The sequence below is a fragment of the Vanellus vanellus genome, assembly GCF_965231255.1.
Source record: "Vanellus vanellus genome assembly, chromosome: 6".
In the NCBI taxonomy this organism is placed as follows: Eukaryota; Metazoa; Chordata; class Aves; order Charadriiformes; family Charadriidae; genus Vanellus; species Vanellus vanellus.
The window spans coordinates 63,862,069-63,934,157 of record NC_138911.1 but is presented as its reverse complement, the minus strand read 5'-3'; the positions used below and the strand labels follow the sequence as shown (position 1 = coordinate 63,934,157).

Below are 72,089 nucleotides of genomic sequence, written 5' to 3'. Positions count from 1 at the left end.
AGTGTTTCATGGAACCATAGAATGGTTTAGGTTGGAAGGGACCTTGAAGATCATCGAGTTCCAACCTCCCTGACAGGGATACCTCCCACTAGACCAGGTTGCCCCATCCAGCCTGGCCTTGGACACCTCCAAGGATGGGGCATCCACATCTTCTCTGGACAACTCGTCCCAGTGCCTCACCACTTTAGATTGGCAGAGCCCACAGCTAACGTTACCCCAGCACACTGCGTGCTATTTCAGTGTAGTTCACTGCAATGCTATGGGTAATGGTTGGATTACACTAAAACATGAAGCGCAGCTACAAAACGCGGTGACTGGATCCATCTGTTTACATGAAGGTATTTCTGAATAAGATAAATGCTGAACGGCCTGAATAAGTGGAACTAACACGAAGAGAGCAAACCACACCTCTGTCTTTGTAAACCATCTCACTTTGTGTACCCCCCTACCCAGAGGGGTAGGTAGGGAGCCTCAGGTAGGGAGAGATGCTGTAGAGGATGAAGGAAAATTGTCCAGTGAGTGGGGCTCTATCACAAAAGGAACGGACACTACAGGCGTCAGCCCCAACCTGACGGAGGAGCCCCGGCCCCGTTTCATTTCCCATCGATAAAAAGGCGATGATTTTATCAGTCGTCTAACGATATGATTTCTGAGTATTATCGAAATAGGGGGATATGTGTCTAAGATAGATGAATGGACAGATGGTTTTACAGTGTCATCGTGCCCACCTGCTGCAGAACGCAGCTAAGCCTACTACAACTGCGTCAAATTATTTGCGAAGTGTAGGAACTGCCGGTCCAATAAAGCTCCGGTGGAAGGTGCGCTGATGCCAGTAATGAAGGTAGCTCACACGTTCGCACAACAGTTCATAGTTCTGAGTAGCTGTCAATTACTTCAGAAAGCTGTAGTTATGTTTAGTTTTCGGCGGATGAAAACTCATCTGTAATGGCTCTTGAAACCCTGACATGCCCTATGCCGCTGGTCTCCTCCAAACACTGGTTGCCTTGGTAAGAAAAAACAGACATCGGGACTATATATTGTGACACGGAGTACACCTGCTCCATCATCTGGACATTAAATTGACTTGCTGCAGTTACTTTAGAAAGGGGAACACTGATTAGAGCTTAGTTTGTCCCCAAAGCAGAACTATCGGCTTTTCTTTTGCACTTTTCATTCTTTATGACAGCCTAAATTCGCTATTTATACCTGGATTCTGCAATGATCTGTCTGACAATACCGCAGCAGCAGGGAGTCCCATGAAGTCTACAGTGTTTCTTACTGGCTTATGTGTTCAGGGTTTATACAGTGTTGTATACAGTCCTTATAGCGGTTTCCTAGATAACCTACAAATTTTGGTCAGATGAAGTAGTAGACTCTAATGTTACTCAAAATTATATATTATAAGGTAAAAGTTTTCCCTAAAATTACTCATCACTGTGTTTTACCAGAGAATGTCTCCTTTTCATTAGTCTAAAATTAAGTTGTTTATCTTTCATTTTTTGGAAAAAAAAAAAAAAAAGCAGCCTTGGGAAGACCTGAATAATGTCTCCTCAGAACAAATAAGCTGAGGTGTGTTTTGGGTAAAGCCAGTTGTGCTTCAATATTCCTTTATACCAATGGGTAGGCGAGCAACACTTGTGCAGGGTGGACACGCTATTCTATCACCACAGCTTTATCTTCTTTCAGAGAAATTTTACTAGAATGATAGAAGTCTGTCATTGCTTTTGTGATCAGGGAAGCATTTCCTTATTAACCGGGGACACCAGAGACTTTCAGCCCTGCCCTCTGCCAGGTTAGTGCAAAATATTGCTGCTTCACGGATGCTTTTTATAAAGCCTCGCTATTGCATCAGTGAGGAGTTAAATATTGGTATTAACATTGTTTACTTTTCTTAGGTGGTTTGTTGGGTTGCTGGAACCAGGAATGCCATTTCTGGCTATGCTTTTGTTGTTATTCTGTCCCTTCAAAATTTAGGAAGAGGAATGCTGTTACAGCCTCAGATTTATCAGTGAAAGCTGATGCATGTTGATGCTATGCAAAGGGGCTGATTTTATTTAGGCATTCAGAAATTGATATCTAATTAAATTTTGAAATGAAATGTTAAAACCAGTGGGTGACAGACTGTCTGTAGGCGTGTCCCCTGAGGTGCTCCCTATTTTATTTTTTAATGATCTTTCTTCTTTGCCCGTGCTAAACCAAGCTCTACCCGCTACTGCTATAGCACCATTATTCAGCATTTAATTTGCTCGCAATCTTTTAAAACAAAAAAAAAAACCCTACTCACACTATACCTAATTTTTGGCTCATTTAAGCCCTCAATGGTTGGATCTCTGCTTCTGTGTGTAGATACTTATCTCTTCCTGTTTCAAATATGAAAGTATTGTTTTGCAGTCACAAGACTTCAGTGTTCACAGAAGTGAGGTGACCTGGGATAAATTAAACTATTACGACAAGAATTTACAGGGCGTCAAAGACTGAGATCTGATGTTAACCACTGCAGGCAGAAAAGCATGTTTGTGCAAAGAAGTGAGTTAAGGGCAGATGCACAGCCGAAACACTGAATTTGAAACTGACTTTTTGGAATTTTGCATTCTTTTCTTTCTTTTTTTCCCCACCCCTCTTCTCTATTAAATCAATGTTGAGAGACCACTTCTGTATGACCTTAAATGATTAGAAATGTTCATCACCTTCAGTTCTATTTGCAATAATCACTAGATGTTTTATTGTTGGGTTGTTTTGTTTTGTTTTGTTTTTGTAGTCAGTAATACACATCTCATATAAGGAAAGGGACTGGAAATGTATTAACAAGTACATGTAGCAGTTTGTTTCAGCTTGTGCCACTGGATGGCTCAATGTGTCACAAAAGAAATCTCTGTTAGCAGTATAAGTTAAATTCAGTTTGTGAGGAAACTGTTCTTCAAGGAAGATCTAAACATATTCTCCTATAGGTATGTGGATCAGAGCGGCCACGATGGCCACATTATTGAGAACCATGAATTCTTCTCTGGCTACAATCCTGTAACACCAATTCCAAAGCCTCCTATAAAAGATGGAAATCTTCTCTGTGGAAAGCAGAAATGGCTTTGGGCAGCTGAGTTTGCTTCTTAATACTACAGAATCAAGAACAGTAGGGAAAGACTAACTTGGTCATTGCCATCTCAAAATTTGCCTGCTTGTGGATTTGTTAAGAAACAGTTAAATGTTGTTGTGGCTACTCCTTACCACTGGCTTAAACAGACCAGGACCAAGGCAGGTGTGTGCTGGAGCATGTGTCTCTGGGTGAAATTAAACCAGAAAGTAGGTCGATGCTTCAGAATAGTTCCCTGCTTAGGTAAGATCTAACCCTCTGCTGCCACTCAGTCTGCAATGATGATGCCAAAACTGGAAGGGCTGTTGTCTGTATACCCTGTTTGCCTGTAGGAACTGTACTGCGACAACAAAACTATGCACAGTCACTTACCTAAGTTGGAAACTATCGGTTTCTCACCAGTCTTGATATATGGCAATAGTTCAAATTCAACCTATGATTACAAAGGAAAACTATCCATGCTTCTGGTCCCTGAGCTGTCCAGTCCTATGGGTTTTGGATAGTAATGATGACAGGAAAAAGAAACTAAGCTTCACCCTCTCCCGTCCTCCCCATGGACCTTGAAAAACATGATGCAGCCTGTTAATAATGCGACCCTTTCTTTACAATGTAGTTATATGTACCAGCCTGAACTTCTACCTGCTCATTGAATGCTGATATATCAAATCATCTGCATTATAAATATGCTTTTGGAGTTGCCCTGTGTTGTGTTGATTACTGTGTTGGGTTCTGAGTCACAAAGGTTATAAACCATACACAATAGCCTGTATTCTGCCACAGAGGTGGCATAGTTCAGCATGACTGAGTCACTGCTCTGAAGGGAGGCGGCACTGAAATTTTATACAGGGTACTGCAAGTCAAGCCTGAAGTGCGTTGACAGAGCTGCACGGCAGCAGCCAAAAAGCTGCTCTTCAGTACAGCCCTAATTTTACTTGTACAATTCACTTTTTTCCAGTTACACATTTTCACCATATAACCTTCTAAACCACATACTGGGTCCAAGCGTCCCAGGATCATTTCATGCGGCGAAAAGGGAAGAAATAAAATTCTGAACCATTGCAAATGGTCAACTCGGCAGGTGCCAAGTGTAGCATGTGTGGCCATGCTGAACAAACTTGGCTGGGAACTTGAAGTTGGCAAGGATCTTCTACCTGCTGCCTTGTCTGCTTCAGTTTCCCTCCTTCCTCAGCTGGAAAACGCTTACTTACGAGAGCAGTGGAAGACCTTTGGGTCTTCCTTTCCTCCTCCTCCTCCCCGTGCTTGCCCTTTTCTTTTCTAACCAGTGCTGACTTGCAAAGGCTTTCCAGTTGGCCAGGTCTTCTCTCTGGTAACTCCAGCTCGGTTCTCCTTGCCCTGTTCTGTCTGGACTCTGCCCTCTGTCTGCTTTATCTCCTTCCCAACAACTTTTGTGCCCAGAAACACCAGGTGCAATTCTTTTCTCCCTGCCACCAGACCAAACCCCTCAGCTGCCCACTCCTACCTGCTGTCGTCTCTGTCACTCATCTGTTAAATCCCCAGGCTTCCTTTATTCCTAGGCAAATGTCCCTTCTGGTTCTTTCTTGGAACACCTTCTATGGGCTTTGTGAGTGCTTCTGTCCGTATATTTTTCATGATGGTTATGATTTTTTTGGGGTGTTATTTCTTCTTTAGTATGCAGTAGGCAGCAGGACTATTTTAATGTTCTGACTATTGTGTTTATTAGTATCGTGAAGGTTTTTGCAGCTTATTATTGATGTGAGCTAGAAATTCACAATGAATCAAAGCTGAATAAAACACCATTAGATCACACCTTTAATGATTCATATTCACTCCAAGCTCACACTGCCTTGGTAAAAATGACCATGTTAAGGCAGACAAGTTGATTTTTATGACACTATGTTGTTAATTTGGAAGAAAATTCATCTAAAAATGGTGTTTTGTGAGGAACTTTTCAGATGCTTTATAATAACCTGCATCCCTTATCTTATGCTTGGCTTTCCAGTGGGGGAAAAATAAACCAACAACCTTGAGGCTGTGAGTTAAATATTGCACTTTACTAAGACAATTCTCCATATGTCCTTGTGCCTTTTATGGTTTCCATCTCTTGAGACATTGGTAACTAAAGATTATTACACCTAATACATTAGAATCTTGATAACCAGTAAAAATTCAAATATTTCTACCCAAGTGCAGCCTACCTGTTAGGTGAATTAATTGTTCCCAACTTCTGGCTTGTTTGAAAGACCAGGTACAAATGTTTCTTAGGATATCCCTGGGAAGGTACACACCTATACGTGCATTCTGCTTCCCTCCATGCACTTTTATCATTCTAGGATGATATAATGGATTCAATATTTCCAAAAGAAGCTCTGGCAATCTACAGTTGTGACAAACAACATTTGCAGGAAAAGGTTATGTGTCTTATTTGACCAACTGCATACAGAAATTACACACTTCCATACAGCTGAATTCCTCTTTTGATTCTTCTTTGAAGAGAAAATTTTCTTGCACCTTGTTCTGAGCATTCCCAAACGTTGCCTTTCCCTCTTTCATACGACACATAAAGTGATCATCAAAAAATTGCATCTTGAGCTTAATCCATACTACAGCACAAAGATGTCAGTACTGAAGCGGAGGAAACTGTGTCTTTAGCTGGTTATATAGGATGTATCTTGATATTAGGTGCGTTTGCTTTTTTTTCTTTCTGGAACATGTGTGTTTGTTTTGGGGAGGTCTGGGGTGTGTGCGCTGATCCTCTGTGCCCAGTGGTGCCTTGGTTAAGAATTAGAGGCAATGTAGCATCTATGTTGGACAGGCAAGCAGCGACCGCTGACTATAGGAAAGGAGCTTTGCAACCCAGAACGAATGCTTGAATAACAGTCTATATGAGCAGGAGAGAGAGAGACGGCGTGTGCACTTCGAGCCAGTTGAGCCCTCTCTGCACGCAGGGTCGAGCAAACGGGACCCAGGATTTCATGCCTGAGCCAGGCAGAACCACCCTTCTGCTCCGAAGGCCGTCTCATGCACAAACAATGTAAATCCAAGTGATCAGCAAACACTTAGGAAATATTTTCTACTTTAAAGAAATAACTTAGTAGAAAGTGTAAAACACCTGATCAGGCAATCTAATCCTTTTTAAAGTAGTTGTACCCTCCCGAGTTTTTTGAACTAGAAACGCAGGCATAGCCGGCTCTATTTTGGGACTCTGCAGATAAATTATGTATTAAAAATATGCTATTACTTTAATGATCATTCTCAAAAGACTCTTTGGATATGAAGGAAAAGCGAAGTTTGCATTGGTCAAGGAGACGGGACACAATTCTAAGAAATATTCGAGAATAAGTTATGCAAAATTCATGAAATTGGAAGATTTACTCTTTTACCCACCACTTTTGGCCCAGTTCAGTTACTTTCATCAGGAGACATGGAATGCTTTGTACTTACAGCCTTTCGAGCAGTCGATATAGTATCGACTGTATTGCAGCCAATGTAGCCAGTGCAGTGCTGAGATATCGTAGTTTTCCCAAGCTTTCATTAGGTTTGCTGTGAAATGCCATATTCTCATATTAGTCATCCTCCCTTCTTTATATCTTAGAAGATGCATCTCAAACTGTTTTTAAAGCACATTATTATTCAGCTGTTCACCAAAATAGACCAACAGACATTATAATATGTTTACGAGGTGGCGGTCTTATAATTCAACAATTTAAAACTTACATTCCATCTGAGATAGCTACAAAATTGTTTCAAATGGCTGTGCTTACTTTTTTGGAGCACGTACTTCTAAATGAAAAGGTTGATGGCTGCAATTTGATTATTAACAAGTAAAAGAACGCAGATAGAAATATTGCAGTCAGTATGTTGGTATTCCATGGAGAATGAAAAATGTTTAGTGGACAGTTTAGAATATTGTCAGTATATGGTGTCATAAAAACTGCTGAACTTGCTTCTTTATTTATATCATTGAGGTAGGCTTAATACCATTTAAATATCTTCAAAGCCATGTCTTTACTGAGAAAATTAGCTGTTTCAACAATAGATGGTAAACACCTTCCTCCTAGCATGTTTCCATTGAATATGAGCTAGAGGCAACCGGGGAGGCACAAAGTTTGGCATCTCCTGTCACAAAGCAGCCCGTCTGCAAGGAATGCAGAACTCATCGCCTCCACCATGAGATACTCAAGGTCGTCTTTTGCATGTGCAGATGGAGCCGGGTTCAAGTCTGTGAAGGGAAAGTAGGATGTGGTGGCATGAAAGGAAAAGGGAGAAATTTAACCTATTCCCAAGAACAAACCATAAAACAGAGAGCCCATCAGATTCTATACATCTTCTCTCAGTGCCCTGGGAAGTTCACTGTGGCAGAGGACAAAGCTGATTAATCACGTTTTCCTAGTTGCTACTACTACATTAATTAATTCAATGCTTTCAACAGATGTCTGCATGAAAATACAGCAACTCAACTAGAAAAAAAAGCCAGATCTTATAAACAGAGGTCTTGGGAGCTGAGATAATACTCAAGTAAAACAGTAGTTCTCTGAATAACAGGGCCAGTAGCAGCTATATGGAAAATAAGCAAATGAGACCCCGAGGACAGAATGAAGATGGAGAGAAGGAGCACAGTTATAGTGCGTCTCCTCAGGTCGAGGGTGGAAAAGTGCTGGGATTGTGTGTGAAGCTACATGTGTGTTTCTGTAACTTCTTAAAAGCCTTGCATATCTCTCCAGTGAAAAATATGTTTGCAGTTTTCCTCACCCGTCATTGGAAAGGAGGAAATTAATTATTAATTTGCTATCAGACATGAGATTGTCTTCAGTTATCCAAATCCAATTAGATCAAGTTGTTCTAGTGGAATACCTGTCTAGATATATCCAAACAAGTGGCTTTTAAAGCAAAGAGCACTGGTCACATAATAGATGCCTGAATTAACGATAACGCACACTGAAAATGCAGCACCGCCAGTGGTTCTGCAAATGTCTCCCGTCTTCACCTGCCTCCTTGTAGCCAGGAGGACACTCTCCTGCCTCCAGTCCATTCATCCTGAGCCGGTGCTGCTGCCAGCATGTGCGACAACTATTGCCAATTGTGGCAGTCGGTTTTGTCTAAATAAAATCAGGCTGGGGGCTGCAAACTCATTCAGAGAGGCCATGAAATAGTCATCAGATGGTAAAAATTACCTTCTTGTTTAAAAGACAAACTAGGGTCCCAAAGATGAGAGAGACCATATCTGACGAACAGTCACCTGAGCCAGGCTGAAGTTTGGATTATACGTGTTCTGTAATTGCTGACAGATGGGTCTCCATCTAAAGAGCCTTCCACCTCTACATGCATCTCAAATGTTTTGACATGTTAACACAAAAAATACGCTCCCCATCATACACCAAAAAGCAGAAACATGAAATTTGTGAAAAAGATACCCATATGTACTAGGCATGTCTCATCATCGGCTGTTTGCAAACGCGAATCAAGTGAGCCACTAGTTTTGTGCCTTTCCATAGGTGGGATTGTCTCAGAGGAGTTTCACCATGAGCCCAGCTCTCTCCTTGGCATCCCTTTTCTCTGCTGATTGTTTCTCTAAATCTTTTCCTGTAAGCCTAAAAGCAAAAAAGTCCTCCATACAGTTGGTTCCGATTAAGCAAATGAAAGCTATAGATTTTTAAACAAAAATAAAAATGACATGGACAACATTTAAGCATTTAAAGCATGACAAGAATGAGTACATTATTCAGTGAATGGGCAGACAGTTATATTAACTCTTGACATTCTACCTGATGCAACATATTTGCAGGGTAAATGCATTAGCAGTTCAGTGTTTCTTTAATTTTTGCACAGAAGCACCAATTTTTTTTTGTCAGATCACATTTTGTAACACAATATCAATCTTGCCATATCCATGTTCTAGACGGGCTGTAGGGATTCTGCTGTAATTATGTCAAAAAATGAAATATTTCAAAATCTGATTGACAGCTTGATTACAATAATGCATGTGATTAAATTCAGGGTGTGCTGGTGTAACGAAGGAGGGAATGTCAGTGGTAATTAACTGTATTTTTGTTAAATTTTGTTGAGCATTTCTTGCTCTTAGGTTGGAGTATATTGAAACCAATGAGACACCTAGTGGTAGCTTTTTTTTTTAGAGTTTCTTAGTGCCATTTGGGACTTGGAGAAAACCAGTTCTTATGCAAATCATACATTTTGTTATATGTCATGTAAATTTTATGTAGATTAGCATGGTCATGAACACCAAAACTATGCAATACAGCAGCATGACGGGAAGGATTCCATGCTATGCTCGAGTACAGAAGAGCAGCAGTAAGTATTTTTTCTTTTCCAGATAGCTAGTTCTGGATAATAAAGCTTGCCAGAAGACAGAAAAGCGTGAATTATAATGAAATGCAATGGTTTATTTCTAATTTTCATTGTATGATATCTTCTCCCGAGGAAACAGTGAATGACTTCTGCCCCTTCTACTTCCTCAAAGAAAGTTTGTATGAAACAATCTACCAAATACCTATTTATAATATGAACACGGATTAACTTTTGGTATGAAAAAGGATGAAATGTGTGCTGCTTTTCATTAGTTGTTTGTTGGTTGTTTTTTTTTTTTTCTGAACGATAAGCTCCTTGGATAGAAACTGCTGTGTCCAATCTTATAAAAGATCTTAGGTATTTTAGGGTGTTGCTTGGAAATAAAAGAAAAATGTGACCTATATGATAAATTTTTAGTGCTCTCTCTCTGTAGTTCTGCTCTTCCTCCGAGTGTTAGTCAAACTGCTGGATAAAAGCAGAGATGGGAATCTTTAACTTCCTAGATTCAAATAATTCAAGGTTCTTTGCCACACAATATAACAAACTCAAAACTGTGTACCTCCACTGGTCTGCCCAGATCGGCTAACCTTGATATTCTGCCTGCCCATCTCTTCTACAAGCTTTATTGTCCTCTCAACTGTCTCCTTTACAACTGGAACATCCATTCCCAGCCAATACTCTTCCCTGACACAGATTTTATTCCCTTTTAAAAGCCTTTAAATGCTGAATTGTCTGAAACCAGGTTACCTATATTCGTTCTATTTTTGGGAGAGAGGGGACAGGGTAGAACAACTAACAGAAAGCTTTGGAATTTATTTGCTATTTACTGACTGTAATCTCTTTCAGCAAATGTTACATTTTCCCCTTTATCTGGGTAACGCTCAGTAAACTTTCCTTGCTAGGAAGATATAGATGGTAAAAATACATAAATAAAATGCAACATAATATAATAAAGTGAAATATAAATATATAAAGCTGACATCCTCATTTATTTTCTGTGAAAGGAAAACTCAAAGAGATTGCTAGAGAAAGTAACAAATACATGGTGATTCTTTATTTTTCCCACCACATAAATACAGTTTCAAAAAGTGGAAGGAAAGATGCTTTTTTTTCTTCTTTTTACTATTTACAAGCAAGAGTTAATGCTGCATTGTTTAAAAATCCACTGTGGAAAACCTACAACAGCCTGGTGACTTTGGAAGCGATGGTGATATGTTTTAGCAGTGGGAAATATGGAAGCATAGATATGGAGTAACTATCCAAGGTCTTGCAAAGCATAGCGCTCTGCCTGTTTGTATCAAAAGGGGGGTTGAAAATATATAACCTCCTTCTTCCTTGCATTTTGATAGAGCCTAATCATCTTAAGAAATCACTATTTGTTCAGTAAGTCTATTGCTAAGGGTAAGGTCACCTCATTCAAGAGATCTGTATCCTCTGAGCTACAAAGGATAGTAAATAAGTTTATAGATTCCTGGTTTCTTATTTGAATAGCGTGTAGTGAGAACACCGCTCCTATTCAGCACAGAAGTGTTTGGAGGTATGCTAATGACCACAAGAAAATTTCAAACCTCCATAATGTGCTTTAATCACCAGCTGGAGATCAAAAGCCACCATGTGATTTTATACAGCATGGGCAGCTTCCAGAACTGCCTTACATGGAAAGAGATCAATGGTAAAATTGGTAGATACAGCAAAGCTTTTGCAATAAAAGCGTTTTATGTATCTTGTTCAAAGCATTTAAGTGCCTTTTAGATCACTGATTGAACCATAGACGTTATAAAGTGGAACCTTTTAATACCGAAATAAATTTGCAGAGTAAAATTCCATTATAGGAAAAAGCACTGCACTGCAACAGGACAGATAATAATTCTTTCACATGTAACGGGATATATGAAATGTTTGATGATAAACAGAAGTTGTTTGTATGGTTATAGTTAGACTCCATGTACTGTTGTTTATGTGCATGTGAATGTATCTACAGTGTAGGATATACAGTGCTCCCCAGATAAAATATACGCATACCTATAAATATAGCTTCTAACTAAGATGGGTGAAGACACTTCACATCCAAGAAAATCTAGTCATTTTAAGTAGAAAAAACTGCCCATGCATGAGTTTGGACCTTGACCAAAGAAAACATACAAAGTTTCTAAAGAAACTCATGAAAGCCCTTTAATTCGGGTTAATTTAATGCACTTCAAAGTCTAGTCTTAGAAGCTTCAAGTTATTTAAAACAATTCCCTTTAACAGCTTCAAATCACATGTCTGTTACCATCACAAAACTTCCAGAAAAAGGGAAACTTCCAATGGATCTCTAGCTCTCTGTAGCTTTTCTTCGACACCATTTTCATTAATTCTTCTAATACTCCATCCCCTTTCCATTGAATTATTGGGTACTCTGTAGAGTTTGGACCTGTATTCTTCCTCATATTCCATTCCTCCATCTATTTAACTGCTTAACTTGGGGAATGAATACAGAGGATATTTCAAAGAGCTCCAAGATTTAGAAAGACCTTTCCTGCCTCAGCATCTTAATTTTGAATTTAATGTTTTGAATAGTACAATTAATAATGGGTTTGTAATTCATAATATAGAAAAAGGAATCAAGAAATCCAGATCCTACTGACATTTATTACAAATTTCCTTCAGCACGTCAAGCTAAGCGAACTTCACTCAGCATCTCTGTGCCTGATTCTTCATTTGTAAAAAGGGGTAAAATATTTATTTGCTGAAGTGATTTTTATTAAGTTCTTTAAGAACTTGATCCTCTTATGAGTCAATATTGCACCTTCCTTTGGTGAGCCTTATTCATGTGTAATTTTCTAGAGAGACACATAAGAACTTTATTGAGCAAAAAAGTTGTCCCATCAAATGGATTGACCATTCAAAATAATAGTTGATACTCTCTGGATTCTTATTCACTGCATTCTGAAGGAACCAATAAACAAAAATTCAAATTCCTATCTAATTAAATACAAAAATTAGTCCAAGTTATAAAGATACCTGGAAAGACCTTAAACATGTGGCAAAACCAATTTTGTTCCTAGGTACCTTTGAACAGCACTCAGACACAATGGGATGTTGTACTGGTCTCCTAAAATACACACAAACTCTGAGGTTACCAGGCAGATCACCTTAAATACACTTAGAATGTATATTAATAGATGAACAAAGACAACTCCGGAGTGCCATACTGATATTCTTAGAGAATAGTGATTAACCTTTTAAAGTTTAATAAAAGTAAATTAGAGGAAAAAACCCACACCCTTCATTTAATTCATACACACCTTTCCACTGAGGGAAATATTGTGAAATATGAATGAGAGGGAAAAAAAGAAGGAAAGTTTGCAGTAACCACATTTTTTTCCTGGTGTCAGTGTACTCACATTGCAGGATAACACATAGTTACGATGGGAAGCATAATTCTTTGTACACCACAGTAGGTACACTGTAGGCGGATGGTAGCACAGGGCTACTGAGTCAAGAACTGCTTCTTGGAACATGACCATACCACTGTTCCTTCTCAAAGTGTTTATGGCCTCTGACCGCCAGGACTTTAGCAAAAATTTTTTGGTCTAGAACTTTCAGAGGACTGTAATTTAAAGCAAATAGCATGGTGATTTTTAGGAACAGTAATCTCTAATCTCTACTCCCATCTGCGGTCCTCAGACCCCAGTTAGGAGATCCGAGTGCAGTGCATATGGACTGTTTTACAAGCAGTTGTGGCACAGTCTCAACATTCATTTTGGAAATGTCTGCTGATTTTTTTTTTAAACTTCTTTTTTTTGGTAATTTTTACTTTTTTAAAGCTTTGTGTGTAGTGTGGCAAGGTGTTTGTGAAACGTGTAAGGACTTCTCTAATGTTGGAAAGTAGAAAAATAAAAAAGATTGCTGGAAGGAAATACATGCTGGACTTCTAAGCCATTTAATTCCACAATTTTTAGAAGAGTGGAAGTGTGAAGAACGTCACGTGATCATACCACTGTGTCATTTAAATCCAAACTTTTAAAATCCAAAGTTCTTTAATCTTTTTATAAAGAAATAAACAACAATCTTATGAGGTTTTATGGCTATAATTTTCAAGAACAAAACTTGAAATGTATTACTTTTACATTTCTAGATTGTTGCTTGCTTCCTTGCATCTCTATGTGGAAAAGCATGTGTGTATCTTTTGCTCCAATATCATAGAAGCATAGAATGGTTAAAGTTGGAAGGGATCGTAAAGATCACCTAGTTCCAACCCCCCCTGCCATGGGCAGGGACACCTCCCACTCACCAGGTTGCTCAAAGCCCCATCCAGCCTGGCCTTGAACATCTCCAGGGATGGGGCATCCACAGCTTCTCTGAGCAACCTGTGCCAGTGTCTCACCACCCTCATAATGAAAAATTTCTTCCTGATATCTAATCTACATCTACCCTCTTTCAGTTTAAAACAGTTATCCTTTGTCCTATCACTATAATCCCTGATAAAGAGCCCCTCCCCAACTTTCCTGTAGGCCCCCTTTAGGTACTGGAAGGCTGCTATAAGGTGTCCCCAGAGCCTTCTCTTCTCCAGGCTGAACAACCGCAACTCTCTCAGCCTCTCCTCACAAGACAGGTGCTCCATCCCTCTGATCACTTTTGTGGCCTTCCTCTGGACCCAGTCCAACAGGTCCATGTTTTCCTGTGCCGAGGGCTCCACAGCTGGATGCAGTATTCCAGGTGGGGTCTCACCAGAGCGGAGTAGAGGGGCAGAATCCCCTCCTGCTGGGCATACTTCTTTTGATGCAGCCCAGGATGCAGTTGGTTCCCTTCTAATATCTTGCAGGCCTTTAATGCGTGAATCACAGCCAGAAAAACACTATGCTAAAGGAGAAATGTGCCTCACTGAAGTATAACACACTCTCTCACTACCTGCAGACATGTGGTATTCTTTTGTTTGGCATTTTTACTGGAAACCTCACATTCATGCATTCTGGTGTTGCATTCTACCCAGCCTTGTGATTAAGCACTGAAACTGCTTAAGGGATTTGGGCTACATTTCTGACCTTGCCTAATAATCCCTGAAGACCTCAAGCAAATATTTTAATCAATCTATGCCTCAGTTTTCTTACTGTAGAATGAAACTGTGAGGCTAAATCATTTGTAACACTTCACTTTTTTTTCCCTTTTTTTTTTTTTCTTTTGTGAGGTAGGAGGATTCAAATGTTCTTTGTGCTATTTTGAGTCTGTTAAGGAACATTCTTAATATTCTCCTAGTAATGAGGATGTAACTTGCATGTCTTCTGGAATTGATGAGTACACGTAGCTCTCCTGAAAGAATAGCCGTTTGTGAAATGGCTATTCTTCATTTACTCTGGAGATTCACCAGTCTTCTGAAAACTTTCAAGGTTAATCTAGGTTATTTTATGAGATGCTGGTTTAGAAGAATTCATACTGTAGTTTGATCACTATCTCTTCAGGTGTTCCTGTCAAGCCACATTCAAAATGTCATACTTCTTATCCCCATTGCTAAATTGTAAGTATGTAACTGCTTATATACTACAGCATAGTATATATTGCATATTTACCACTATTTAAAAGTAGCATTTGAACTCTTCTTAACAGCTATTTGAACTCTTCTTAACAGCTGTATCTGTAGCACGCACACAGATTGGATTGCCCATTTCATTTAAGATTAGAGAACTTTTAAGAAAAAGATATAAAGTCCTTTATCTGGAGACAACTCAAACACAATTATCAAATCCAAAATAATTCTTCAAGCATATTTGAAAGTTTTAGTCAGCACATTCCAGGAATGCTCTTATAGTGAAGGATGGTAATGGGAAACCCATCCTGTGCTTTTGATTGTTTGGTCAGTACTTGCTTTTCTGAGATCTAGTCAAACAACTGACAGTATAGAGGGAACATCTGAGAAAAGTTGTTGCCAGTTTGGATTTGGTTAATACTTGGAAGAATCTCCCACTGTAGCAGTATTAAAGCAAATGCATCCAGACAAGCTAAACAAAAACCCAGCTCTTCAGTGTATGGAAACAATACATGAAAGTCTCTGCTCTGATACGTAATAGGCAGAACCTTATGTTTTTGTTAATAAGTAGGATGGGTATACTGAAACTGTACCTTTTCCTTAAAACATAACTGATTATTCTGGCTTAACAGAGAAAAATCAGACACAGAATGAGGTGTGGTTTTCCTTCTTCATGCAAGAAAGATAATATTTTTTGGCTGAACTTTTAGATGGGGTAGCAGAATTTACTTTAGATCTCTATGGCCTCAGTGTTAAGACTGTTTTCAGACTGACAGTCTGAAGATCAGCTTTTCACCAAAGGAATGAATGGAATACCTATTATTTTTTTTCATTTTATTTTCTATATCAGCATCTTAAAATGTTTTCACAATCCCAGTAATCCAATATTGAAGATGATGGCACTTCAGGTGAAATGTTCCATGTGTGGTAGTGTGCTCCACTTCTTTCAAACAATCTTTTGGTCTTTCCTATGAGAAGCAATACCCTAGAACATTTAGAATAGATCAGATTCTTGAACATCTGTATGAGTACCAAGGATTTCTACTATACATATCTATTATTCCTGGTCTAGCCCAAGTTTTCAAGGAAATCTTCTATACAAGCAACGTCATGATAAACATACTATGGAATGATAGGTCTTTGTTTTAAGCTATTTAGTACCTCTATAACTGCAGCATGTAACGTAATGCTTTTTTTTAAAGGTTTAAAACCCCCAGCAAAGTAACAACACAAAAACATTGTCCTTTTATTTTCCTGCCTCACCTAAATCCCCTGTTTTGGCATGTCTTTAATCTTCCATGCCTGTCTCCTACTCAACAGCTTGGCAGAAGCAATTGTGGGTGTGCACGCATTTGTACCTGATGACAAAAGGAGTTGTAAGTGATGCTGAATGACAAATGCATCAGACCCGCTGGGTGAAACAACGCTGTATGATTTGACTCGTACCTTAAGAAAAGAAGACGGGGATGGGGAAGAAAGAGAATCAGAAGAGGAAAGAGTCAGAATCCATGCTGTCTCTTCGAAGACATGGGTTCACTTTCATAAAACTTTGCAATTATTATTAATTTTGCAAAATGTTCTTGTGCACTCAAAACAGTTTAAGTATCACAGAACTTATTAAAAAAAGAATCATTCAGGACTAAATAAACTCAGGCTTTTTCAAAGCCTAGGCAAGAAGCTTTTTCAGAGTAGGGATTTCACCAGGCTCTTAGTTCCTCGTTGTAACAAGTAGAAGTTCCATCACACACCTGTGTGAGACCGCAGTAGGTAAAATCAGAAAGTAGGTAAAATAATGAGGCATGTAATGAGGGTACACGCAAGTGCAGCCTCCAGTGCTGGGGAGGCCGGAGGGGTCGGTTTTGGCCTGGGCATGTCATACAAGATGGAGAACCCTGTCCCCTGAACACCCGGTGGCCTGTGTCTTGCCCTGTTTCCCGGACAGTGGTTACCACCACACGGTATCAGCCTCACAAAGGCTTTTCCAAACTTATTTTGGCTTAAACCGCCGAGATACTGGTACAGTTGCCCCCGAAACACCTCAGCTCTTGGCCCATGGCGGGCGCGGTGCCTGCTGGGAAGTGTAGTCCGTGACCTCCGCGGGCGGTCGCCCGCGGAGGTCACGGACTACACTTCCCAGCAGGCACCGCGCCCGAGGCGGGGCGAGGGTGGGCGGCCCTGGGACAGCGGCCCAATAGGAGCGGGCGATGGTGGGAGGTGAGCTCCGGGGCGGGCGGGGCCGCCTCAGGGCCCCTCGCAGTGCGGGAATTTCGGACGGAGCGGAAGGAGCGGCGGCCGGGCCTGGGCGCGGAGGAGGTATTTGAAGCCGGCGGCTGCTGTTGGGGTGTAGTTGTTTTTTTTTTTTTTTTTTTATTTTAGGAGGCGAGTTTTGGGGCGCTGTTTTGCCCTCCCTATTCGGCCTGCCGTGCGTCCCCGGCCGGTTTTTCCCGCTTCCCTCGCTGAGGAGGCTGGCGGTACCGCCGGGGCCCTCTTCCTCCCTTTCGTCTGCTGCCGGGGGTAGGGAAGGCCAAAGGCATCTCCCTGGGCCGGCAGGGAGAGAGAGAAGAGGGGCAGGTGGGTAAGAGCACTGTTTCACCCTTGAGGTCCGCTGCACATCTCTTCCCCCCCCCCCCCCCCCCCCGCCCGTTCCCCACTTCCTCTAAAGCTGCCTTTAGTGGCAGCGGCCTATGTTGCTTTTCTTCGTGGCTTTTTTTTTTGTTTGTTTGTTTGGGTTTTTTTTAGTGGTAAGGCGAGGTGGAGGAGGTGGAGTAACAGCTACACTCAGTGCCACTTAGAGGTTTGTCACCTTCGGGAGCATCCCAGTGTGGCTAACAAACAAAATATCACATTGGTTGGGAAGCATTCCTGAGTTTTGCTTTAAAGAAAACGTAGGTTGTGGTTTTTTTTTTTTGTTTTTTTTTTTTTTTTAAAATCCAAACCTACAAGTCACAAATAAAAGTCTCCAATTTTAGGATCGGGACAGGCCTGTTGTGACAGAACAGGACTAAGCTTGTTTCTGTCTTGTCAGTGGTTGTGTTTTTTTCTTCACTTCCTGTTTCTATCCATTTACCTTCCTTGTTTAAGACTTATGTGATTGCAGGCAGGGCAAACCCTGTTGTTTTCTTAGGTTTTCAATTTGTACTTAAGGCTTTTATAAATTAATGGGGAATCCATAGGCCCTTTTTATTGTTAGCGAAACTATAAAAGCCATTATGAAGCTTCCTGTAGCTATTACTGTGTCAAAAGACATGTGCTTTCCTCTGTAGGAATAAGTTGCCTACTTAATTCTTGGGGATAATCCTCAAATGAGGTAGGACTCCTAATGAATTTCAGAGCTGTTGATTTTTGTACAGTATGCCAAACTATCAAAAAGCTGCTAAGTGTCGTATTTGCATGCATAGGTACTTGCTGTTGGTTTGGTGGTGAGGTGATGTGGAGTGACAGGTAATTTGGTACCTTATAAAGCTCACTGTGTTCTTCATTGCAACAACCAAGTGATGCTCAGGATTTCCAGGAGAACCTTAAATACTGTTCAAAGCAAGAAAATGCATTCTTGAGAAGGCAGTTTAAAATTAGTTAGCAACACAGTAATTCTTCTTGTAAATGACCGTTTCCTATTTCTGAACAAGCTGCGTTCTGAAATTTTAAAAAGTCTGTCACACAGCAGTTTGTTTATAAAAAAAAAAAAAAAAAAAAAAAAAAAAAAAAAAAGAAAGAGTTCAGTTTGCCCAGTATGGCGCTATTGTGATGAAATGCTTCTCAGTAATTGTGGTCCACCTATGTACATTTACTCATCTTGTCTAAAAAGACTTTTTCTTATTTCTTGGGGAAAGAACCCTAGCGCTTCTTCTTCCATAAGTACCATTATTTGTCAGACATCTTAATCGCCAGAAAATGAGATTATAGCGGTACTCAAAAGTGTAACACAATGATGGGCCAGTCACAGAATGTCTAATTTATGCAAGAAAGCCCTTATTCACCATTTACCTCACTTGGTATTACAAGTCACTGATACTTCAGGTACTTGTTTGTTTGTTTTGGTGGTCTGTCCTATGAAACAGTTCTACAGTATTCAGTGTCATATTCTTTCCCTCCCACTCCTTGAGTAAAAACGTGGTTTTGTTTTTTCGCTCGTCTTTGTTTCCTTCTTTGCAGGCAAACTTAGATGTCTTGCTATGACTAATGAACAGTATTAATGACGTGTAGATTTCAGGTCTTGCTGGGACTACCTGCTCTTGAAGAGGAGCACAGGTCACCAGCATGCCTTCTATGTATTGAGAATGAAAATAGGTCCTACTGAGATAAACAACCATAAAAATGACAATTTCCAGAAAATAAAAGAGGAAGATCAGGAAGAAACCAGTCTGACTTGCCACACAGCAGAAATACTTCCTTCAAAATAAATTTGATTTGTATTAATTTTGGAGTTTTATTGAGAGTGGATGCCAACACAAGTTGAGAAGTGGCTATTCATATTTATTCTAAGAGTTCAAGTATCGCTAGAGTAGCAACCATTGCAGACAACATTTGTAAAGATAACACCACTAATAGCACTATTGATACAAAATTGTCTACATATCTCAAGTACAGTGTATTCAGGTTCTTCCAAGATGTTTTATTTGGGAGAAGCAGGAGAAATAGCCTTTGTAGTACTAAGAGGCTTTTGGAGAGAGTTTAGACAAATAGACTTCTGTTATTCATGCTTGTTAGTAGCAAAATCTTTGTTTTGAGCATATTGTGGCCGCATAAAATGCTGCTGTTTACAGTCATGCACCTTGAAAATTGTTCTTGTCAGATACCTTAGCTAAGTAGGGTCAGGTCTGTTTGATACTTGAATGATAGTATAGTACTTGACATCTATGATACTCTGTTTCCAAGGACTTCAGTGTGGTTGCAGGCACTAATGAATTAAGCTTCACAATACCTGTGGGATAGAAAATATTTCCATTTACTGATGGGGAGAGGTAATTGAAATGCAGGAAAGTTAAAGGTGATCTTTTTTTTTTTTTTTGTTGTGTATGTGTATTTTAAAAGATGATTTTAGGGAGAACTGTATGGCTTTATTCCAGTTGTGCAATGTACAGTATGCAGCTCTACACTGTGTTTGCTGGTTCATAAGTTTCCTGACAAACCCCTCGTTTGCTGTATAGTGAGTTGAAAAGCACATAGAATGATAGAATTTGTCATTATCTTTATTCATTTTTTTTGTCTTTTTTTTTCCACAGTTCTATATTTTCATGTAGAAGATTTTTGCGTTTTCCAGGTGTTTTTTGTTTCAATCAATAGAAGATCTATGAATGGAGTTATACAAATAAATGTGAAAGCATGTGCAGCCATTGCTTAAATATTTCAGGGGATAACAGCTTTTTTGTAAAAGAGTGAGTGCTTAGTATTGTGCATGCTGCCCATTGAAAGCGATCAGTGTTTGGCACCTATGGCCTACTGATAGTTTGACCAACTTGTAAGTAGGCAGAGTGCCATTTTAACAGATGGATATGAATATAGACAGCCAAGAAACCATGTATGTGTATCTAGTGTATTTGTTAAGGGCAGGGTTCCCAGCTGGGGATGTTCAAACTTATGTCCATTTTGAATTTTTGCTTTTATGGATAAAGGGAAGTTGTCATTAATTTTTTTTTTTTTTTTTTTTTTAAACTAAATACCTTCAGGCATACAATTATTGACCATGTTAAACAAAGAAAGGGGAAAAAAAGAAGAGGGAAACATCGGCTCCTCCTTTAATACTCTTGAGGAGATATTTTAAGGAAATTTAATTCCCTTTTAAGCAAGGTTACTATCGAGACACTCAGTGTGAATGTCAAAGATGTAAAGCATATCAATAGTTTTATTTCACTAGCTTCCTAGCTTTATTGAAAAGAAGCTACAAATTTTTCTTTTACTGAACAGTAGTCTGTCCAGCATTCACCACCTAAGTGTGTCTGTCCAAGTCTCGCTGGAATTGTTTGTAGTAACTCAGAGGTCAAGGGATGCAGTCCTTCTAGCCCTCTTCATGTGTCTCATATTGTTCTTAGCTTGAGGACAGTATGCTCATTTTGTATGCATTTTTGTACCCTTTAGATGACAGTGAGTGTGATCCTGTCCTGCATCTGAGTCATTAGGCAACACTGCAGATTTTTGCACTTTCTTTTTCTCCTTATCTGAGTCAGTCTTGGGGCTCCAGACTTTAATCCTGTTCCTGATCTGAGTGTCCTGAGAAGCTGCTTAAAGGTCTGCTCTGATCTTTTTGGCCTGTTCTTTTAAGTGATATCAACACGTAGCCGTTCCTACCACTCTCTGTTCCTCTGGTGCTTTGACACCATTGCGTTCTCATTGGTGTGGTCTTAGCTGAGGTAGCTGGAATTGGATTTGGTCCTTGAAAGTTCCACTTTTCTCCTGTAGGAAATCCAGAGGAAAAACCTTCCTCTAAGACAATAGAGTATGTATCACCTTGAAGATAAAAAAAAATAAAAATAAAAATGAAGAGGTGTAAAGAGAGGAGTTTCTTGAAGGTAGTTTGTGGAAAAAGCTGTGAGTAAAATTAGTCTTAAAATTTAAGTGTAAAATGTCAAAATTATATCTTGATTGTAGGGAAGAACGTTACTGTATAGAAGTAAGTGGAAATGTGAAGGTAATGCAGAATTAAAACATACTGTTTTGTGATAATGAGGAAGCTTGTGCAATGTACGTATTGATAAATACCAGTCTCTTCCTGTGATGTGGTTATTTCATAATACTGTGTTGTTGTAGTTATTCATTTAATCACAGTAGATATTCAGACATGGTTCTATGGCACAGAAATAGTTCTCAGATTATTAGGGACCCTGAAAAAGCAGAACTTTTTATGATGTGGAATCATACACCTTCTGTGTTTATTCCTATAGTGAATGACTCTGGTATCTGCAGACTGCTTGCTGACAGTCCAATACTCTCTGACCAGGTTCTTGTAGCTCTTCCACGCATGGAGGGCATAATATGTAGTATCAAATTTACATGTTTGAAGATAGTTGACATAATACGGGATTTCTGATTTAGGAGTGATACAAAATATACAGAAAACAATACAAATGTATGTGACACTTAGCAACATACAGCAATTGCAATACGCAGTTCAGTCACAGTACCGACGTGATTCCAATTACTGGTCCCTAGAATATGCTTACTGTCATGATGCTAGTGTCCCCAGTCACCAGGAAGGAATACCTGTGTTGAAACCAGTTCAAGCCTATTGCTCACTTCAAAATTCTTTTCCTAGTTGTTTAGTTTTTATACTCTATGTTGGTCTGAGCCTTGTATTCACTCCCCCCATGCTGGCCTGGCTAACTCAAGGAGACATTTACAGCACTGTTTGATCCACTCAATAATTTTGAGCTCTACTCAACTGTTGTTCAGCTGTTTACCTAAAACAAAGGCCGCCAATTGGTCGTGTTGAGTGAGCTCCTTGGCCACATCCCATCTCCATGGAGTGTTTTATCATTGTCGCATTCCACCTGTAGGAATTTGGTCAATCACAGCTGCAGACTTGAGTATTAGTGGACAGAATAACACTTTCAGGAAACTTGACAGTTATTCTTGCATTTAGTAATAGGAGGAATGTAGAGAAATGGGTATGCGCTGTTGTCTTCAGCTCTCTTCTCTTGGGTAATGGACATTATTTGAAAAGAAAATTTCCTGAAGATAATACCCAGTCAGAAAAGAGGCTTGTAGAGGGGGGAGCGCTTTTGGAACAATTGTCATTGTTACGTAGTTTTCTATTTGGGAAATTAAGAAAAGTCCTAGAGGAGCATTATAACTAAAAGAGGAAAACTGATGGTAAGTAACTGCATTTGGCTTAGGGGTATTATATTGAGTATCAAGACTAATAGGAGAAAAGATACTTTGCTATCCAGAAACTTCCTGAATTGTGTATTAGTATTCCTTCTGTTTCCCCACGCAAAATAAAATAATAATAATAAAATCCCACCAGTCAGAATGGTATCTTTTGGAAAAAAAACTGTTTTGTATGCTTTGTATCTTCATGGGGTACAGGGAAAGATCAGGTCTTTGTAAAACATACCATGACAGCCTTTCATGTAAAGAGATCTGGTGCATGCTTTGCCATATCATAGCTGCATATTCACTCAGTTCTTTTGCTGAATCAAAATCTGGCTCTGCTAAAAACTCAAAACATTTATTTACTCAAAATGAGGCACTGCAGAAAGATGCACTTGTTTGGTTTCAGTGGGCCATTATGTTGTTTCTGAAAATATTGCTTGTCTACCACCTGAGGTTGGGAGAAGGCAATGGTAGTACTTTTACATTTATGATCTCAAAATAGGTCGTTAGGTACTAGTTTGTTGATGATCTATGAAATGCTGCCCTGTGAACAATTTGTTGCTTGAAGTTATATAGGAGGAAAAAATAATTAACTTTTTGAATGGCTTTTTTTTTTTTTTTTGGTATTTTCATCGGGAAAACCAATGAGCTTTACTTCATTAGTTTACTTTTTTCTAAGTTTAGACCTGTGATTGGTTGCGATTGATTGTGATAGATTCTGAGATTTTTCTAGCATGTATTAGACAAGGTCTTCTAATATATTTCTTTTGTGAAGATTTTTGCTGTCAAAATTTTTTGATGCCAGGAAAGATTAGTTGTTTCTCCCTTAGAATTCATGCAATGAAACTACTTACTGTATTTCTTTTAGAGTATCTCTGTAGTAACAAATTAAAACTTAAAAGAAATTAAAAGAATCCATACTTTTTCATGTTTCTAACAGATTTCTACATAAAATAAGTCTGGGCAGCAAGTAACCTATGCTTTTTTTATTATTATTTTTCCTTCCCTTCCTCCCCCTCCCTCCAGGGAAAATGCCATATAATAAGAAGACTACTGGAAAAAGAGCCCCTGCAAAAAGGAAACTTGCTGAAGTGTTTGCTCTGGGGGAGGTTCTAGCGGATACATCAAGAAAAGAATGGAAATTAGGTGTCCCTATAGGGCAAGGGGGCTTTGGACGCCTATACCTTGGTAAGTATAATTATCTTTGATAATTCTTCAAAATGAAGAGCAAGATGTTTATCCTTACTCAAAGCAATGAGAATTGACCCAAAGTTAGAAACTTGGAGTATCTTCAAGTGATCTTTTTTAATAGAACCTGGGCTTGGTTCATGGTGTTGGAAAAAAACAAGAGTGGGCAAATGATCATTGTAAGAGCTGTGGTTGTTTGAGATTCTGGTGGTAGTTTGTTCATTTTTAAAACCAAAAATCATAGAATCATAGAATGGTTTATGTTGGAAAGGACCTAGGATCATTGAGTTCCAACCCCCCTGCCATAGGCAGGGACACCTCCCACTAGACCAGGTTGCCCAAGGCCACGTCTAATCTTTATTACTTTTAACAGTGAAAGGATAGTTCAGTATTTATTTAAATTTTATTTTTGGTCTGGCCTAAAGAAAGGACTTTTTGCATGAGTGTCCTAATATCACAAATTTTGAACTGAAGCTGTCTAAGCATATTCTATGGAGGCTACTGATCAGCAGTACTTTGGCTGGTTTTCACTTTGGTGCTGTTTTTGACTTTTTCATTGCCTTGTGAACTTCTGACATAACTCAGGTACTTTTTTTTTTTATGTAACCAATGCTCAAAACAAATTGAAATCTCGGACTTCAGTTTAAAGCATCAGCACAGATCTTGTTTTGCAATGCTGTTTGTTGAATTCAAAGAAAAACGTTAATGGATAGCATTCCATACTTAGTTATTTGAACAGATGAATGGATAAGAGAGATCTTGAGGATACCTCAGGGAACTAAAAACCTTGATTGCCCCTACTCATTTTCCAAACAATTTTGAAGGTATGAAAGTTAACGTGATCATGATGATAAGGTTTTCTTTTGCTATGCATTTGTGGTCTTCCTCCTGTTAGTGAAAAAGTTGCACTGAATTCATACCGAGTTGAAAAAAAAAAAAAGAATAATCTATCCCGCTTTTAAAATGAACAGACTTGCAGTATAAGTGGATTAAGAAGAAAAACAAGACCAGTGGGTGGCTTTGTGCCAAAGAAGCTCTCTAGTACTTACTCAGCCTTGCTCAATGAGCTACTAAATTTACTGAGACTGGAGTTCTAGCTCACTTAAATTGTGTAGTCCTTCGTGTTAAGAATTCTTGCTTTGTTCAAGCCAAAGCTGGCTCTCTGTTTCCCCATCATTTGCACAAAGCTGTGCTCCTGACTGTTCCTGTACTTTGTGCTTGCCTAACTTGATGCCCTTTATACCTGTATGTCCTTTTGTCACAAATATCAACAGCTTAGTAGCGACAAAAAGTCACTTTTGGATATGTGGCATGGCAAAATAGTAGAGAGAATGTGTTTTTCATCTTCATGTCCACAACATTTTCATCAGTCCTAGAAAATGAAAGAAAAGCTATTGACTAGGAAAAAGTTATTGAATAAGAAGGAACAACTCCTTTATTTAGTAAACTGCCTGTATTCCTCAAGCAGATGGGAGAATGCAAGACCGTATCCATGTAGACTAGTCTTGCCATATAGAGTAGTTCTCTTACCAAAGTCTAAGGTACTGATATATATTCATGTCAGTACTTAATTGCTTTGTTGTTTGTTTGTCCATGCTGCATAGTAAATAAGTGTATGTTTTGTGACAGTTCCCTCTCATACTACTAATAAATGCTTCCCTTTTAACAGCTGATGTTAATTCCTCAAAGTCAGTTGGCAGCGATGCACCTTATGTTGCAAAAGTGGTAAGAGACAATTTGAATCTTTACTTCACAATTTGAAAATGTTTGTTCTAGAATAGCATGTGTAATTTAAAACATCTTCTGACTGAAAATAACACAATTCCATAGTGCTGTTTAAAATAAAAGTAATTGTGGTGATACAGAGGAACACTGCTTAGAATTGAGACTTCTAATGTATGAGGGTGGAACATCAGGGAAGCTGATAAAGGTTCATGAAATAGATCAGATTCTGTGTCATTTGCTGCTTCCTGTAAACAGCCCAAATATCACAAAATGAATGAAATCTGGCTAGCTTTTGGAGAATTTCTGTGATTCAACAGTGAGTCTATGTGAACTGTTGCTCACCACTGGATGTTGTTAAGCTGACAGATGGCTTGGGAGTAGAAACAGCAAAACTTTGATTCCTGACATCCCCACAGATATAAAGGCCTTTAAATGTTCTATCATAAAATACATACATATCCTAATTCCCACTGAATTAAAACGGCACTGGCACATAATTTTTTTAACCTAATAATTAGGGAGAAGAAAAAGCATTGTTGATAGCTCATTGTAGCAAATCAGCAAATTCTTTTTATTTGTTGAATTTTTCTTATGTTTTTAATCTTAAAATAAAAAAAGATTTATTTAACTTGGTATGGCTGTAATATCCTCTTCTTTAAGAAAAAATAAATTACACCTTAATTTTGTTAGATTACCCTGTATAGATCCTACTATTACACATGATTCCCTGGTAAAGTCTTAGTAAAAAACCTGGGAATATAGGAATATCCATAGGAGATTCAGACTGTTCATTATCATGGTGGTACTTCTGGTCCTGTGGCAAATAACAGAAAACTGTACAAGAACTTCAAGTTGTAAAATAATAGTTCTTCAGCACAGTTCCGAACTGCAATGTTTTAGTCTTTTATTTTATTAAACTATATGGCAGTACTGAAATGCTTTACCGCAATAGCTGGCCGCTTATGTAAATATGTTAATACTTTTAACATTTGTTAAAAATGTTAAATAATAATAAAAGTATGGTCAGGCTAATTTAGAATAAAATACACTTTAATTAGTGTGTGCCTTTAATCTTGATATTTATATCTGTGATTAAATTTCTAGGGAAATTCTAGAGTACTGATTTTGATACTGTTCAGACACCCCAAGATACTGTTTGTGATGATCCTCTTTCTGAAACATTGCCACTTGCTGAAAAAAGCATCATTCACGGGAGAAGTGCCAAATGACCACACTTTCAAGATCAGCGTACTGCTGCTGCCTTAGGTGTTTACGGGCAGGAATTCCATATAGATCAAGAGTCCCAGCCTGCAGCTCTTGCATGGTGGCAACCTGCTTTTGTACGTCCAACCTGTGCCATCGAGTGTGGGGCAGTTCATTATGCTGTGGCCTGTTAGAAGTAGATAACAGACACTCGGGTTATCAGCAGTGGCTTGCCTAGAAGAGGCATTGGCTCCTAATTGCTGGCTCCTGATGAGTTTGGACTGATCAGGAACCAGAGTGCCCTTTAATTTTCATAGAAGAATCCAGTTTGACTTGCTTGGAAAATTGTCAGCTATGCATTATATTATGCTGTGTGTAATTGGTATCCTCCTCTTTCCTTGAGTTTGAGGCCTGTCCATCTGCTTCTCTCCTCTGCCACTTTAGGCTCTGAATAGAAGAGCTGCTGTAAGTTCTGGGTTGCTTTTATGCTAGATTCACTTTGTTGCAGCAATTTGTAAATACCTCCATAACTAATCTCCCAGATGACTGCTCACTTTTAATTTGTCTTTTATAAGTTTGTCTTTATGGCAATAAAGAGTAGCCCCAGTCCTTGTGCTGCCCTCACAAATGACCCGTAACGTATCATGGCTCTACAGTCTAGTATTACAGAACCACAGATAAGGGCCTATTTTGTGATGCCTGGGTGAATTCTAGTTGGTCCATCAGCTGAAGCAAAGTGGTTAACAGCTTTGAACAATTATTAGTGTTTAACAAAATATGTGCTTCTGCAGTAATGTTCTTCAAATTAAGCTATTAAAGCGGGATGGAAATTGGCTTAGTCTTTGACATATCCTCATAGTATTGATGTCTGAGCAGTATGAAATGAATCACAGTTTTTAGTAAAAAAGGAAATGCTTTTTAACATGTGGACCTTTCAGATGTCATTGTTCAGGAGTAGATGCAGACTTTAATAACACTTCATTAAATTGCTGACTGAAAAAGATCAGAATTCTTAAAATACTACTTAAAGAAATTTATTGGCTTTCGACACGTACTCCTCCATAATCTCTTTCATTATGATATCTTTTCTAATTAGACTTTAATTTCAGTTTTCCAAATCATGTGTTTAGAATGACTCTGGGCATAAAGTTGTAGAAATTTATGTTTGAAGTCTTTCTGGGTTTAGCATACAAGATGACTAGTATGGCAAATATTGGACATCCTTACATGAGCCTTTTTAACATAGCGTATGCGTTTATTTATCTGTATGTAGAATTAATGGTATTATGGGGAAACAGCTTCATAGTCAACATGAAGATGTTTAGTGGCTAAATCATTTATCCATCCCCTCAAGTATGAAAAGATACCAGATTTTCAGCATTTGCTCTGACTCAAGAAATATATATCTTTTTTTCAGCACTGAGACATAATTTTTTGCGGAATAATTTATTCAAAGATAAATATTTTAAGAATTTTTAACACCTACAGTTTTTTGCTGTGTTTCAGTAAGACAATAACATTCTTCAAACCTATGTAAATTGAATCAAAATAATATTTATTATTTATATTCTAATTAAGTTAGAGTATTAATGGATTATGCTATACAGAAACAAGTGAATAGCTTAAGTAATGTTTATTTGAGATAACTGCAGTATAAGAATTCAGCTACTTAACCCTTCTCTGTATATATAGTCTAATTTGTTGTCCATAGTGGATAAATGAACTAAATGAAAGTAAATATGCATGTACCAAAGTTTATGTGTGTTTATCAGTTGGTCTAGTTGACTCCTTTTTTCTGGTTCATGGCTTAAGTCTGACTGTTGGTCTCCCGAGGAGGGGCCAGAAAACTGTTGTCTCGGCTCTGTTGTTTATCAGGTCAATGCTGCTGGAGAAAGTGAGGCAGAGATAGGCAGTACCTTTGTAATCGAGCGCCCAGGCCCAGGAATGGTGCCTAAGCTGGTATCTGCCCTCATTCTCACCAGCCCTCCTACTTTGCCTCTGAGCCAATACATCGGACACACGCTAGAGCCCACGTTCATCAGTGTGTTTGATCTCTTTACATTTGTTAATGTCGGGCAGCAGTAAACCTCTGTTAGCTGAGTGGTACAGTCTGGCCTTTAGCAGTTTTCTGCGTCTACATTTAAAAGTTACAATGAAAACCATTTAAGATTAACATTATGTATCTTGGATCTTTTGCTAATATCATGTGATTGTATTCTTTCTGGGTTTCTTTGCTAGTAATAATTTTTTTTTGTTAGTTTTTTTTAAAGCATAGGATATTCCAAAACGGCTATTTTTACTGATATAGAATGAATGTGGACATATATGAGTAACTAGACTAAAACAAATTACTTAAGCTTATCTCAAAATCAATCACTTAAAAATTGCAAGAGTTGAAATCAGTTTGGTTTTTTTTCTGCTCTACATTCTGGAAATGTAGAGTCAAGGTACTTGCCCATTTGCAATTCTTGCAGTACTGCAAAGCTTTGGTGTTTTCGAACCAGTTTCTTTCTTGCACTTTACTTGCAATATGTGGTTGCTGTAGATTTGTCCCTATAAAATGGAACTGAAATACCTTATGTTTGTGTTTATCAGCACTGGGTAGAGTATTTCAGGGAGAATATGTTTTTATAGGGTGAATGTTACGTTTTGTGAGCTTTTGATAATTATTAGGCATTAACACAGCAGTTTTTAACTAATTTTAAATTGTCTTAAAGGAACCCAGCCAGAATGGACCTCTTTTTACTGAGTTAAAGTTCTACATGCGAGCTGCTAAGCCAGATGAAAGTAAGCAGTCTATTAAAATGTTTTTAATGACCTACAAGCATTTAGGAAAATAGAGCCTACAGGAGTAAGGTCAAACTTTAAGGGAATCTTTTTAGGTAATTTTCAAAATTATTTCTGAATTATTGAAATCTGATTCAGACATATAGTAAAATTACGCATTTTTGGTAAGATGTTCTTTATAGTTGTGTTGATGGTATTGTCTAAATTGAAACTTTAGTTGCATCTCTGTCCCTATGACGGATGCATCATTAACTTTCCAGTATACTTTGCATACTTTGCATACAAGTTTCCATGAAATATGCAGCTCACATGTGTGCAAATACTTTAAGCAATGTGAGTACTCCCTTTTTTTGTAAGTCTTTGCTGATGCAAATTCATTAATTTGTCTTTATTTATATTTTCAGTTCAGAAGTGGACTAAGTCTCATAAACTGAAATATTTAGGTGTACCAAGGTATTGGGGTTCTGGCTTGCATGAAAAAAATGGAAACAGGTGAATATATCTTTTGTTGGCATATACTGGGATTTATTTCATCCACAGCCACTATCCCTTTTAACCTAATTTACTTCATAAGATGTATTTTCCACCTATCTTCATGTTCATTTCTGCTACAAAGTTTCATGTTCATAACAGGGTATATTTAAGGAATAGATGAATAGGTACATTTATCTGTACTCTGTTTGTTACTCGTATTTGTGTCTATTACGTTCTTTGTGATTTAGTTTTCATTTGTCTTGAATGTTGCTGCAATACTGTGATGCTATACATACGTAGTTTAGAAGCTTGTCCTATTTGAATTAAAATAAAGTTGACTTCTAATGTATGTCCTTGACTAATATGACTACTTTTTAAGTTTTTCTTTTGGTGTGGTGTGCACTTAGAGTATTTTCACTTCACTCATACATATGAAGGTCTTCGTGTTCTCTCTAAATCTATTTTATTTTCCCTGGGGATATATGTTTGTTTTTTGGTTGGTTGTTTTTGTTTTTTTTTTTTTTCTTAATCTGGGAGCTAGAATAATCGCTAGTCTCATTTTAGATTTGTCTTCAGTCTGGGGATAGTTTTTAGTATTGTTCCTTGTCATGAAACGTTTTTGTCAGTTGGTCTTGAATGTTATGTCTGTTTATGTAACAATCCTTGTTTCCCATTGGGCTTTCTCTAAACAGCTATGCTGCAAAGGAGTTTTAGTAGCTCTCTGGTCAGGGTACTTGTTATACTTGCATAACTAGTCAGGAATAAAGAACAGTTCTTTTGATGGACAAACTTTTGACTAGCTGATGTAAAAAAGTTAAGAATTGAGGTACAACGTTAAAAAAAAAAGTCAACTATTTCCCACATATTTGTTTTCTATGTACCGGCAGTTTATCTTTTGAGAGATGTTTTCAATCAGTGATTTGTACAATTAACACATAGGTAAAGCACTTTGCTAAGTACAGTTCAGTAAGTTTGCTGTTTTGTTGTTTGTTTTTTTTTTTTTTTTTTTCCCTTGAATTAGTTATCGATTTATGATAATGGACCGATTTGGCAGAGATCTTCAGAAAATGTATGAAGAGAATGCAAAGCGATTTCCCCATAAAACTGTACTACAATTAGGCCTGAGAATAGTAAGTTTAAAAGATATATTTTTACAATCTGCTTTCCCGTGTATGTCTTTCGGGTAAATCACACTTTTGTGCTGAGTACAGGTCCTCTGCTGGGTGGACCTGGGTACTGCATTTATATGACTATTTTGTTTTGTTAGCTTGATATTCTGGAATACATCCATGAGCATGAATATGTGCATGGAGATATCAAGGCGTCAAACCTTCTTACGAGTTACAAGAACCCTAATCAGGTATTTCTGATGCATTTTATTCCTCGTGTTTTAAACCTTCTATTTGACAACACAAGTGCTTTGAAACTGTGAAATCTAGCAGAAGTTCATTTTTAAGAATGTATATGGTAACATTATTTCTGCTTGACATTTGTATCTAGTTAATATTCTACTATTTTTTTATGCATTTTGCTGGACAGTTATCAAATTGACTATTTGGCCTAAATAATATTCCAGAGAAATTCTTAAGATTGAAAAAAAAAAAAAAAAAAAGACTCACAAATAGGTATTTGCAGGTGGAAGCTTAAAATTATATAGCACACTGGTAAATTATGTTTGCCTGTCTGCATTGTTATCTTATTCCTTTGTTTGAGAAATTCATCAGATAAGTGTTCTGCTACTTGGAAAAATTGGTCTTTAAAGTGTTGATTGTTCCACTTGATTTACAGAAGTCTTTCATTTTTCAGCATTTTTAACTCTCTTTACTATTCAAACAATGCATATTAGAATTTCAGAATTATGCATGTCTTCTTGCCCCAATGTTTTGGATCACAAAATAAGGAAAATAATCTTAGTTCTCTTAAAGTAACTGTAGTGTTAGTGAGAAGTCATACTATGTAGTAATGTTCAAATGGGACAGCTGACTTTAAAGAGGATAGGACAGTAAGTGTATTTATACCCCTATGAACATTACGTCTCTCTTCTATTTTTTTTTTTCGCTTAACCTTACTGGTAATAACTGACTATTTTACTGTATGTGTCCTCTGCATCAGCAAGAAATTACTTCCAGATCAGACTGCTGTATGGAAAACAACAAAACCGGTCTGACACATTTTTTTCAAATCATATGTAGTAATCTCAATAAAGCACTGAAGAAAGGATCATTTAGAGTCAAAAACCTCACTGTTTATAATACCTTTTAAGAAGTTACAAGAATGGTTGGAAGTTACATTTATTATTTGTGTATTTTTTGTATTTATAGTTCTTTAATCTTTAATTCTTTGTGGAAATTACTAGGTGTACTTGGTGGATTATGGACTTTCCTTCCGATACTGTCCTGAAGGAGTTCACAAAGTATATAAAGAAGATCCTAAAAGGTGTCATGACGGAACTATTGAATATACCAGTATCGATGCACACAAGGGCGTGGGTAAGTATGTAAAACTGTTCTCAGCAATAGGCATTTGTGCATCCTTTTTATAAACACAGAAGACTTTATTTGCTGCATTGAGTTTTGTAAACAACTAGGTTTCCAAATGTATAAAAATGTTTTTTCTTCTCTATGGACTATGCTGGCATTTTTCTTTTTTTCTTTCTATTTACTAACTTTTACTTTGATATTAATTTACTGTGTTTTTAATGTAACTTTCTTAAATAGTGTTCCTTAATTTATAAAGACTATTAAGATGTTGAGTGTATTGGTTTTTATTAACTGAGTAGAAATGGAATAGTGCTTATGAGATCTTGATAGGAAAACAGGCCCTGTTTTCAGGAGATAAATAGTTTCTGCTATCAGTGTGAACGTTGTTCCTTAATATTTGGCAAAGATGTACAATATTCTTTATCTTGTAGACTGCTTGATATGTAGAAGATTTTTAAACAAAACTTCATTTAATAATGAAATTTTATTCGTGATTATGCCTATAGTCACTGAACACCAAAAGGCAAGAAGTGAGAAAAGGTTGAACACGAAAAGGACAGGTCTATGTCTGATTAAACTCTGAGCATTTGTAGTGAACACCAATTTTATTTTGTTCGTTCTTAAATTTGGTTTTATTAATCATGTCTTGCAAAAATATCCGTTGTTGAAAATTATTATTTACTTCAGGATGAACTGTTGCACCTGTGCTTAAAACTGAACATGAACAAAGATGACTTGATTTGCCTGTTTATAATGTAGTCTGTGGCCAATGTGCATGTGGGTGGTTGGCTTTTTTTGGGGTGGGGATTTTTTTTTTTTGGTAGGGCATAGAGATCTGATCTGTTATTGTCCTCTGTTCAGTTTTCAGGCCACATAAAATATTTTAGCATCGTGGAATACTTTTGTTTCAGGAGGTGGGGTTTCAGCACTATTACCTTTTTATAGCAGAAGGAAAGTAAAAACTGTTTTGAACAGAAAGTCAATCACCTCACTAACTTGCTCTATTTTTTCCACAATCTGAGTACTTAAAAAGCTTCCCAAATTGGGATAACTGCAGCGTGTCATGTCCTTGAGTAAAAGAAAGGGATTAAAAAAGGACTTAAAAATGAAGTTATCCTTCCAGATGTAGGAACAATATATTTTTCTTCCTTGCTTTCACACTAAAATAAATAAGTATTAGATACAGTAGTGTTACATTTTTAGCATTGGCTTTCTATTTTCTTAACATATTTACAAATTTTAACTGTTGTTATACTGTGTGTGCTTTATTAGCTGCTCTCATGGTTCTTTTTTTATGTGTGCATATGTATTTAGCACCATCGAGACGCGGTGATCTGGAGATCTTGGGTTACTGTATGATTCATTGGCTTAGTGGCCATCTACCGTGGGAGGATAATTTGAAAGATCCAAATTTTGTCAGAGACTCAAAAATCAGGTGAGAAACTACTTGTTTTCTTTCTTTTTTGAAATTGAAAATAGGCATGAAAATTTCATAATGTAGAAATGCTTTGTACTTTCAGTATGTTCTCTTTTGGCGAGTAGGCTATTGTATTGTATACCCTCCAGTTTCTCTTCATAGTGTCTCACGTATCCTTCGCTTGTAACTAAACTTTACTTGTACTGTCCTACTGTTGTCTTCTGCATATGTGAGATGCTTATTTATCCACCAAAGTATTGTCACTTTAGAGTACTGTGGTTAAGACAAAAACCACTCTTATCAGTATGCAGGTAACCATTAGTCCTGCTTTACAGAAAGAGAAGCATGGAGTATAAGTAGCCTTTATAACACCGTGCTCTGAAGTCAGTGGCAGAGGTGAGAGCTAAAGGTGGATCTTAAATGTCTTTGAGCATTATTGCAGCTGGAGGACTACTAATGTAGGATTTCGTTAATTATTTTTTTGTCCTTCTCCCTCACTGCTACATTCCTTTGTCTTCCCCACACCCCCACTCAACCCTCTCTTGTCAGATATTTATTATGAAGAAAGCTGTAAAGACACAGCAGTTTCTGTCTCATTAGCAAGTATTTGTTATCTAGCTTCCTTATCTCTACTTTTAACACTTTGGCCTCCATCAATGTTAGTGAAGACCTCCTCCTGTCCCCCACTTATTATTTTGGTAGGGGATCTGCTCTGAATAATACCAGCTAGAGAGAGTCTTCTAAGAGGAAGAGGTGAGAGCATTGGTATGTGAGGCATTAAAATGGACCAGTTCTTTTCCTTCAGTCTTATACTTGCTTGCTTTTGTAAGAACCAAAAACTGTTGAACAAAAACTTGCCATATTTCAGATAGCCTCTCTGGCATATATCAGGTTCTCAAATGTACTACACTCCTAACAAATGGCTGTACTAAGCCATTTGAAAGATTTATCTTGTAGTGTTTCCTGTCGGTGATGGTGGCCCGAGCTAGGTACTTCAGAAGTTTATCAGAACAGGGCAGGATTCAAAGTTTGAAAGAAACAATGGTTTTGAATAATTTTGTTTTTCAGATGTAGAGATAATATTTCAGTTCTGATGGACAAATGCTTTCCTGGGAAAAATAAACCAGGTAAGAGGAGCTGTTTTAACTTAAAATACTTTGTTTTGTACCATGTGGTAAGCATTCTCTAATAATTTGTTTGAATGTCCTTTTTCTTTAAAATAATAAAATCTATCAGTCTGTTTGGGTGCCATCACCAAATTGTAGACGACTTTAGACAATGGCGAGGAGCTCTGAAATTTGTACTTACGTGGGGCATACCAGTGTATACAAGGGAAGGCTGTGCTACTCTGTATTCAAATAAAAACAGATCAATTAAGTTGCTGCAAAAGGTGAGGAGTTACCAGACTGTCTGCAGCTTTTTTCTTGAGAGGTGTCTCTCGGGCATTGTACTCTAATCTGTTGCTTCTTTAAGTCCTCCTTGTTTACTTAAATTTGTACCTATTTTTCTTCTTACTTTTATCAGCAACAAATTGACATGAATTATATTGTTGATTAAGAGAAGTTTAGATTCTTTATTTTTTGGCTGCAGTTATATGAACTGCAGACACTGTGTTGCTTCTAGCTAAAGACAGTATTAAGTATTTGCAAACACGAGATGTGTAAGTTGTTTTTCACAAGTGAATTTTAGACATTCAAAATACAAAGTAATGGAAACTTGAAGTATAGATTATTTCTATTTGTCATTGGTGATTTGCTGAGTGGTTTTTTTTTAATTTGTTAAAACTGACTATTAGAAATGCACTTTCTTGGGATCTTAAACTTAATATTTAGTTATTTCCAGCTACTCCTGGTGATCAGAAGAGAGTTTTCTTTGTCAAGTGTGACTTGTCTGTTTTTATAGTGGTCAAATATTTCATGTATTTTTTTAATGTATGTTTCAGTCTTGAACTGATGGAAGTTCTGCGGTAACACCAAGTTTCCTTTTCAACATTTTTAAATATAGACATAAGAAATGTAAACAAGCATTCATTGGTGAAGATTGGCCTATTAAATTTTTTACGACTGACTGTTTTCTTGCAATGAATGTAAAAAAAAAAAAAAAAAAACAAAAAAAAAAAAACCAAAAAAAACCCACACACCCAAAAAACAAAGAGTGATGCTGCATCACTGGGTAATGAACTTTGGTATAACTTTTTTATAAAATGTGTTGTAGTAAAGTCATAATTATGAGTTTATAAATAACCATTTCAAAAAATAGCGTAAGTGGTGCATGCATAATTTCTGACTTTTGTGGTAGAAGTGAATGATTAAAATGTTTTCAAATAAAAAATAATTGGAGGTACCATTTCTTTAGATGAAATAGCCAAATATATGGAAAAGGTGAAGCTACTGAGCTATGAAGAGAAACCTGTTTATCAGCATTTCCGAGAAATACTTCTGCAAGGTCTTAAGGCCATTGGGCAGAAAGATGATGGAGTACTTGACTTTGGCTTGTCAGAGAATGGAGACTTGCAAACACATCCCACGCAAAAGGTTTTTACTCTAATAATTTATGTCAGTTTTTAATGCATTTTTTTTTAGCTAAATAAGAGTTAAAGTGGTATTGGAAGTAGGTGTCATAACTGCATCCAGTAGGAAATAAGCAAATAGTGAAATGTTTGTTTAAGTCCTACTCTTATGCGTTGTTTCTCTAATTTAACTTCACTAATTGTTATTAAAACTTAATATAGAATGATGCATTTTTCATAATGGATAATACCTTGGATAACAGACTGTGTGTATGTAGTTGTAATGACATTTGAACAGATGAACATTCAGTTAACTTACTTATTTTCCTTAAATTGGTAAAACTCCAGGTGGATCGAAATATATGTAAGGTAAAATAAGTCTAGTTTTTGTTTCATATGTTTCCTTTCCGTGACTAGTTCAAAGCTTAGTTTAAAGTATACCTCTTTATGCCAAGTATTTGATTCTGGAATTCACATATTGAATTCACTGTGATCTAATATGTTATTTATGAGCCTTAACTATAGTGGTTGGCTAGGGGTATTTTATTCCTTGTATTTAAGGTGCCTTAAACTCAAGGTTTGGACTCGCATTTGAGTACAGCATAAGAACTTTCTAAGCCTTAGGGAAAGTGTATGTTAAAATGGTTTATAATAACGATAAAAAATAGTCAAATAATGGAACAATAAATATTATCCTGTACTTCAAACTGCATTTATTACCTGTTTACTTGCATTTGTTAATAACAGGTGGGTAGTTTATTGGTTCCTTTAATATGAACCAGGGAACTGAGAATTATAATACAGGATAATAATACAAGAATTCTGCCTTCTTACTGACGTGATCAGCAGTGTGTTAAAGATGGGCAAAAAGCAGAAGAGAAAAAAAGCTGTAGGATTTTAAAGTCTTCTGAGGATATATGTCCACCTTTTCTTACTTCATTTTGTCCAGTAAATACTACTTCGGCTAAAATTGTACAGCCATGGTCTCTATATTAATATTTTCTGCCGAACTGAGTGTAAAGATCTGTCCAAAAGGCGAATTCTTTAGCATAAATTCTTCTGTTCCCCCTGTGGATCGACATGGTTTGAGACCTGTGTTTTGGGGAAAAAAAAATAAATCTGTTTTTAATGGTTGGCTGGTTTCTTTGCTGAATACGTTGGCCTGCTGCAGAGCCAACATCTGTGACCTTTAATGTCCTTGTCCAGCAGAGAAGGCTGGTGCACATTTCCAATGGAATGAAACTTCAAAAATCTTATTCCTTTAGCCAATATCAGTCAAGACCATTTCTGAAGGGTGGGATAATACTTTTCCATAGGTTCATACCTACTAGCATCAATTAGGAGTTAGTTTTTACATTGTTTCTTTTTTTTTTTTTTTTTTTTTTTTTTTTTTTACTTTGAGGAACCACGTGCATGGTCAGCTTGCTCAGTTTTCACAAGTATGTTCAAGTACTTGTAAAACAGTGAGTGTTACTGGTCTGTTTGAATAAGTGCTTTCAGCTGTCCGCTTCACGTTGCAGTGGACTTCACGTAGCTACTTCATGCCAGCTACTGCTAGAGTGTCCAGACAGGATAAGACTGTTTGCTTGAAATCAGGTTGACATAACCTGCTTGCTTTTGACCAAGTACCAGGACAGATGATTCTTCCTTCCATGTTGGATTTTCTAGGCCTTGTAACAGCTGTGGTGTAGGCTAGAGTAGAAGAATAGATTGTGTCAGTCTTTCTTCCAAGGGCATATTTTGCCGTTTTCTTCAAGAACGAATGGAAGGAGGGTCTTCAGCAGGATGTCTCCCTTCCCAGAACATACGTTTGGGAATTCAGGCTATGAGGTTTTTCTTCCAGAGGGTGTCAGACACTAATGAGAGGCTAGGAAAGCAGGAATAGGAGTTGTGTAGTTGAGAATAGCTGGACACTTGGATACATAGAGGAAGAAAGGAAGAACATAGAATGGTAATTAAAATTACTTGTACTTTCAGCTGTGACAGGAAGCTTAACTTGATGACTGAGGGTTTTAAAGATAAGCTCCAAATTCCAAACTCTGTTAGAAACTGCTTTCCATAAAGATAATTTAAAATTGATCAATAGCATCTTGCCTCTGAAAGCCAGTATCTTCTAGCACATGCTGAATTTCTTTTGGCATGCTTAATATCTAATTTGGAGAAGAAAAATGCAGTCTGGCATCTACCCTTGAGAAGATGGTGACCTCTAATGTAGAGTATTTATGGCATTTTGGCTCTACTGTTCTTCTAATCACAACAGGTCTCAAGACACCTACTCTTCAATTCCTCTGGGGCAGTCTACCATAATACTTTTACGAAAGTGTTATTTGGTGTTCTGAAGTTATGCAGTTTCAGAGCTAGGAGACTATTTTTAGCTTCTGTGTAAATAAATTCTTAGAATGTAGGATTCTTCTGTGCTTTCAGCTCGTATAGCTAATTGAGCCATGATGTGCATTATATGTTGCATATAAGCATGGTTGTTCTGGAATCTCTGTCACTTTTCAGTATTGGTATCTAGCTGAAACTCACAGATGTCTGCTATATTAAAAGTTAACATTTTATTTTCTACATCATGACTCAAGTTTCCCCAGATGTATGAGTAAACGAAACACAATCCACAGTTCTGCTGGAGGTTTTGTTTTGTTTTGTTTTTTTCTGTATAGTAAATGCATGTTGGTTTGTGTGTGGTATTTTGTAATAGTTCTAGCAAAACAAGAAACTAACAGTACCATGTGTTGAACAAAGTATCTGGAGCTCTTGACTAAATTATTTAGGGTAAGGACCACATGTTACTTTTGTTTAGTGCTGAGGAGTTGCTGGGAAATATTGGGAGTAAGCTAAACTGGAAAAATATGGATCTTAGTGATTTGTGGTTCCTTCTAATGTTCAGCTTCAGATGTGCAGGTGTTGCTTTTGTCAGATGAATGCTGCCTGATTTCTACTGCTATGTAATTCACCTGCATCAAGATTAAGAAACCACTTTTTATTAAATAAGCTTGGAAACAGGATAAATCTATTTTGCTTTTGTGTAGTATGTATTGGATATCTGTTTTTCTGATGAGCGTTTAAAATGTTTTCTAGTACAATTGGGAGGAATGCATTATCTCTTGTATAAAAGCAGTACAGCGCTGAAATAGTCCTCCTTAATTTTGGTCAGAATGAACAAAAGTGTCTGTGTTTATTCCTGCCTAATGCATCACAAATCTGCTGACATGCTAACCTTGGAGTCTTGGCTGGCGGTAATCAGGCCTGTGCACCGGCAGGAAAGATGTACCTAATGCACTCCATCAGTGCAGTTTGCATATGGAAGTTCTCACAGGGGAGCTGCCCTGTGCCAGCTGAGGGTTACCTGCCCACTGCAGTTATTGTATGTAATTATCGAACCAATCTGTTCAGCCCAGCAGGGTTTAGATGGTAATCATGAAGCAACACTTTGGAAAGGAAAGATGTAATGCACTCTCCCCTTCTCTCATGAGCTATGTGAAGTTGTAGCCACTTTTAAAGCTGTATTAGTAAAGCTCTAGTCTCACATAATTTTTAAAAAAAAAAAAAAAAGGAAAAGGTAAACTCTTCCAGTGTTCATCAAAGTTATCTTCTGTGTCTGATACAGATACAGGTCAACTCATCCTTTGCAAAAATCATGTGGCTTTAAAGAAATAATCTTTCCATAACCACCATAAGAATACTTTGCAATAGTGAGATTAATTGTAACACACAGATAATAACATTTCTATCCATTTAGAGGTTTTAAGATAATGTACCTTGAATAGAGTTCAGATTTCCCAAGTACCTCTCCTTGGAACAGAACCCATAGTTGCTGTTAGAAAAAAGTAATAATGTACTGTCAGTGGGTGTTAGCTACTTTAAAGCTGTGCAAAGAAAGCCTTAAGAAGCAAGGATCCAGATAAACTTGAATTTTTTTGAGCTGTAATTGCTTTTAAAAAGACAATTAACATCAACTTTGAATAAAATGTTTTTCTGTGTTCTTTAAGATTTTTCAGATTGCTCCTTTGTTAACAGTTATTCAATGTAACTAAACAGGTTTTGATCATAAAATCTTGTGTTTTCATACATTAAAATTTCAACTCCTAATGTGATCTGCAGATAGGGGAACTGAACTTTAAGATTGTCTATTGCCTAATGTTCTTGCATTAATATATGAATAAATTTTCTCTACAACTGGAGACATTTTATAATATATGAGGAAATAATGCTTAAAATTGGGGAATATCTTGTGAAGATAAGATGTTTTCTACTTTCTGTGGTCTTTTCTGCTCTTGACTTTAGTTGTCCCTTTTTCCTTCCCCCCCACCCCCACCCCCACAGAAAAGAAGAAAGGCAGCAGCTGCAATCAGTGAGAGCACTGAAGCAGAAATGGAAGATACAGGAAGTCCAGAAAAAAAGAAACCAACTTCTTCTAGTAAGTCAAGGATTGTTCTCTCAAAGTCACATGTGCTGGTGTAGTAGGTTAATCCTGGCTAAGAGCCAAACTTCCACTCAGCTACTCGCTCCCCTTCTCAGTCTCCTTCTCATGGTCCTCCATGAGCTATGGGGAACATTTGCTCAACTGCCGTGGAGCACTACCTCCACCTCTAACCTTGGTGTTCCCTCTGCTGTTTTTCACTTTCCTTCCCAGCTTGTCCAGAGGTGCCACAGACAAATTGGGCTCAACTTTGGCCTATGGTGGGTTTGTTTTGGATCCAGCTGGAATGGGCTGTTGGGCACAGAACATCACTCTTCCCAAAGAGGCCACCCCTGTAGCTGACTCCAGCTTACCAAAACCTTGCCACATGGCCACATATACCCAATACAATCATTTACCTTTAGCAGTTGAAGTGCTTTTTATCTTTCATAATTTCTTTTTAGATTAATAAAATTGAAATATTTAAACTTGCTGTGTAAGAAAGTTATGCTCTCCAATTATTTGCTGCCTAAAGCTAGTAGAAATGCTAGGGGATAAAAATTCGTGGTTGCACCCTGTTCTTTTGCCATTATTCATTCTCTCCTCCATTCTCATTTTTGTCCTCTCGTCTTGTCCAATTCACTGTCAGAATATGCTGACTCCTCAGGACTTCATCACAGTGTGTTAAAGCCAGGGGCTAGCAGCAGCAGCAGCAGCTTCCAAAAGCCAAGTGTATTTAAAGTCAAGGAAAGGATCAGCTATAAGGATAGAAAATGCTGAAGCTACATTTTGGATAATTTGGCATAGTTTCAGTGTTTTCTGGAAAAAGTCATGGACAGATAAATAAAGTATGATTATTTTAAGTCCAAGATCAGAAATCTTCAGTACACCTGTATAGGGTAAGCTTACTGTGAGTGTCCAGTCAAACTGTTTTCTGGATCTAACCTTCTAATTCCTTCATGTAGATGTGAACTGAATTCAAGTAATTACAAAGATATTTTTCCTAAAGAATTTTTGATTCAGACTTTTAAGTAAAAGACTAGATGTTGTCCATGGTCACGTAGTCTAAAAATAATAAAACAGTAGCACTGCAGTCTACTCCAAAACAAATCTGCGTGTTTAAAAAAAAAAAAAGGTTTGATGAAGGAGGATGGTAGGATGGGAAAATAGAACATTTCAAACACAGTTATATTATGAGTAAGTTATGGATTTACCCTAGTATATTTACTCAAAGAGAATGGTGCAAAGTACAAGTAGTTAAGCTGATGTTATTCTGGAAGGTGACACTGCCCTGTTCATTTTCAGCTGTTCACATTATAGAATTCTGATCATTAAAATTGGTGATTATTTCTCTTACTTGAATGCCTTTTGAATTGTTGACTTCAATTTATTATGAATTTTCTAGTCTGTCAGTGGCTGAAAAAGTGTCAATTAGGTTATACTTTCTTTCAAGGAAATACAATTATTTGATATGATACTGATGTTTATTCATAGTTTTAGCATTTTCGATTTTATTTAAGACTTTAACAAAATATTTAACACAGCTGACTTTTTTCTGGTTTTGATTTGATACACATAAGCAGAATATACTTTCATTTTATATTATAATTATAATACTTTTTAACTGGAAATTCTCATAGACAGAGTTCTAAAAGAACTTGGGGAATTGCAATCCAAGTGGTAGCATCAGTTAAGTAAAGGTATTTGGGAGGCTTATATATATTTTCAGCATCCAGTGGTTAAATAAGTGATGGACATAAGCTTAAATTTAGACCTCCTCTTGCCAAGTCAATAGAGTTACGGGTGAAATGGTTCTAATTTCACTTCTTTATACTACCCAATGTAATGAATACCAAGTGGGGGGAGCATATCAAATGATTTCAGGTGAAAAGTGATACATGTACTTACTCATTTTGTTCTCTCCAAATTTGGAATTAAAAACTTTACCACTTATTACATGATTCATAAATCTGTGTTGAAGGAAAGGGCAAATGTTTCATAATAAGATTTTGATGCTTTTGATAAATTGAAAATAGCTGATTATTATAGAAATACTTCAGACTGTTTCCAAATCAGACTAGTTTTATGTTACCACGGGTGTGTTGCTCCATTATGTGATTAGTCCTGTGACTAAAAAAAAAATCCTTAAGTTTACTGTCCAGTAAAGTGGCTAATTTCTTGATAACTCTTAATTGTAGAAATTGAAATTTGATCATTCAGGAAAATTTTAAAAGTTCTTGAAATGCTATGTTATTGGTTTCCAAAATAGGATAAATATGGCCAGAGAGGGGTTACTCTTCAGGTGTTCAAACAGCATCTCATGAGTATTTGGATGTAAAACAGTGGCAAGAAGATTCATGCAGTGTCTTATTGTTCAGCTAATCAGCATTAACTGCACCTGACTATGCAGTTTGTCTAATCCAGTCCAAAAGAATAGTTATCCCCAAAAGATGCTGAAAAAGTGTATCAGTTTGAGTACACAGAGGTGCTCAGTGGCTACAGGGACTCTGCCAGTACTGAAATCTGCTGCTGCTGGGGCTGGGGAGCCCCCAGGCTTGGCGGAGGAGGAAGAATGAATGGCAGTGAGAAAGGACGGGTATCTTGAAGTTCTTGCTTCTTTGGTCTTCTCCCCCTGGTTGCTCTCAGTGTAAGAGTGGCCACTTCAGACGAGTTCAGTAAAGGCCATCTCTTTCAGTCATGTTAGCCATTGGTGTTTCTGGAGCTGTCAAGCAAGAGTGTTAAGACTCTTCCTTTTAGAAACAGAATTTCAGAAAGCCCTCAAGAAACAAGCTGTGTTGTGCTTAAAAAATAAGATGCACAAAATTTTGTGGAATTCTTAAATATTTTTTTATTTAAATTAGCATATTATCAGTTTCTTCTTTTTTTTTCCCGTGATAACTGGAACCCATATGCTTTCCTGAAAGCTGGAATTTTAAGAGGTATCCTTTTTAAGGTAATATGGATGGTGTTGAAGTATTATATTAGTCAATGTCTCTATACCGGGGAAAACCACTATGAGTAGAGATGATTTCTATTTAAACGAAAAGGGTTTTTCCACACTGTGTTACAGCTCCATTTTCAGTATTAGCTGCCTTCATGTATGATAGTAACATATAGAGGCTTATAAGTGATGATACTGTTAAAACAGAATGCCACTGTATGTATCCACCAACACTTTTGCAGGGGTGTACTGTATAATAATAATAGGACTAATATGCGTATTTTCAATCAGTTTGTATGGAATAGGCAGCTATTATGGGGAACTTTGGTGAAAATGGCATAAATGCTGGAAAAAGTTTGGAGTTTCATGAGAATTTGTAAATAACCCTAGGTTCAAAGCTACCAATAGAGATGAAAACTGCCAGTGGTAGAGGTTTTTTTAATTTTGGGGTTGGTGAAGATTGGTTTATAGAAATATAGAATTTTTTTAGACTAGATTTTTTTACACCAGCCTTTTTTATTTTCTGTTGTGATTTTAAAAAAAAAAAAAAAAACAACGATTTTTGGTGTTTATTAATTGGGAGAGTATAGAGAGAAATACTAAAGTAGACATGACAATGAAAGTACTATTTTTTTTTATGTACTCTTTTAGTAGTCGATACTGCTAGGGATAGGAATTGTGCATGTCTATCGCTGGATAGCATCTAGCATGGTAAGGCCTTAACTGGGGTCTTTGGTTACTCTTGCAGTATAAATAAAGAACTATGTGAACAGCTCCAATATGAAAAGAGTTATACTGACGGGTTGGTAAGAAGGCATTCCAAAATGGAGGTTTAATAGTATTTCTCAATTAATAGGTACTTAGCTTTATGTTTATTTACATTGCATGGCTTTGCATAAATCAGTATCTGTTTTTTTGTCATAGAAATAATTTTTTTCTTTATTCAAGCAAGATTTACTACTTAATGTTGGATTAAATCTACACTTAGGCTCATTTTTATATTTAGAGAATTATTGGCCTTGTCATCAAGCTTTAGGAGAGAGCAAATCATACATTTTTTTTTGAGCTTGTTTATGGTGCCACTTGTTACTTTCTACTACACACCAATGCCTACATTATAGGTGATCTTTACCTCTTAATTTTATACTCTAATACAGACATTTTCAGCAAAACCTGTACTGTACCGTAGTTCTAATTGTCTGGTATTCTTCTGTTCCTTCTCGTGAAGGATTTGGTATTGACTGGTATCTAATCGACTCCAGGAGTAAGTGGGTATTGGTCTTAAAACAGCATCTCCCTCTCTGTGACTGGTCACTGAAAGATCTGTCCCTTTCTGCGCCACTCATAGCCTTCCCTTTCCTGTCTCAGGAATGTAACAAGTTAAAGGTATGAGAGTTAGGTGGTCTGGTGTTAGAAGTTAGAAGCATGTACTGCTACGTTGTATCTAGAAAGTAACAGGAAGATTCAGGTTTTGAGGACAGAGAAACACTGCTCTTAGTTGTCAGAAATATTGACAAACTCACTTCTGTGTTTTGCATTAAATATATTCAAACATGATATGAAATGATCTGTCTCTTTATGGCCTGCCTCAAAATTGTTTGAGGATCTTCAAAAGCTATTTAAATTAGAAGAGGTGTGGTAGGAGGTGACTTTTAAGTGTAAAGATCCTTAAATATTATGGGTAGGAAGGTTAAAATAAATTACATATAAAACAAATGTATTGTTGTGGTTCTTCCCGAATCATGGTTTTCCTTGACAATTTGCAGGTGACAAATTCACTGAGAAGAACCTGAAACATGTGCCAATTTATTATAATAGAGACAAAATTAATGTCCAAGGTGTAAAGTATGGGAGTGTTCCTGTTTGCACCTGTGCCTGCTTGGAACACAGCTTTCTACTTAGTCTTCCTTTATATTTTAAGCTTGTTTCCGTACAATCCCCAGACCAATTCTAGCACTGAAACACATTTATAATGTAAATACATGTAAGTTCCTTGTTACACTGCATGGAACTTTCTTGTGTTTGCTGCTAATAAAAGTATTAAATTAAAACAAAACAAAACACCTTCTAAGGAAAATTTTCTATGTGGTAGGGTTCTGTATGATGGCTTTACATGTAGAACAAAATCATCTGAGAATCAAAGCGATGTCAGCTCTTTTTGTTGTTTTTCTGTGACCTGAAGAGGTATTGCAATGTGCTGAACAAGTGTTGCAATTTGAACTCAGATATAAAATTTGTAAGTGAAATTTTTCTACAGGACAGAAGAAAAACCCATTTACTGCCGTGACTCAGATTTTTACAGGAAACTAACCTTTTTCAAGATTGCTAGTAATATATTTGAATTAAACTTTATTCCTCCTGCAAATCGTTGTGTGGTGGAGAGGAGGGCTATTTTTAAACACATGCTGCATGTGACTACTGATTTATAAGCATATATAAAATTGTGTTTTGGAATGTCTTCAGTAAAGCAATTTTTACAAATAGAAGTAAATCAGTTTCAGTTTTATCTGGAACAATTTTATAAAATTTTTAAAAGAACATTTACAGATTTGATGTTATCTTTAGGAAATACACAGGCATAAAGTCGTCAAATAATACATTCTTGTGTTCTGATATTTTTCCATATTATCATATGGAAGTGTGTTGGCTTCCTTTGTTGCAGGAAACAAAGGGCTTAGAAGAACAGAGTACCAAAAGCCAAACCCCATCCACAACTCTACAAACTTACTATCTTCTCTCATCCCCGCCCTACAATCATGTATTTCCTGGAATTCAAGTCCATATTTCCATTCTTCTGGTCTCTCTGTTCTTGTTTCTGAATCATATTTCTGAATTTTTGTATAGAAAAGAACTGCAGAGAAAAGAGAACAAGCCAACTAACAAAAACTATTATGTGTTGCCCTTGCAGTTGCTTCAACAGCAAGTACTGAAAAATTCTAGGTTGAGAAGTGTTATGCTCCAAGGTTTTATCAACTGTGTGGGGTCCCTGGTGGAGTTGGGAAAGGGCTTGTCAGAGGACTGCATACTCTTCCTTATTTCATCTTCTCAAAAGAAAAGTAGATCTTCCTTGGCACCATATTCATTCAAACTGCCTAAACTCATTTGAGAATGGTAGACTAGTGTGATGTTTAACTGTCTTTAAATGCTGCACAGCCTGGCTTCAGTTCCCATTTGATGTTTGCAGTTGGGGGCTGAGTGTAGTCTTTCAGCTTCCAATGCTATTTTTTTTTTTTTTCTTATTCCTTACATAGGTAAAAAGCAATTGTATGGGTTCCATTCTCTTGTTTCCCCTCTTCAGATTGATGATTGTAGAAGCCTTTTAAGGGTCAGTTGAAGGAAAAAGGTCTCCTAGGGAGCCATCCAGCAAAATGACTTGGATATTTGATATGATCAAAGACAGCTGAAATATGACTGAAGCACGTTTTGGAAGACAAAAGTGATACTGTGGTCAGTGAAAGAATTTTGAAGAACTGACAGTCCTAAATTTGTCTCCATTGGAAATTACAAGTCCACAATTAGTTACTTAAATTGGCAACAAAGCACGTTATTGGATTAATTTATTGTACTGAGATCTGATATAGTGGGACATGCAACATCATATCCAGTTGACTAGGGAGAGTTGTGTGAGGTCAGTGGCCCTCTCATTCCTACTTCATCACTTCTCAGCTTAACTGTGGCAATTCAGTATATGTGGCATGAAGTAGCCAGTATTAAGGACTTGTCAGTTCTGTCATAAGAGTGTCCTGCTGTGGTACGCTGAGTCTGTATACAGAAATGATGATTAAGCCGCATCTATGCAGAGACTAGTTGGAGAACATCTCTTCCAGAAACCACTTGAGAACTCTCCACCACATGGTCCGACACTCCAGGTTTATTGACCTTTGTTTCTTAAAGAGATAGCCACATGGTTAAGTTTGTGTGTGGGGGTTATGTATACGTCCACACACACATTAGATTTTTTTTTAATTTTTTGTTTTTAAGAAAGGAAACCTTGCTGTGTCTGATCAACGTACTCGACTGCATGCGCTTCTTTTGAGGGTGAAAGATGTTAGCTGTGTTGTTTAATGATGATTACTGCAAGACTAGTCAAAGAGCTTGCATAGACTAGAATTGCTGGAACTCTTCAGCCGTTATACAGAGACTGGCGCATGCTCAGCCTTTGTCAGGTGTAAATTCAGCATGTGCAGGTGATACAGTTGCTAACCTCCAGCATGCCTGCTGCTAGATGTTTTTCACTTACCTGCTGTTTGCCTAGAGTCTGAAATCTATATGTGCGTCTGTTTTCAAGTATTCTAGCCTATGGTGTAACCTACAAGTCACCGTTAACACCTAAATCATACCTGATTTCATCTGCTTGGTAGCTGTGTTTTCATGCTCAGAATCTTTCACTGTCCTCGTTTCCATCAAAGCAGGCACTTAAGTGGGAAACTTGGGACTCTGCTGTCTGCTTGTTTTTACCATAGGAACCTTTGTCAATTTACAGAAACTTTCATTTTTTGACTCACGTACAGTTTTATTTTTCTTACTCATAGGACTTATGTGTGTTTCTAAAGCAGTGTATGTAGAATCAGAAAACAAAATGAGAAGGGACATCAAGAGGTGATCTGCTCTATACGCCAGCCTAAGGACAGGCTTATCTGTCTACATCTGTTAATCTTGATATATATATACACAGATATTTTCTCTTAAAACCTCTATGATTAAGATTCTAAAACATCCCTGGTCAACACCACTTGTAATACTTAACTATCCTTACTACTAAAAAGGGTTTGATAAGGCAGAGTATTTTCTTTTGATATTTTTAGTACCTAATATGAATTTCCCTTAACCTTATTAGTTGTCCTTTCCACTGTGAACATGAAAATTGCTCTCATTTTATGCAACAACCTTTTGCACATTTGATGAGTACAAAAGGCTGCACCGTCACATCTCTCTTCCTTTTTTTTTTTCCTTTCTTCAGATAAACTGGTTAAATTCAATTCCTTTTTTTTTTTTTTTGTTGTTGTTTTGTTAGAAAGCTAGAGACCAGATCACCATTCCTGATTTATTTTTTTTTTTTTCCATTTTTCTCAGAACTTTCTTGGAGGACAGAGTCCAAAACTATACACAGTACTGCTGGGTTTCTTCTGTAGAGTTGCTTTATAATACTGTTTACACAGAGAGAATCAGATGTCACAGTCAACTTGTCTAATAATTCCTCTAGAGCCTGTGGGACTCTTTATGCCTCTGCTGAACTTTATTCCAGTCTCAAAACAAGCTGTGCAGTGACACCATCTGGTTTATTTTTGCCTATATAATTCTTCCTCATTTAAATTGCTGTTTCAACCTAATTCAGTTTAATCTGCTTTATAAAAACCCTCTTCTTTGCTTGTAATAGCTTTGTTTGTGTCCTCATTTGGTGATGCCCACACAGGACTTCTCCTGATTTAAGAAACAGAATTGACATTTCTCTCACAAGAAAAGTTTGTGAGGAGGGGGCAATATACGTTATCGGGTAACTGATTTTGAAAATGTAGACAAGCTTTTCTGTACAGAAGACCTCGAGTTCTGAAGTACCTGCAAACTGTGAAGCTAAACATGGGTTGAGAGCAGTCATTCTGAGTTTAACATAATTAACTTAATCAGATAGTTTAAGAGAACATTTCTGCTGCTTAAGTTTGAAATTATGAATAAAAGAACCATGACAAGGATTTTTTTTCCCTTTTTGTTATGATTCACTTAGAGATTCTCCACGATGATGGTTTGTTTAGAAAAGCCTTGAAAAGAACTCATTAATTCAATAAGGAAAAAGGAAAAATCAGAGACGGGGTAGCTCTCTTCTCCTGTTTGGTGTTCCAGCATGGGCAACTAGAAATGGGTAGGCTCTTACTGAATTAGGGATTAGTAAGCTTCAATTGCTCGTGGTGTTTGTGACAACCATGAAATGCTGCATTCCTGAAATACAAACATGAACATCTGATAACTGATTTCAAACTGATAACAAACACCCGTAGTATTTTTCTACCTAGGGTCATCAATTTCATACTGACTGTCTTTTTCATAATGGAACGTGAATTTGGCCTGTCTTTGCAGCATTTGATTGTAGGCTCTAGGATTGGATGAGAAGAAAAATCAGTTACTTCAGTCAAAACTGGTGAAGATTAATGAAAGGGAAAAAGATCAGGTTATTGTTTTCTCGTGAAAAGAAAACTTGGTCATTCTCTGCTTTCTGTTACAATACAAAGATTCCAGGGAAAAATCTGAGGAGGGATAGAGAGAGGAAAACTGGTACAGTTCATGCAGTTGGTAGGATAATTTGGCCTACATACCACTAAGATTACTCAGTTTGAAAACTCAGAAGACGTGTCTGTTGCTGGAATTCACAATTATAGTAGCTGAAATATTTTGTGGCTTTGAAAAGTCTAAATGAATTCTTGCAGATAAACCAGAATTTAGCTGGGAGAAGGAGTGATTTACATAGTTAAGTTACTACTTTAGTTTATGATACCTGCTTGTGTAGCTTTTAGCTACCACTTCTTGTATGGGTACGAGAATAGATTTGATTTTTACAAAGCAGTTGGAGAGGTGGTGGTGTTTTGCCAGAACAGATCTTTCATTGATAAAGCTGCTCTGCTTAATAAGAGACTGTCGCCAGAGCTGTGCGTTGTTTTTTTTTTTTAAAGTGATTTATTAATTAAAGATGTATTGTCTGACAAAATCTATTTGTAGTTTTATGTTGAATGCAGCAAATGCTTTTGGACAAAAAAGGAACAAGAATATTTTTTCATTCTCAATTTCATTTTCAAGAATGGAAAAATTCTTCAAAGTTAATTTTGGTATTTTTATTTATAAAAATATTTATAAAAATATTTTATATTTTTAATTTCAGATCAACATTTTAAGAGCAAATTAAGTTATGTAAAATTAAAGAAGCATGAAAGCAAAACTGTTTGCAATAGTTCACTGCTTTTCTTGGTGTGCTTTTGGTTTTGGGTAGACTCAAGAGTATTTTGATTTGTTTTGCATTACTCTGCCTCCTTGCTTTCCCCCAGTTTTCCCCCAGCTTGAACGATCAGTGACTCATACTGCTCAAAGGCTGTTGTCTTATGCAAGCAGCTTCTTTCTTAAGGACTTACGTGAAACTCAGTTTTTTTTCTTTATCAGTAATGCAGATTAAGAAGTTGACAGGAACTGTAGAGTTATATATAGTTTTACAAGCAAGAACTTAAATACTTAGGCATACTGAGTTCAAGGAGGAAGTTAGGATTAAAAAAAAAATTTAAAAATTACCGTGATTAGGAGATGAAAAACATTTCATAGTTACTGCATTTGTTAAAATGGTAGCAATTTTTATTATATGTAAGTTGAATGTAGTTGACACAAATGAGCTGTGGTGGTCTTGCTGGTTTTTTTTTTTTTTGATTTTTTTTTTTTTTTTTCCTTTTCCTTTCTAGTGGGCAGGAAAGAATCAAAGTGCAGGGATTTTTTTATTACTGCATTTAAGTATGGTCTTTTTGAACAGTCTACCTGTCAGGTTTGTTAGGAATCTTATTTAGATGGCACTGTTTGTTACCTTTGTTAATAAAATATTGTCAAATAATAGCTTGGAATCTGTAGGTAAAGTGCACAGATAGCTGAGCTGATTTAACAGCTTGACACTGCCAAACAAAAATCTTCCTCTTTTCTACCTGTGTGCTTTCCACCTCCCCTTTATATGCTCCATTCAGAATGCTGTAAGGTGCTGCAGCTCACTAAGTTATGAGAATACTAGACTAAAGAACAGTTCTTTGCCAGGTTACAGAGCTGGTTCATCTTTTGCACAAGGTCCAACGAGCACCAAAAATGGCTTAATACTGGGAGGGATCATAGAACTGAAAGTTGGCGCATGGGGAGGAAGGAGGCGTTTAGGATTTGAACAGAATCTGGTTCTTTGTCTTTTGGTGGAGGTCAGCTATTACGTTGGCTCAACAGTTTGTAATGCTCCTGTTTGCGAAGTTGAGTTGTACAATGTGTTTTTCAGGAGAAAATCGGTGCCCAGAAATTGCGATAAATTCTTCTGAGTCCCTGTCATGTGTCCCCCGTCCCCCCAGTCAAAACTAAATGAATGAGTTGAGGTGATAAATCCTTTTAAAGGCTACAAGTATTTTCTTGCAATCCACTTCTGTTATTTTATTTTACAGAAAGTCTTGTCTTTTTTTATTTTTGTTTGAATTGCAGAAGCTGTAGCTACCAGAAGCCGGAAGGTGACTTCACCAAAACCTAAGAAAGGCACAGCAACCAGAAAGAGAGTCCAGAAGTAAATAATAAATGGAGCAACAAATTAAGTTGCTCTTTGGCTCATCTCTTAGTTTTTTTCAGTTACTGTAGCACTGGAATCTTCTTTCCTTTTTAAGTGATGAATCCTGTAAAAACATGAACTGCTGTTTGTACCTGTTTTTGAAGAATAAATGTTTTATTAAAATATTTGCATAATTTATGTATAATACTAATGCAAAATTTTGCCAACTTTGAAGTGAGGATGCATTTTTATTCTTTATATACAAAAATTCATGTCTTAAAGGCAGACTAAAAGAAAGTGCTTTTTTCTGCTTTATAATGTAGAAATAAAGCCTTATTTAGTTTTGTTATGGGTACTTTATAAGGAACGGCAGTGTGGCATCTAATGTCTTCTAATTTTGAGTAAGGTCTTATTGGAGGTCACTTAGATGTACACTGAGATGAAGTCTGAAATAGTAGAGGCATCTTTTAAATATTTCTCAAGTGTTTGAATTAAAACAAGACAACATAAGGCAAAATTGCCATCCTTCCATTCTAGTTTGTTATAAAATGTGTTTAAACAATTATTTGGAGGACAGGTAGTGAATTTTTGGTTTGTGGTTTGTGTTTTTTGGTTGGTTTTTTTTTTTTTTTTTTGCATATTATTTGTGTTTGTATCATTTTTCCAATTATTCAGAGTTTCTTTAGAAAGAAAGAGACCAGAGTTTCAGATGTAGGGCCCAGGGCAAAGAAAAAAACCAACCAAAACCTAATGCCCATTCTCAACACTCCCCCACCTCCCCCACTAGGTTTTCTTTTTATGTTAGCGAAAAGGCTAGAATTAATTACAAATAACTGTAAAATACCTAGTTCCAGCGAAAGCTTGATTCACATGTGCTTCTCACAACAAAATAATGGTTTACCTTTTTTTAATAGTTGAGAAGCATGTACTGTTTCTTAAAAGTGCTTCCTTGCCTGGTTTTGAGTCTTCTCTTCAGAATTGTAAGTCAAAAAAATGCAGTGTTTCTTTTCAGAGTGAAATACCACTACTTTTAATTTAGAAACTGCAAAACATACGTATATTTAGGACATGAATGTCAGTCTTATCAGGGAGACTGCTTTGTGAAGTTTGGCGAACCAAAAGGAATCCCTATGAGCCAATGGACAGGGTATCTGTGTGGATGTCCAGTGCTCTGCTTGCTTGCTTGTGTAATGTCTGAGTAGCTACTCACTAAAATAAATATGTTCTAGCATAAAATGTTGAATGAATGATGGGGTTATGCTCGGAAAACAAGGGAATCCGTTTTTTTGAAATAAAACTGGAATAACATATTTAAAAGATCTAGTGCCTTCTAATTTCTGTTCTGACTGCTGTACAGGTTCGTTTTCCTGGGTATTAGCAAAGTGTGCCTGAAGACTTTAGGCATAGCATTCTCTCTGTTTCAGATGTAAAAATAGGGCTGCTAAAGCCTCTCATATTTAAAACTCCTCAAATTAGACTATCATCTTACTGACTTCATTGAATCAATTTGTTCAAAAAGTATGTGACAATATTATGAAGAACTATTGTCAGGAAAGCATATTGTGTTCTCTTGCTTGTCTTGCATACTCAAAGTTCATTCTTTTTTACTTTAGTTGTTTGACATTTTAATTTATTTACTAACTAACTTACTGGTAAACTTCCTTTCTTTATTTTCCAAGGTTTCTTTTAAGTTGTTAAGGAACGTGTTTTCTTTTGACACTACCTAACCCAAACACAGTCATTTATATATATTTGAAAAGAATGTTTTGAGGTGCAGATTTCATAAGCCGCCCCTACCTCTTCCCACCCCAAAAATGTCCTGGAAAAAGTTTGCGCTGCCCAAGTGTTCTGTGAAGAAAAAGGGTGTTTTCTGCTCTAGGTGAATGTTGTTTCAGGGCTTGTCTCTGCTGTGCAAAACTACAGTCTTCACAGACAAGAATGTCGGTGGCTCACTGATGTTTAAAGTGCAGGACGGTCGGGATGAGCCAAGTGGAAGGCGTGATGATACCCGTAGTACTGCTGTATGTATCGCATACAGTATGTGCTAGCACACATGTTTTTTCTCTGTTTTGCAAACCAGTGATGGGGAAATAGACCACTTTATAGGAGGCGGAGGGTGCAGTAGGATTTTGTTGACATCCCCATTTGAAAGTAAAGCCCCTAACACAAAAGAAGCAAGCTGCCTTTAGACTGCATTTACTGCTCTTGATGACTCCAGTTGTGTGTAAATATTAGAAAACAGCAGGGTCCTGCATTCCAAGAATCACTTGAGCAGTGCCATGAAGACAAGTGTCCTTACTGGTATTGTAGTCATACTCCCAAGCTCTCCTGCTGTTTCTAATCTGTGCGCACAGCCGTGAAAAAACTGGACTGACATTTACAGGCACAGCAGGGAGACACTTGAGTAGGGAATGTTAAAGACTCCGCTACCTATGTTTCAAAGTGGCCACCATACATGATAAATCTTCACAGGAGAACTAGTCGGCACTTCAGCTGATGGTGTAATGAGGATATTGATAATGAAGCACAGAATGCTTCTCTTAGTGCTTGAACATTTTGCAGACAGAGTGTTTATATTTTGTACCCTAATCAAAAATATCTGGAGAGACAATCAAATTCAGGATAAGTATAAGGTATTTCTTAGATGATGCTGATTTGATAATTTTTACAGGAATATTTCTGAATTCATATAAAATAATAGCATAATTCCCCGATATCTGTTGCAGCTAGTGTTAAGAAGGGGGTCAGTTGCTTTCCTGAGTAGTTTGACAGACTTTACTCACTGTTTTGTCCCAGTGAGCTGCCAGATTTGGGATGCCATAATACCAGTAATGCAATTAGGTTTTCTGCACGTTGTCTGGTTGACTTCTCAGTTAAGAGTTTCTTTCCCTTTGGGAATAAGACTAGACAGACTGTCATTTGCTATTACTAATTCTGCTTAGCATTATCACTGGAGCTTTTTTGTAATTAGCTATCTTAGTTGGCTCTTAAATTTTAATAGCCAATTGAAGCTACATTTTAGCCAAGTTCCATATCTAAATTGCATTCAGTCCATTAACAAAGTTGGTTAAAAGGCTATTAAAACAAAAGCCAATATATGGTGGTTAGCACTTACGTGTTTGCAGCAGTAGCAATACCAGCCTCCAATGAATATTCTCAAGAAATGGCACTTCCTTCCAGCAAAGGAAGTGCACAAAGAATGACCAAAGTTTGTTTTGGGAACAAAGGCTTATTATGCAGAATACTTGCAGAAAAGAAATAAAATTGAAGTGTGTCTTTTCTGGAAGAAGGTGGGAGAGATGAGGGGGGAGATGCGGAAGGGGGCAATTAATGGTTCTGCTCAGATTTGACAGGTTCTGGAAAAGCCAAATAAACAAAGTGATGTTTTTCTCAATTTCGGCTGATCAAAATTATTAGCAAAACCATCTGAAGCACCTTCTGGTGGAATTGTCATCTTGCTGAGTTTAGTTTGTAAAACATCCTGCCAGACATTAAAAAAACTGTAAGCATGCCAGCACATCGGCTCAGAGCACCGCTTCTCTAATTGATAGACCCTATAATTTTCTTTTTTACTGAAGACCGTGGCTGGATACCTCAGCCTCCCGAGTAATTTAACGTGGCATCAGTCTGAATTTTTTATCCCTAGTAACACTTGGTTAATTTAGATTTTTCTCCTCTTTTCTTTCTTAAGGTGTAGACAAGAGATTAACAGCCTTTGGATCATCCTGTGACAAATAATGGCTTTCTCAGACTTTTCTGCTTTTAAAAAAAAAAACCTTTACTGTGGTGAAGACATCAGATATTAATACTGCTACAGTTTTAATAGAGAGTCTACCAGTTTGCTGATGAGTTGTTTCAGGGATGGTTTGCAGTGCCCTGTATGGTTAATGATAGATAAGCATCAGTAGCTTCATTGTAGGAACTGTGAGTCCAACCCAAGATTATGTCTGAATAACCAGTATATATATGCTTTTACTGGCGTATATAGTGGGACATCTAAATTAGAGTTTCCATAGTACACCAGTTCCATTGTTAAACAAGACTTAGGGCTGGTGCTTACTTAACATGAGTTGGATCCCATTGTTTGTAGCTGCGCAGCAACGTGAAACCGATTGGGAAAGCTCTGTGGCAGTAAGTGCCAATTCCTGCACCGTCTGTGCTGATTTGGAGGTGCTGGGCTCTTTGCGATGATGCAGTACTCAAAGGCAAAAGGAATATGTTTTATCTGCCTGACGATTGATTTTTATGATGACCTTTCTCACAGGCAAGGAGAAAGCAGGTGTGGTGGGATCAACTTCTTTGGAAATTCCTGGAGTCCTAACTGGGAGCTCATGGATGGCTTTATGCAACTGCACACTAACTCACATGCATTTGGGTTTTCTTCCCCAATATTTTCAAGATTGGGCAGGTGATGATTTAGAAAGGTGTTTCCATGAATCCTTTACTTCATTTTAGGCCTTCTTTATCTCTGTGGATGATACCTCTATAGCAACAGTTTGGTGTTTTTTTTTCCTTTTCTCCTGAAGGGATATATAGAAAAGGGAATATACTGTTTCTGTGAGCTGAGTTTTGCCTGGGTGCAGAGTAAACCAGACAGCTCCGAAAAACGCAACAGCTCTGACTGGCTGCTACAGACTAGTTTTCTCTACATTGATGTGCCGTGTTTTTAAATGTGAAATCACCAGCAGTATTGCACTTGTACTTCTTTTTAGTGGTCTCTCTTTGATCCCAACCAAAACCTGTCTTCTTTCAGACTGGAGCACATCCTGCCCATGTAGGCTCCCATCCCAGATTTTAATGCCCTTGCGTTTAGGTCTACTGCGTACAAATACTTGAGGTATTTTCAAATGGACCTCAAGTTCCACAACTGCCTGTCATTGATGGGGGAAAGATAGCCCCCCCTATTTCTACCCCTTGTCTTGGAAGGTCAGCCTTCCAACCTGGCAGACCTTAGTTGCTGTGATGGGTTTTTCATAAGTACACTTGGAAAAAAAGTGATGAGAACACAGTGAGACAGCTGTGAAGTACAGTAGAAGTGAAAAGAAAATATACATTTTTATGAACTTCCCTGAACTAATTCCTTTTGCCAGACCACCCCAGACAGGAAGAAGCTGGCACAGTGGTAATCTGCATCTGCAGCTTCTGAGAGAAGAAACATTCTTCCTTGGCAAATGGAGCAAGAAACCTAGAAAATTAAGGATTAATATGTTCATTTATACAGAAGCAGTGAGAACACAATAACATGAAATACAACCAAGGAGGATGCATTTAGAAGACAAAAGAGCCCTGGAAGGGAAGGTACTTAGCTTTGTTCAGAATGCAAACCATAACATGCAGTTCTGGGAATTGGTGAATTGCACAGCTGAATGTTTAAAGAAATTACTTCATACCACAAGTAATACACGATCTGTGCCTTGAAAACCTGAAGGTACTTTCCTTTTCCTTTCTGCCAGGAGAGGAGTGGAACACTGGATCCACTTGAAAGTAAGTAACCCTCCAGCTAATTTTGTCTATCTGCTTCTAAACCTGAACAAAAATAGTTTTACTAATAAACTGAATACCTTTCTGAAAACAGATATATCTATAAAAATGAAAAATGCCTTTATTCTTAACATTCTCACTAATTTCTCATTATGGAGCTGTTTCCTTTGGAATGGTGAGGGTGGATCTGTGCTAGCAAATGTGCAATCCCTGACTCACTTCTAATAATGTTGGCGATAGCCATAGCGGAAGGTCTACAATAAACAGCACCATATTTAGAAGACAATATGGTGCTGAAAATATCTGGACATGGTCTAAGAACTAGTTCCTTCTGTCACTGACAGAGCTGTTCATCAGTCATTTATAGGCTTTGGGGGTTTTTTTAATCAGCCTTGTCAAATGTAGAAGGAGGTGGAATTTAAAACTCATCTCTTATCCAGACCAGGTGTCACCAGATATACCACTTTAGAGACTGGCAACATTTTTTGCCTCGGTTATCTTCATACATTGGCTGGTTCCAGGTGTGGCAGTGAGCTATCTCACTGATTGCTTCTTTCCCTTCCTCAAGTCAAAGTCCTCCTAAAAACAATTTTGAAACTCGTCCATTTTTGGTATAAGCGCAGCACAACATTTGCTCTAAATCTGACCAGAATACTTTTTTTCTCTGTGTGGGAACTATTCTGTTTTGGGGGTGAATTCCAGTTGTTTATGTGGAAAGCCTGACTTTTCTCAGGTAGTAGTGCCCAAAATATTGCTTGAAGCCAGTAAGAGCTGCAGGTATTCAGTATCTCTGAAAATCAAGTTTATGTTCCTCTAAAAATGTAACACTTGCCTGCAAGAAAGGTAATGATATTTTTGGCTGTAGCACCCTGCTGAATTATCCTTTAAGAGTAGTGATAGAAGCAAAATCGCAAGAGAGGGCCTAACAAGGAATGAGTAATTTGTAAGTGAAATTGCACGCTGCAACATGGTAACTGTTAAGCTAACCCACAGAACTTGTGCTTGAACTTGACATTACGCGATTAGCTAAGGGTACTGTGACCGAGGTAATGAGGAATCGCAGGAGTGAGAAACAAATGTATTGAAATGTGTTTGTGTTTTAGCTGTGTTCTTCACAGTTTTTGCATGTTGGCTTTGTTTTAAGCTCTTTCAAGAGGCAGTTGTCTTCTTACCCATCTGCATAGCACCTGGTGTACTAGAACGTGAGATGTTGCGTTCTTATGGTAAAATGAATTTTCTTTTATTAGTTACTTTGCTTACTTCATGTCAATATGTTTCTTCCTTCTGCCTTCCAAGGGAATTTTTGGGTTATTCCAACAAGTAGTTTAGCTTTATTAGACTAATTATTTAGCCTCATTAGGCTAATTATTAGCCTTATTGAAATTTACGTTGCCCTGAGGAGCATTGAAAATGAGGAGAGCCAGAGCAGACCTGAGGCACTGGCAGGCGTTGGAGCAGGCCAGGGCACAACAGCCCCTTGTGCTTATAGCTGAGGAAATAGGATTGCTGTTCTGGACAGGCTCTCTGCTCCTTGCCTAGGGTTGAAGTTTCAAGGTGTGGGCCTTTCCTACAACAACGGTTGCCTTGCTGCTTCCCCTTCATCATATCTGCCTGGAAACAGCAAAACAGAGCCATCCGCCTTGGGTCTTTCCTTCATCTGTCTCTTCCAGTCCTATTCAATCTGATTTCTTCACCCTGTAAGTGCAGAGAACTTTACTTGCTCTTTGACGCACTGTTCTAATCAGAGCCGTGCGTGCAATAGTCAAAGCCGTGGGACTAGAAGTGTGAGTCCTGCGTGGGTACGGGGGGACCCACTAGATCACTGCGGGTCAGCTGGGTTTCACAGCTTGGCAGGGGCTGTGATATTACAGGGAGCCTTCAAGGGGACACAAAGAGTGGAGAAGGCTTTGCTCTCCATTCTCCCCTAATTTCTCTCCTTTTATTCCTCTCTTCCACCCTAGCACTTCCTTAGGTCTTTACAGGACCTGCAGACTTTTTTTTCCCCCTTCCATCCATTCTCCCTCTACTTCTCCCCAAAGACGCATCTGAAGACTCATCAGAGAAGCCTATGGTTTACTGTGTTTCCACATCATGGTGTTGTCTTCCACAATCCGATTAGTTTCTCTGAAAGACCATCAAACAGGGAATGAAAAAATTGTACCAAAGAAATGATTTCTTCTGGAAAACAATTTTGTCCAGGTGTATGACGTTCAACCACCAGAGTATTCCTTTACTTTATAGGCATGATATTTTTCTGTGTATATGTATTGCCTTGGTATGGTTTCTTGGGAGTGTTCGAGTTTCTTAATGTGTTAATGGTCCCCAAGGGAGAGACAACATAGATTATAAGCCCTTAAGTATCTCATGAGTTCTCAAGTATCTAGACTGGAAGATGTACAAAGATTTTTGTATATCGTATCGCATTTCACTGGGGGCTTGTTTACTGTGGAAACCTGCTCGAATGCATGGATAGCCCATGTAGGTCAGCAACAAGCAATGGAGAGTGTCCAACATCTTAAAATAGCAAGTTTTATTTTGAACTGCAAGACTTCTCTAAAGAAGTGCCAGGGGATATTATGCGCCCAACAGTTATCGGTCCAGCAGAACACCAGCCAAACAGCGATCTGAATCTCTGGTGGCAAAAGGACTTGCACCATTTTCTGTCCTAAGGATTATTGCCTATTCATAAAGTGGAGCTTTAACTGAGAAACAATGTTCGTTAAATAGATGGTTCATAAAGAAAAAAAATGAATATCTACTAAGATATTTCCATTCTTTTGTTGTCTTTGTCACAACCTGAAGAAGATATCTTTGTCTGAGCTGGTAAATTTCAAACTCTGCCCTCATAGGTGCATTCCAGTTATGGGCAAGAACATACCTGCCATTGTATCACAAGAAGGGTCATGTTTCTAGTATATGATCTGCTGGCAAGTTATTTAAGCCATTAGCCCACAAAAGACTATCAGACTTGCATACCTACACACCTTACAGCAGAATTTACAGGCATTGCCAGTTACTTATGTTTGTACCAGATATGGTGCAAGTGTGATCTGTTCTTCCCCAGTTCCTGGTGACATCCCAATGTCCGAAGAAGACATTCATCAAGAGAAAGGGTAGGGAACATCTAGTGGGTGGATGAGAAAGAGTGATTTCAGGATATCCGCTCCGCAGATACCTGTCTCCAGGAAGTCACAACTCCCAACAATTCTCACCTCTGCCTTTGATACTAGGCCACTACTCAATTTACTGTCACCAGTACAGTTGTAGGGTCCACTGGAAAGTTTTTCAATCCTGTGATAAGTTCTTCCAGGTCTTATTGCAAGATCTGGATTTCTTGCTTTGTGTTTCTCTGGAGGACTCAGTGAAATAGACATCATCACTGCTGAATTTTCTGCATTCGATTTTAGTGGTAGGTTAATCCTGATAATTAATGAAGCACTATCAAATTTAGTAAGGCAGACTTTTTTAACATTTCCAATGGGAAGGTTGGAAAGAATTAGTGAATTTCTGAATGGAGTGCTTCCTTCCTCTCCAGAAGCCTGTGGGTTTTTTTTTTTCGTCTTTGTGGAGTATCAGTCCAGTCTGAGCACTGAAACAAAGTGGGGGAATAAAACTTCAATATATCTTTGATCATTCAGACTGCAGAAACTCAGGGCAAATCATTGCTGCTTCTTTCTGTTTTCAGAACAAGGTTTTTGAGAGCAGTCAAGTTCAGCAATAACTATTTTGGAAATTTAAACGGATCACTAAAATACGTTCATCTTTTTGCTTCCTTCTCGTCAAAGTATTTGATTACCATTTGATGGTTGGAGGACATGACAGTCAGAAACCCTTTGCCTTTCACTGTTGTATCCGTTGCAAAGAAGCAGCTGAGTTCAAGACCTGCCCCAGAATTCATGCCTACTTTCTACCTCCTTTTAAGAGGTTGAGGGGTGTTAAGAGTTGTGCATAGCTTACAGAGGGCATACACAGAAGTGATACCAAATGGGACTGAACTATTTCTGAAATGTCTAAGAGTGCCTCTGATGTGGACCAAAGTTCTTTTAAGAATTAGGGCATGCTATTCCTCTACAGTTCTTTGCTGTGGCAAAAATGGACAAGTCAGTGGATTAATTATGTGAAACTTGTATTTAGTTTTGCTTCACATTAATGATGAGAATAGCATGCGTTGAATTTTATTTTTACGTTCCGGACTTCTTACAGTTGGCCTGTTTTACCAAAGTTAAGATTTAGTCCATTCTCCATCTGTCTTTTGTGTTCTTATCAACAATCCTGACATTTTATTGGTGAGGTGTAAGTGTGAAAGGGAAGACTCTACAAGCTCCAATTCAGAAGAACAGCTTTTTATTAAGGCTTTTTTCCCCCCTTAAGCTGTTCTGTTCTCCCTACCCTGCAAAACATAGGCAAGCACTAGAAGAGAAGAATTAATCAACAGCAAACCAAATGATATAAAGAGAGACATTATTTTTCACCTGTCCTTTTTAGAAGGGTAATTGAAAGAGACAGAAGTCAACTAAATTTAGTACACTAAAACAATGTACAGTACTGTGAGTTCCTCAACCTAATGGATCAAATACAGTTCTTCAAATCCTTCCCATTGCAAATCCAAGGAGAGAGAATAAAATGAGGCTTTCTTTTCAGAGTTGTTATTCAGCTAACTGGAAAATAATTTCCAAAGATAAAAAGCGGTCCTTAATGCTTTACACAGTGTGGATTCTGGTTGGAATTTTTTTGTTCTGCAGAAAGTTTTCATCACCAGATTCTCTTTCATTCCTTGTTCAGGCATTTAAAACCCACATTCAGACCTGTCAACTCTTATGCTCAGAGAATGAGACTCATTCGGTTGATTCCTGTCTCACACGTTTCCGTAGATAGGCTGGATATCAGTCAGAGAGTAGATTCACATTACAGCTAAGCCAATCTAATGGGTACATGGGGTCAGTAGCACAGTCCTGTTTGCTTTTCTGCTCCCTAGTTTTGTGTTCCTGCCCCCTTTGCCGTGCCACTACCATTGCTTATTTGACCCTGCGGTGAGCTTGCTTAACCTACTGAGGTTACAACCCTTTTGGCAAAACAGGGGTTGGGGTTTTTTTGTTTGTTTGTTTTCAGAAAGAAATTTTGAAGCCCCTTTTTCTCTATGAAATAATTATTTTTCCATGGCCTTTAATACCTTAATGTCATCTGTTACTGGGCTGGATGTAAATCATTCAGGCACTCACCAAAAGTGGTTGTTGGGCAGCTCTAAATACCTGTCCTATCCTAAAAGCCCTTTCTCAGAAATTCCCTTCTGCCTTCAAACAGTGGAGAATTAGCCAAGTATCTCATCAAGCTGCATCATTGTGCCTCATCACTGGTGTCTTCCCGTTGAGAAATACACATAGTGAGGAGCATGTGAAAGTCAATCATGGAAGGCAAGCTTTTGCGGGCCAAAAGAAGAAATGAAAATTACCTGTTTTCCAGTGTTGCATGTAGTAGTGGAGCCTCCAGCGCCACTAGGCATTGTCACTCTCGGCCTGCTGCTTGCACCACACTTTGCTGCTCTTCTTGTCGCCAATTAAGCAGGTCACGGGGTTAATTCTAGAATGTCCATTTCAAGCTATTAACTTTGTAATCAGAAGAAGTGTGGGGTTGGAATACGATGAACTGATTTAGAATAATTTCCAGGGCTGTCAAGATACACGTGCTAGCCCTATGACTACAAGACACATGCAATGGAAGCTGAATGATTGGAAGGGACAAGTTGGAACCAGTTTGCTCCTAGGCCACACCGTATGGGTTCTTGTGTTATGATAAAGCTTCGCTTACACAATAGGTGGATTTGATTGTTCATGAAATGGATTACCAGTAAGTCTATGAGGTGGTCATGGCGTTATCTTTCACTGTAACATTGAAAGGAAACAAAATACACAACCTTTCTTGCAAAAGCAGTGGTCCCCAGGAAAGTCTCCTTGTGTTGGAGGGATAATGAGAGCCTTCAAAATTTTAGGCCTTCACCTGAAATGTGCATGTCTGAAGCATTGTGTGTTGTAATTATGAAAGGAAAGCATTCTTCCCGCAAGTATACTACCTGTTTGAGAGAAAGAGAAATTACAAAGAATGTGGAGTGTAAAATCAGTCTTGATGTTTTAAATAGTATCGACTGGGGACTCTAAAGATTTCCGTGGGCTGCTTGATAAAGTAGAAAGAGACAATAGAGAATTTTCTACATGCTGGCTTTGCAGAAACATGTTCTATATTTGATTGTTTTATTGAGTGCAGCAACAGAGTGTACAAAACATTTGGGATCAATAATGATTTCGTACATCTTTCTTCCAAAGATCCCAAGCTATTCTACAAACATTGAGCCTTACAGCCTCAGTAGGAGGAGCTCATATCTAGGAACTAGGTACCCTTTTCCTTTTAAAGACAGGGAAACAGGGGACCAGAAACACCGTTCAGCTTGCTTAGCATCACATGCCAAGTCAGGTGCTAAACTAAATACAAAATCCCCGGCCAGCACATGTCCTTCATAGAAGTCCTGAAAAGCATTTGTTCTCAATTCACTGTCCAGGTTAAGTTATGTAGGTACAATGTTCATGTCCTATGGAGGCCTTATGGAGCAAACCAGCCTCGGTCCATCCAGCCATTCAGCTAAGAAGCCATCTGTAGCGGAAGCTATACAGGTTCTTCTCTAAACTCTTGTTTATCTTCACAAATGCGGAGTAGTGTGGGTATGTCCTCAACCATTTCTCTTGGTCAGTTGCTTTTAAATACCAGGGGTTGCACTGAACTCATCATCTGACCTCTGCTGGGCTGGGAATTATATTAATCACCTAAAGATGGCAAACGCATGTGCTGCACCAACTGAGCCTTCACGTGGCTGCCAATTTCCCAAAGCCCTTTAACAGTTAAAATATAATTACCTGGGCAGACATGAGATGGCTGATTGGCTAGGTTTTGTCGTCACCTTAATTATAATGCTAGGACTCCGCTGGTGTTATGGAGGGCAGAAGTTAGCACATTTCTGCCTCTTTATCTGAGGGAAACTTCCTAAGGCAGGAAACTTCCCAGCAGGGTGCCGGGAGTCAGCATACTGCTGGGTTCAGTGTCTGTTTCTGTTGCTGAGAGTGGATTCATTTTGGAGCCTTTCTTACCTCTCTTTAAGAAATGAGGGAAACTCATAGCCTGCTTCTGGGAAGTTCTTTGCACTTCATAGATGAAGAACCCGATGCCAAAGCAAATTCTGATTACTTATTTGCAACAATTAGCACAATCTCTCCTGCTACATTCCTAAAACCTTCCACTTCATACAAGTGGAGAAAGTGAACTGGTATATATTTTCTTTGCATTTTGAGGATTTTAAAAGTGATAGTTATTGGTTTATAGGGAGCTGCTAGTACATCATTAATAAAAGACCAGGTTTACTTACCTTTTGCAATACTTATTTACAATTTGCCGGTTTTCTAGTAATTCTGTGGTTACAATCAGTTCATCAGTTTGTGGGATGAATTCAAACTATGTATTCATAGTGGATGTTTTCTCAAAAAGGGAAATAACAATGCTCTGCATAATGTATAAAAGCAGTAAAAGTCTTCCGTTGTTTATGCAAGTTTGGTTTAAATGGAAGGTGTTTTGTAATGCTGGTAAAAATAACTGTGCTTCACTTTCTGAGGGTAGTGAGGGGAGACAAAACTGGTGCCTACATCTTCTGAAATTTCAAGGGGGAAATGAGATTGTCAGGAGATGGTTTGGAACAGATGCTCAGGTATTGTGAGGAATGCAAACGACAGTGTCCAGCATTCATGGATCCATCAGTGTTGAATACAGCCTTTCTAAGTAGACATCCCATGCTCTTTTGTATTTTTCTATTAAGTGTAATTAGCTCATTACAGAAATGTGTTCTGTCTTTATCTTCTCTCTGCTTGCTATAGCAGCAAGGAAAGAAGTTGACCCTTCGTGCTTCCTTGTGTTTTAATATCTTTGTACGCACTGCTTGACTGTTTGAAGCCAGCTATGGCTACCAAAAGCTATTTATAAGGTTTCAAGTGCATGGCACAGTGGGGTGGTAAAACCAGTAGTGCCACAGTATTACTGTATGTGGTAGCACGTATAAGGGCTACTGTGCAATCGTGCAGGGTGAGTTTTTTTCAGAAATGGACTTCTGAGATCCAATTGCCAGATATTCACAGAGGGGAGTGTGTCACTGCCTATGGCTTTGCTCAAGGACAGAGCAAGGGTGGGAGCAGGAGGACCCACTGAGGAGGAGCCTGGGCAATTTTGGGGGTGAGATGTGGGCCTAAAGCCTGAGACTAAAGATAAATTCTGCACCCGAGAGTAGACAGGCACTTGCTGATGTTCCCTGCTCCCACTCCCCAGTGGGGTCTGCCACGATTCAGGCACAGCGAGGCCTGGGCTAAGTCATGCAAAGAGCCCTCCTGCCTGACAAAGGAAGACCACGACCGTGGCACATGAGGCATGTTGGAGGGTGGGCCAGGCCTGAAGCTTAGGCTCGTCGTCACGTGCAAAGCAGCGTGGGCTGCAGAGGGGGCTTGTGAGACCCGGGGTGGCATGCCAGCCTGTGTGTCCATTCAGAGAGCTGTGGGGCTCTGCAGGTCCTCGGGAGGAGTGCGCTGCCTGGGATCCGGTCATTGAAGTGATTACAGTGAGGCTCTGTCAGGAATTTGTTGCTGCAGGAAGACTTTGTTCTTTACACACAGAATAAATCCTCTTCACTTGGGTTACAGCTTCTGCTTAGCTCTACTTGCAAGTCCATAAAGGCGCTTGAAACTTCCCAGTATTTAGATACTCAGCTCAAGCCCCATAAACACACACTAGACCTACCTCACAGCTCTGGCACAGAGACTGCCAAAGCCTTTAAAACTTTATAAACATATATAAACTATATATGTACACTGGAAACAATCCAGATGTGAGAAGCGTCTGAGAAGGCACGTGGTAAACACAGAGTCAGTTACTTTTTTATTATATGAAAGCTACAGGTTGGTCTCAGAACTGCAGAGCTCTGACCACAGTGAATTTGGGAAGTGGCTTGGCGTGGCTTAAGACAGACCTATTTCTGTGCTGGAGAAAAGATTTCACAGATATTTGGGGAACTTGAGAGAGAAGCAGAAGAGTATTCCTTGTTAGCTAAAAGTAGCTCTCTGTATCTGAGTGCCTTATGCAACCAGCTTCTCTAAGTGCACGAAAGATGCAGTTATCATCCGGGGCACCGACTGGATCTGAGCAGAGTCCATGGGTTTCCACTTCTCCTGCCATGCTAAATCTCTTCAATTAATAATTTCTTTCCCCTTATACATTTATCTTCTGCAGCTGCTTATAAGCCCATGGGGTGTAGCCATTTCAAGCCTCCTTCTCCACAAGGAGCATTCACAAAAAAGTAGCCATAGGCCTTTGTCCACATAAAATCTTTTCAGACATGGGCACCTCTGTTGTTGCTGAACCATTCACTGACCTTTAGTCTTCTGTACCATATTTTGGATAAACCAAGTGGGGTATTTATTTAATAGATCTTCACACGTATTCAGGACTTAAAGCCAGGTCCCACCAATAAACAACAGGTCTTGACTGACTTGCGTGGAGACTGGTGGTATAGTGGAAAGATGTTTTAGTAAGCTGAGAAAACCCTAAAGGGGGCCATCAGGGCTGAGTGTTTGCGCTGAAGGGAGCCCACACAAAGCTGTGGAGATGTGCTGTGAGCAGGGTCTGCAGGGACAACTCCACAGCCCCTTGCAGCCACTTTGTGGCACCAAAGAAGAGGAACTTGGCTAGCAAGTAGGTAAGAAAGGAGCTAGAAACTGTTTTCAAAAGAAAAATAATCTTTAAGCGAGTGAGGTCTTACTCTTGCGTCGGAAGGAAGAAGACTGAGAACTGGGTTGGCCGGAGGACCTATGCTGGGTTGTGGTCACCCTTGGACGGTGCAGTAAGACTCTAGTCAGGAGCTCCTTACATACCTGTGCAGCTCATGGATTGAAGGTTTGTTTTTCAAAGAATATTTGTGCTCTCGGTTCAGCTTCTCTGTTGCATTACCTCTGAAAGGGTTAACAGGGGAATGAGCTACACCACCAAGAGACTTTGGAGGGAAACAGCACCTGAATGCTGGAAAGGGCTGTGGCCCCGTCCAAGGGCCTGGACAGAGTGTGGGGCTCTGCCAGTCACCTGGGAATACGTATTAGAGGCCCCGAACCAGAAAGAGTGACTGACTGATTGTCACGTACCCCACTCCTTTTGCCTTTGTGGTGGGGTCTGGGGCCAGTTGAAGCATTTGAAACCAAGGGATGTCAGCGCAGAAGTGAGTGGGCTGAGTGACGTGCCATAGGAGGGCAGCATTGCTCAGACACAAAGCCTTTCAGACTGGTCCTGCACACGTGCATGGAAAGGATCCTTCTTCTCAGAGGACCTCTGCATGGTCCCTGTCTCCTGGGGCCCATCGGCCCGGGATGCTGTGGGGGAGACCCAGGCACACGAGGGGAACCACTGAGCCCACGGCCCGTGTTACTGCTCACCGGTCCCTTGGCAAATTCTGCTGTCCTTGAGCTAGTTCGTTTGTTTGTGGTTTTTTTTTTTTTCTTTTGTCTTCGAGTGTCTTCAAAAGATAATTACAAGGAGTTGGGGCCATTTGCTCAAGTTACTTTTAATCCCCATGGCGGTTGTAATGAAGTGTGTACTGCACATCCATTTTGCTAAAGTAGTGTATAAGGACACACTTGACTTGCTTTCCCTCTGCAGATGAGAAAGGACAGATCGTTAAGAAAACAGGTTCGCTACCTTATTGGAGCCTTCAAACAGATCCCCCAGCCTGAGTCCTTTGGAGGAGCTGCAAACTGAGTCTTTGAGACCTACCGAGATCTTTGGTAAAGGGCTTTAAAACGCTTCCTTTCCCCCCAGTTTTGTGCTGAACCCAGCGTCATTGCAGGTTTTATCTCAAAGCAGACAGGCTGCTCCAGTTACATCCACGAGGACACCAGTAAAAGCATGCCAGTGAACAGGAGAAACATCCGTTAGAGGAAACGAGGTAGAAACAGCCCTTACCAATGAACAAATACATTTCTGAAGACATCTAGTTTGTAACGCCGGCAGGTGCCGTTCCCTCACGGTCCAGGTGGGGATTGGGGATTTGGGTGTTTACGTGGCGGCTGGCCTGCCTCACGCTGAGCGCCTGAGGTCTTGGTTGAGAACAGCGGTTTTCACGTTCAAATCCTCCTTTCCCAGTTCTTGGCTGCACAGAAGCTGCAGCACATATGCAGATGCACGTTTATTATTTCCTGAAAAACTGGCTCCTCGGAGCTGCTCTCCATGGAAGCGCTGTCCTACAGTCTCTCACAGAGGAACTGACGACAAGGATTTAAATCAAGGCCTTCCCGTGTGTCAAAAGAGTACGTAACTCCCCAGCCAGAGTGCGTTTTGAAGCTGAGATTACGCTGGAGCTTTCAAGCTAGGTATATTTTATATAAAGTAATTATGCAGTCCTGTGTTTAAGATACCCACTCAAGTTTCAGTCTTTGATCTAGGAAATGCTTATTTCCCAAAGTGAAACAGTGTCAATAGGAGAGATTCATACCTCAAATAGCTTTATTGCTTCAGGGCTGGGGTGCTGTCCTGGGAGGCTGAAAGCAGGGCTGTTCCGTTCCGAGTGATCTACCTAAGCATTGCAATCCGTGAATAAAAGTCAGAGGTGAAAACAGGGAAAGTTGGCATCAGCAGTTTTGTAACAATTGAGACTTGCATTTTCTATGCTTTTTTTATTTAAAAAAAAAAAAAAAAAGAAGTTACCAAACGGATTTGTTTCAATCCAAACCAAATGCAGGGGGTTTATCTTTATCACAGAAAATAAAAATATATTTGGTCTGGATCAATTTGATTTTATTTCCCTTTCTTCCTTTATTTTTTGGTCACCTGGTAAATAATATTCTCAAATATGATTAGAGGGGTCTATGCAGAGATTCACTGAGCAGAAACCTGTTCATACTTTTACAAAGCTTTGGTCACTGGACTCGGTATTGTCTGTCAAAGCTTTGACTGAAATGACGCTATTGTCCTGGTTTGGAGCATCTGTCGTTTGTTTCAGTGGCCACTCTGGCCCAAACCACAGCAGTTATGGTGCATTTTTGTCCATGGTGACTGACCCAACATCCTTTGCTAGGAGGAAAGGGAATTACATTGCTTTTTCATATCTGCAGAGGGATACAGACAGCAGGAAGGGATAGGAATGGATTTCTAATATTTGTTAATCGTTTGCCTTTGTGTTATCCTGCCATCCTTCATTTCTTCCCCGAGGTTTCTTAATGTCAGGACTCACGAGTTTGAAAGTCTCAGATTAAAGGTAACTGGGGACTGAAGCTCTTGCTTATAGGATCAGGGGCATCACCCCGCCATTGATAAGGTTTTGCTTCTCTGCTCTGCAATTCAAGGGAACTTTGAAGTCCACATATGTAAATGACCAGAGTAAACTCCGAATGATCATTAAAAATAACCCCATTTGGTACTGATTAATTTATAGCACTGCTGAATATGCTAGTTACTTCAGAAATGAGAAAAGAGAGGACCTCGTCCTTAGTTGTCTCTGCAGAGCGTTTGCAGACAAAGGAGTCAGCACGCACTGGTGTGATATTTGTTATAATTGTACCACTACTCTGCTACATTTTCATAGTAAGGAAAATATATTCTTCTTTAAGAATTACTGGGTTCAATGCTTTGCCCTGTGTTAAACAGATAGTAGCTCAGACTAAATGATTTTAGTGGTCCTTCATCCATTAAAAAATGTTAAATGAATCTACCACTCTGCTTTACAAATACGCCATCTCTGTATCAAAGCATTAGTGTGTTTCACAAAACCACTTTTGAACTCTTGATTATAACAAAGAGCTCATTCAGAAAAGACCAAAATAGTTAATTTTGCAGTGACAGTAAAACACATTCTCTGAATTCCCCAAAGAAAGTTTTCCTGTGGTAAACTCAGCCAGGTGAGGTCTCAGGAGAAACCGTAAGCAGAAAGTGATTCCTGTGATGTTCAGACTTGTGGTTTGCTGCTTTGCAAAGTGCCACATAAACTGACTGACAAAAATGTTTACTTTCAATTAGGTGTCACCGATGAAGCATCTGTACTACTGTGAGAGCTTGCAGTGCGCTCCAGTGCTGCATTGTTATGTTCTGCCGTCGTTATTTCACAAGTCAATGCTGATTTCTTCCCCACATTCCCCTGTGGCAGCCTTAAATGCCTTTAATTTGCCGTGACGCAAGATAGGTATCAGTCTATTTTCTTTCCTTTCTCACTGTATCTCAACTTGAACTGAGCTTTTGGTGGGCTCACCCCATGCTTCCCTTAGTATCACATTTAAGGCGTCCAGATGGGGTGACAGAATGGAATAAGGCACCAGCCCTCCATCTGTTAAAAAAAAAAAGAAAAAAAAAAAAAAAAGAAATGAAATACAAGGTTTTATTGTTCTTTAAGTAAGAACAGATACAGTCTGTATGTCAAGGCCAAACTACATGCTATTAAATCTATCCTTTGAAGTCTTCCATTGGGCTGACCAAGGACAGATGGTAAACTGTTATCATTTGATATGGGATTAAGTCAAGTCGAAGTTCAAGTTTGAAGGTAACAGTGAGAGTCTCAGTTCAGCTGTCAAATGTATTAGTTTATATAATGAATAGCACATAGTCAGCATCTTTGCTACTGTTCTGCTAGTTTAAAATTGGGAGATTTATTTAACCACAGATCTCCACACTCTTCAGAAGTCTAAAATGGCAACGTGTATCTGTTCTAACTTAGTAGCTGAACAGCAATACAAACTTTATTCTTTTGGAGAAGAAAAGAATTTAGGTCTACGATGTACCGGCCTAAAATATAATGCAATTTTTTTTGTATCTGGCTCATACATTTTCATCATTTGCCTTTGTGTTTCTGTTTTCTTTGCATATGTACCAAACCCATAATAATCTCATTGGAGGAACCGATTACTAGTATCAGATGTAGGGAAGGCTGTAGCAGCATTTCATTTCTTACACTTTATTTTCACACCCAAATAATGAATGAAGACCATTGACCGTGAAGCTGAAATGCTGCGTACATGTCAGTCTGTCTATTCTTTAAATTTGGCAGAGGAAATGAACTTGCCTTAAAAAAAAAATCTAACCAAACATGTTTAGAAACAGCTTTTGCAGAACTGGCTGATGTTTGCCATATGACACATGCAATGGACATTAGACATAATTTGAAAGCAAGCAAAGCAGTTAAGCGTATGCCAGTTGAAAAGCTGAGACAAAACGAACTTTCAAGATCTGGTCATAACCTTACACAATAATCCTGTGGCAGCCTTACGGTTTAATAACGTGCACTGCTTATATGAGTTAAGGACTGATGAGATGAGCCTTTGCTGGCAAAGTTAGAGCTAAAAATGCTCAAAATAACTTCCTAGAGAACAGCTCTTCTTTATAGTTCTATCTTTCTTTTTTTTTTTTTTTTTTTTTTTTTTTTTTTTCATAAACTCCTCTAGAAGAAATTCAGTGAAAAAGAAACTTTTCTCTGTTAGGTGTGTTGA

At 38.3% G+C, this 72,089-nt stretch overlaps 1 protein-coding gene across 1 annotated transcript; it reads left to right on the top strand.

The window, feature by feature from the left end:
• Window positions 1-23,719: 23,719 nt before the first annotated feature.
• On the top strand, window positions 23,720-53,379 carry VRK1 (VRK serine/threonine kinase 1; the record flags this gene model as incomplete). Its single annotated transcript, XM_082485584.1, has 12 exons — window positions 23,720-23,876; window positions 25,546-25,601; window positions 29,522-29,591; window positions 29,996-30,083; window positions 31,087-31,195; window positions 31,333-31,425; window positions 32,422-32,554; window positions 33,860-33,980; window positions 35,031-35,089; window positions 36,318-36,496; window positions 40,798-40,891; window positions 52,011-53,379. The coding sequence occupies 12 exons, from the start codon at window positions 23,720-23,722 to the stop codon at window positions 52,091-52,093; spliced, it is 1,242 nt and encodes a 413-aa protein (XP_082341710.1). The 3' UTR covers window positions 52,094-53,379.
• Between the last annotated feature and the right edge of the window lie 18,710 nt (window positions 53,380-72,089).